The sequence below is a fragment of the Ornithorhynchus anatinus genome, chromosome 21 (genome assembly GCF_004115215.2).
Source record: "Ornithorhynchus anatinus isolate Pmale09 chromosome 21, mOrnAna1.pri.v4, whole genome shotgun sequence".
Taxonomy (NCBI): Eukaryota; Metazoa; Chordata; class Mammalia; order Monotremata; family Ornithorhynchidae; genus Ornithorhynchus; species Ornithorhynchus anatinus.
In genome coordinates this window covers 22,829,091-22,882,494 of record NC_041748.1, presented here as the reverse complement: position 1 = coordinate 22,882,494, position 53,404 = coordinate 22,829,091, and the positions used below count along the sequence as shown (strand labels likewise).

General features: G+C 57.6%; 2 protein-coding genes across 8 annotated transcripts; both read right to left on the bottom strand.

Moving 5' to 3' along the window:
- Positions 1-1,515: 1,515 nt before the first annotated feature.
- Positions 1,516-24,156, bottom strand: KLHL22 (kelch like family member 22). Of its 5 annotated transcripts, XM_039915072.1 has the most exons (9): positions 24,102-24,156; positions 22,805-22,868; positions 21,839-22,104; positions 19,263-19,428; positions 18,850-19,038; positions 16,239-16,948; positions 11,893-12,085; positions 7,541-7,671; positions 1,516-2,564 (listed from the first exon to the last, which is right to left on the bottom strand). In XM_039915072.1, exons 3-9 carry the CDS (start codon positions 22,063-22,065, stop codon positions 1,973-1,975), a joined length of 2,208 nt encoding a protein of 735 aa, XP_039771006.1. In that variant the 5' UTR covers positions 22,066-22,104; positions 22,805-22,868; positions 24,102-24,156; the 3' UTR covers positions 1,516-1,972. The 5 variants fall into 5 exon arrangements, with proteins under 5 accessions (XP_039771006.1, XP_039771005.1, XP_039771008.1 ...); XM_039915071.1 differs by lacking the exons at positions 22,805-22,868; positions 24,102-24,156 and adding an exon at positions 22,972-23,356; XM_039915073.1 differs by lacking the exons at positions 22,805-22,868; positions 24,102-24,156 and adding an exon at positions 22,972-23,356 and having other exon boundaries at positions 2,129-2,564; positions 7,541-7,774.
- A 3,216-nt stretch (positions 24,157-27,372) lies between these two features.
- Positions 27,373-51,173, bottom strand: LOC103167399 (mediator of RNA polymerase II transcription subunit 15-like). Of its 3 annotated transcripts, none has more exons than XM_029048838.2 (12): positions 51,066-51,173; positions 48,011-48,098; positions 46,903-46,954; positions 46,276-46,305; positions 44,451-44,542; positions 41,510-41,790; positions 38,954-39,041; positions 37,835-37,886; positions 37,179-37,208; positions 35,330-35,542; positions 32,546-32,715; positions 27,373-28,765 (listed from the first exon to the last, which is right to left on the bottom strand). In XM_029048838.2, exons 1-12 carry the CDS (start codon positions 51,125-51,127, stop codon positions 28,745-28,747), a joined length of 1,179 nt encoding a protein of 392 aa, XP_028904671.1. In that variant the 5' UTR covers positions 51,128-51,173; the 3' UTR covers positions 27,373-28,744. The 3 variants fall into 3 exon arrangements, with proteins under 3 accessions (XP_028904671.1, XP_039770991.1, XP_039770990.1); XM_039915057.1 differs by having other exon boundaries at positions 35,450-35,542; XM_039915056.1 differs by having other exon boundaries at positions 41,510-41,700.
- Positions 51,174-53,404: the final 2,231 nt, after the last annotated feature.

Genomic DNA, 53,404 nt, shown 5'->3' with positions numbered 1-53,404 from the left:
CTATGTGCAGAGCGCTGTTCGAAGCGCTGGGGGAGATACAGGGTCATCAAGTCGTCCCACGTGAGGTGCAAAGTCTTCATCCCCATTTTACAGATGAGGTCACTGAGGCCCAGTGAAGTGACTTAATAATGATGTTGGTATCTGTTAAGCACTTACTATGGGCAGAGCACTGTTCTAAGCGCTGGGGGAGATACAGGGGAATCAGGTTTAACAACAATAATAATAATAATGTTGGTATTTGTTAAGCGCTTGCTATGGGCAGAGCACTGTTCTAAGCGCTGGGGGAGATGCAGGGTCATCTGGTTGTCCCACGTCTTCAACCCCATTTTACAGATGAGGTCACTGAGGCACAGAGAAGTGAAGTGACTTGCCCACGGTCACCCAGCTGACAAGTGGCAGGGCCGGGATTCGAAGCCATGACTCTGGCTCCCAAGCCCGGGCTCTTTCCACTGAGCCACGCGGCTTCTCTGAGCACTTGGGAAAGGACAACATAATGCTAAACAGACACATTCCCTGCCCACAGTGAGCTGACAGTCTAGAGGCAGGACTAGACTGTGTGGCTGTGTGGGCAAGTCACTTCTCTGTGTCTCAGTTACCTCATCTGTAAAATGGGGAATAACTGTGAGCCTCACATGGGACAACCTGATCACCCTGTATCTCCCCCAGCGCTGAGAACAGTGATCGGCACATAGTAAGCGCTTAACAAATACCAACATCATTATTATTATTATTCCAAGCAAATCGGGTTGTGCACAGTCCCTGTCCCGTGTGGGGCTCAGTCGCAGGCTAAATTTGAGGGAGGGGGGTTGAATCCCCATTTTACAGATCGTAACGATAATGCTGCTATTTGTTAAGCGCTTATTGCGTGCCACGCGCTGGGGTGGACACAAGCAAATGGAGTTGGACGCACTTCCTGGCTCCCGTGGGGCTCCCCGTCTCAACCCCCGTTTTACAGATGAGGGGACTGAGGCGCAGAGAAGCCAGGTGACTTGCCCGAGGTCACCCAGTAGCTAAGTGATGGAGTGGAATTAGAACCCGGCTCCCCTGCCTTTTAGTCAGGGGCTCTTGCCCTCGGGGTGAAGCCCCGGGGGGGGGAGCGGAGGGGGTAAAAGCATTCCACAGTGACTCAACTAGAGCTTGCTTTGATAGAAGAGGGAAAAAAAACAAATCAAGTCAGTAATACGGGCTGTGAGCTTTCAACCGATTGCAGTTTCCCCATATCTCGCAAGAAAATAATAATAATGTTGGTATTTGTGAAGCGCTTACTAGGTGCACAGCACTGTTCTAAGCGCTGGGGGAGATCCAGGGTCATCAGGTTGGCCCACAGGGGGCCCGCGGTCTTCATCCCCATTTTCCAGATGAGGTGACTGAGGCACAGAGAAGTGACTTGCCCACAGTCGCACAGCTGACAAGCGGCAGAGCGGGGATTCGAACCCATGACCTCCGACTCCCAAGCCCGGGCTCTTTCCACCGAGCGGCGCTGCACGCAGGCAGCGGAGGAATGCGACGACAACCTGACGGAGAGATCTTTTATTTCGTTTAGAAACCACGCCCAGCCCTCGATGAACTTTCCAAAGCAGCGGGCAGCCCGACTGCTCTCCGTCACTCCGAGAACCAGGCGCCATGCGGCTCTGCCACGGCCCCGAGGTCACCCTACCCAAGAGGGGAAACCGAGGGGTGGGAAGAGGGGGCCTGGCCTTCCAAGGTCACCGGCTCGGTCGGATCCGGGGGGGGGTGGTCGAATCCAAATGTTCTCTCGGCCTGCTACGGGGGAAGCGTGTTCCCGGGGGGACCGACAACTGATGACGCAAGCCGGGATGGTTTCTGTGGAACCGAGTCCGGGCCCACCGAAGCCCCTTGCGAGAAGGTCCCGCCCCCATCGATGAAATGTAGTAATTATCAAAACACGGGGCACCCTCATCGGCACGCTCCTCCTCCGCGGCACGAGGAGGACGTATCGGTTTGCTTCTTCCTAACGAACGTCGCTTAACGTGCTCTTTGATGGATCCTCCGGGCCGGCCTGCGCCACGCGGGGAGGCGAGATGGTGCCGCTCGTGGATCGATCAAAGCCACCCGATCCCGCACCCGCCGGGAGGAGCGCGGCGCCTCGCCCGCCTCGGGTCTCCCCGCCCCCCGGTGCGGTCTCCGTGTCGGGGACGAGCGTCCGCCACCTCCCCGTGGCCACCTTCGGGTCCCCGCCGGCGTGGTCAGTCCGAGTCGGGGAAGCTCGCCATGTCGGCCACGGAGTCCTGGGGGTCGTCCTCCTCGCATTCCAGGTGCCACTCCGGGTTCCGGAGGTTGGTTCCGTTCGGGATGGTTCGGGGGAGGGTGAGGACGCAGGCGGCCAAGCCCGAGATGTCCATCTCCAGGGGAGGGCCCTCCTCCCACCGGTCCTTCTCCGCATCGTAGACGTGGACGTAGTCCATGCAGATCCCGCGGTTGTGAGACCGGCCCCCCAGCACGTAGATCCTGTTGTCCAGCACGGCGATCCCGGGCTCCCCGTGGCCGGCCGGGAGCGGGTGGACCGACGTCCACTGGCCGGTGCTCGGGTTGAAGCAGGCCACCTGCGGAGCCCGAAGGAAACCATCCAACGCCACGAGGCTTGAATTCCAAACTTGGCCGCCTGAGCCCGGGGCGGTCGGGTCCCGCCGGCGTTCCGGCCCGGTGGCTACCCGACTCGCCTCTCCCCGGGGACCGGGAATCCCTGGGCGCACATGGGGCTGGCTCTCCGGACAATCGGAATTATGCAATTTCTCGAGCGCCGGGGTGGACGCCGGCTCATCGGGTGGGACCCGCTCTCTGTCCGGTCTCCATCCCCAATTTACAGGTGAGGAGACGGAGGCCCAGGGCAGTTAAGTGACTTGCCCAAGGTCACCCAGAGGACGGGGCGGAATTAGAACCCATGACCTCTGACCCCCAGGCCTGTCCTCTACTCACTGACTCATTCCATCGGCTTTATTGAGCGCTTACAGGGGGCAGAGCACTGTACTAAGCCTTGGAAAGTACAATTGGGCAACAAACAGAGACCATCCCTACCCAACGGGCTCACAGTTAACAACAGACAACAAAACGAAACCAAGGACGCGGAGAATATCCACTACACCGTGCTGTGCTTCTCCGGGCCTTTCGTCTCTGTAAATTCAATTACTTTATGCAGCCCTTTATCTGAGAAATCTGCGTCCCTTCCCGGTTTGCTCCTTACTATAACTACGGTGGTTGAACGTGGTTATTTCTGAAGCGCCTGCTACGTGCCGGACACCGTGCTAAGTCATCAGGGGCTCAGTCTAAGTAGGAGGGGGTACTTCCCATTTTACAGATGAAGAAACTGAGGCCCCGAGAAGTCCCGCGACTTGCCCAAGGTCCCACCCGGCGGATAAACTAGGGAGCCTGAATCAATGACTGTTCTCCCCCGATTAGACCGTAAGCCCGTCAAAGGGCAGGGACCGTCTCTGTCACCGATTCGTACATTCCAAGCGCTCAGTACAGTGCTCTGCACATAGTGAGCGCTCAATAAATACTATTGAATGAATGAGCCAGGATTAGAACCCAGGTCCTCTGACTCCCAGGCCCGGGCTCTTTCCACTAAGGCCACGCGGCTTCCCCACGGCGTGGGCTGTGTCCAACCTGATTAGCTTGTATTTATCCCAGCGCTTAGTACAGTGCCTGGCATATAGTAAGCGCTTAAATACCATTTAAAAAAAATAAGCAAAATGCTCTTTTGGCCACTCCTCACTCCCCGCCCTACCCAGTGCCGAGCAGATGACTTGCAACATGATTTCTGGGTCTCTTTCCGGACGGGGATGAGGCCGCCTTCCCTTCCAGAGGCGATAATAACTGTGGTGTCCAGCAAGTGCGTACGAGGTGTCCAGCACAGTACTAAGCGCGGGAGCAGACGTGAGGAAATCAGGTTGGGAGGCAAATCTCTCTCCCTCATGGGGCTCTCAGTCGAAGGGGGAGGGAGAACGGCTATCGAATTCTCCTTTTACAGATGGGGGGGGAGGGAGGAAGGACGGAAGGACGGAAGGACGGAAGGACGTAAGGAAGGAAGGAAGGAAGGAAGGAAGGGACGGAAGGGACGGAAGGACAGAAGGACGGGCACAGAGATGAGGAAACTAAGGCACAGGTATTTGTTAAACGCTTACTACGTGCCAAGCACTGTTCTAAGCGCTGGGGGGGGGGCGGCTACGAGGTAATAGGTTGCCCCACGTGGGGCTCACGGTCTTCATCCCCATTTTAGAGATGAGGGAAATAAATAATAATAATATTGGTATTTATTAAGCGCTTACTATGTGCAGAGCACTGTTCTAAGCCCTGGGGGAGATAGAGGGTAATAATAATAATGTTGGCATTTGTTAAGCACTTACTAGGTGCAGAGCACTGTTCTAAGCGCTGGGGGAGATACCGGGTCATCGGGTCGTCCCACGAGAGGCTCACGGCTAATCCCCATTTTACCGATGAGGTACCTGAGGCCCAGAGAAGTGAAGTGACTCGCCCACAGTCACCCAGCTGACAAGTGGCAGAGCCGGCAGTCGAACCCATGACCTCTGACTCCGAAGCCCGGGCTCTTTCCGCTGAGCCACGCTGCTTCCCTAGGGAACCAAGGCCCCAAGTGAAGCCGCTTGCCCGAGGTCACGCGGGAGGCAAGTGGCGGAGCTGGGATTAGAACTCAGGGCCTCGGACCCCCCAGGCCCGGGCTGGTGGGCCAGAAAAGCGCTGGAGTATGGGGGGCGCTGAGCAGCAGCAGTTTAATTCCTACCACTGAGCTAGACCTTCGAGAGAGGGTTGCCCCAGTGGATCAACAGATTATTAAAATGGCAACCCCCCCATTCAACCCTCCCATCCCCAGATCTGTCGTTATTCCTTAGGCTCTTTAAAAGTATTGGCGTTGTATTGCTCCTGCAGCCTGGCCTAGTGGAGGGCAAGTCACTTCACTTCTCTGTGCCTCAGTTCCCTCATCTGGAAAATGGGGACGAAGACCGGGAGCCTCACGCGGGACAACCCGATGACCCCGGATCTGCCCCAGCGCTTAAGACGGTGCTCTGCACATAGTAAGCGCTTAACAAACACCGACATTATTATTACAGAGCCTGGGCCTGGGAGTCAGAAGTACCTGGGTTCCAATCCTGCCTCGTCCACTCATCTGCACTCGCCCACCTGGGCCTCAGTTACCTCATCTGGAAAATGGGGACTAAGGTGTGAGCCACATATGGGAAAGGGACTGTGTCCAACCTGCTTGGCTTCTATCTACCCCATTTAGAACCGTGCTTGACATCTAGTAAGCGTTCACCGGATATCGTTATTATTTATTAATATCGCATTATTATCGATAGTAATGACAAACACCAACATTATTATTATTATTATTACAATATCGCCTATTTTCAAAAATGGCATTTATTAGGCGCTTACTATGCTTCGGACAGTGGTCTAAGCGCTGGGGCAGGGACACAGTCCTGGTCCCTCATGGGGCTCACAGCCTAAGTAAGGAGGGAGACCAGGTGTTTAATCCCTATTTTACAGTTGAGGAAACCGAGGCCCAGAGAAGTGCAGTGACTTGCCCAAGGTCACACAGCAAGTAATCGGCAGAGCGGGGATTAGGACCCAGGTTCTCCGACCCCCAGGCCCGCGCTCTTTCCTCTAGGCCAAACTGCTAGAATTCTAATAGTCATTCATTCGACAGTATTTACTGAGCGCTTACCATGTGCAGAGCACTGTGCTAAGCGCTTGGAATGGACAAATCGGCAACAGATAGAGACGGTCCCTGCCCTTCGACGGGCTTACGGTCTGATCGGGGGAGACGGGCAGACACAGACGATAGCAGTGCCGTGGCCCGCCATGTAACTCGGCACATCGATCGACTTCTCTGTGCCTCGGTATCCTCCTCTGTAAAATGGGGGGACGATTCCTGTCCTCCCTCCCTCCCCCTTAGAGGAAGAAGCAAGGCCTAGGAGAAAGAGCACGGGCTTGGGAGTCAGAGGACCCGGCTTCTCCCCGCTCCGCCACTTATCGGCTGGGAGATCCTGGACAAGTCATCGCATGTGTCTGCTGGGTGACTTTGGGAAAGTCACTCAGCTTCTCTGTGCCTCGGCGACCTCATCTGGAAACGGTCAAGGAGACCGTGAGCCCCACGTGGCACAGGGGCTCTGTCCAACCCCATCTGCTCGCATCCGCCCCGGCGCTTAGTACAGTGGCCGGCACATCGTAAGCACTTAACCAATGCCAATTATCATTATTACACTTCTCTGTGCCTCAGTTACGGCATCTGTAAGAAGTAAAGTGACTTGTCCAAGGACACGCAGCAGGTGAGTGTCACAGCCAGGATCAGACCAAGTCCTCTGACCCCAAGCCCGCCTCTGTCCACTCGACCGTGCCGTTGGTCTCCTTCCTCTCTTGTCCCAAGCGCTTAATACAGGATTATTCATTCCATCGTATTTACTGAGCGCTTACTGTGTGCAGATCACTGTACTAAGCGCTTCGGAGAGTCCAGTATGCCAATAAACGGACACCTCCCCTGCCCACAGTGAGCTTACAGTCCGGAGGTCTTCGGCCCGGTGAACGCGCTCACTAAATTCCAGCGACTGACTGAGCGATTCATTATTCGTGCCATCGTATTTACCGAGTGCTTACTGTGTGCGGGTCACTGTACTGAGCGCTTGGGAGAGTCCAACGTGCCAATGAACGGGCACCTCCCCCGCCCACAACGAGCTTACAGCCCGGAGGTTTTCGGCCCGGTGAACGCTTAACAGATGCCAACATTATTATTATTACCCTGTATCTCCCCCAGCGCTTAGAACAGTGCTCCGCACATAGTAAGCGCTTAACAAATACCAACGTTATTATTATTACGGTCCGGAGGTTTTCGGCCCGGTGAGCGCGCTAAAACCCAGCGACTGACTGAGCGATTCATTATTCGTGCCATCGTATTTACCGAGTGCTTACTGTGTGCGGATCACTGTACTGAGCGCTTGGGAGAGTCCAACGTACCAATAAACCGACACCTCCCCCGCCTACGACGAGCCCGGTGAACGCGCTCACTAAATTCCAGTGACTGAGTGATTCATTATTCATGCCATCGTATTTATTGAGTGCTTACTGTGTGCAGATAATAATGATGTTGGCATCTGTTGAGCGCTAACTCTGTGCAGAGCACTGTTCCAAGCGCTGGGGCGATCGGGTCGCCCCACGTGAGGCTCCCAGTCTTCATCCCCATTTGACAGACGAGGTAACTGAGGCCCAGAGGAGCGAAGTGACTCGCCCACAGTCACACACAGCTGACAAGCGGCAGAGCCGGGATTCGAACCCCTGACCCCCGACTCCCAAGCCCATGCTCTTCCCACCGAGCCACGACTGTACCAAGCGCTTGGGAGAAGCCGACGTACCAATAAACGGACACCTCCCCCGCCTACGACGAGCCCACAGCCCGGACGTTTTCGGCCCCGGGGGACGCGCTGACCGAATTCCGGGGACCGACCGGGCGATTCCCACGCGGTGGCCTGTTCCCCCCGCGTCCGCTCCCCGCCCCCTTTCCCGCCTCGCTCACCTGGTGGACGTCTCTCCGGTAGCCGGCGTCGTCGTTGCTGCCGCCGATGACGTAGAGGCGGCCCAGGAGCGCCGCCATCCCGTGCCAGGCGCGGTTGACGGGGCCGTCCGCCAGCTGCTCCCAGAAGTTGCCTTCGGGATGGTAACAGTGGAGCTCCTTGAGGTAGGCCTCGCCCCTCCTCCCGCAGGTGATGAACACCTTCCCGTCCAGGGTGGCTCCGGCGTGGGCGTACACCTGCCCCGCCCCGGGGACAGGTCAGGGGGGGGCGGACCGGCCCCCGCCGGGGGCTGCCGCCCGGGGAGGTGGGCGGGAAGGCGTCCCTTCTCCCCCCGCAATTCCCGGCCTCGGCGAGGGCAGGGAACGTGGCCCTTTATTGTACTGTACTCTCCCAGGCGCTCAGCACACAGTAAGCGCTCAGGAAATACGCCCGAATGGATGACCCAGGGAGCCCGCGCTCGGACGGGAACGCCGGCAGAGATGGCCGCTTCACGGGGCCCACCCCGGTTTGGGGAGGGGGGCAGACCCGCCGGACCCGTACTAAAATCGATTCCGGCAATTGGCCAGAAGCCCCTTCTGCCCCTATCGACTTGGGTAGCCCCTCTCTTGGCCACTCACCCCTCGACGGCTTGGTTTTCCCTTCCTCCTCGGGGCTGAAAATTCTCTTTCGGCCCCTTCCGCTACCCTGGCAGCGCCTGGAGGGCAGGTATCAAGTGAATCAGCTCCGCTGCCCTCTTCCAAGAGCTCAGTATTCATTCATTCATTCAATAGTATTTACTGAACGCTGACTATGTGCAGAGCACTGTGCTAAGCGCTTGGAATGAACAAGTCGGCAACAGAGAGAGACGGTCCCTGCCCTCTGACGGGCTCACGGTCTGATCGGGGGACAGCGGACTGCATCCAGGAGGGGCCTTAGGCAAGGGTCCCGGGATCGGAGCCAAATAAGGAGGAAGACGGAGGTGACAGGCCAAGAGGACGGAAGGGCCCCTGGAAAACGGCGAAACGGGGCAGGAGGGGAAAGAAGGAATCCTGCCGGAGAGGGACGACTAGAAGAGACTCAGAAGGAAAGGCAGGAGACAGAACTGCTACTTTCAGCTCACGGGTTTCGGAGACGTAAAAGCCACCAACGGAACGGCCCCTGGAAAACGGCGAAACGGGGCAGGAGGGGAAAGAAGGAATCCTGCCGGAGAGGGACGACTAGAAGAGACTCAGACGGAAAGGCAGGAGACAGAACTGCTACTTTCAGCTCCCGGGTTTCGGAGACGTAAAAGCCACCAACGGAACGGCCAAACGACAGGAGCCTGGGCCCCTCTCCCAAATCGGCCTCGGTTTCCTTATCTGATAATATGCGTATCCGTTACGCGCTTACTCTGTGCAGAGCACTGTTCTAAGCGCTGGGGGAGATACGGGGTCATCAGGTCGTCCCACGTGAGGCTCACAGTTAATCCCCATTTTACAGACGAGGTCACGGAGGCAGAGAGAAGTGAAGCGACTCGCCCACAGTCACACAGCTGACAAGTGACAGAGACGGGAGTCGAACCCGTGACCTCCGACTCCGAAGCCCAGGCTCTTTCCACTCAGCCACGCTGCGTCAAACGGAGATAAAGCGATGGCGACTGTTTAGTTTTTTACTATGCGCCAGGCACTGTACTAAACTCTGGGGTGGATTCTCATCCCGGCTCTGCCTCCTGTGTGACCCTGGGCAAGTCACTTCACTCATTCATTCATTCAATCATATTTATTGAGCGCTTACCGTGTGCAGAGCACTGTGCTAAGCACTGGGAAAGTACAATTCATCTACGACGTCACTTCACTGGGCCTCCGTTACCTCATCTGTAAAATGGGGATTGAGACTGTGAGCCCCTCGGGGGACAGGGACTCTGCCCGACTTCCTCTGCTTGGATCCGCCCCAGCGCTTAGTACAACGTGTAGCACACAGTAAGTGCCTAACAGATGCCATCGTTATTATTATTATAAGCAAATTGAGTTGGACCCAGTCCCTCTTCCACATGAGGCTCCCGGTCTCAATCCCCACTTTACAGATGAGGTAACTGAGGCACGGAGAAGTGAAGCGACTTGCCCAAGGTCCCACAGCTGACAGGTGGCGGAGCGGGGATTAGAACCCACGACCTCGGACTCCCGAGCCCGGGCCCTCTCCGCCGAGCCGCGCTGCTTCTCGGCACTGTTCCAAGCGCTGGGGTAGATCCGAGCCGATCAGGTCGGACACGGTCCGTTTCCCCCACGGGCCTCGCAGTCTAAGTAGGAGGGAGACCAGGCGGCGAATCCTCATTTGGCAGATGAGGGAACTGAGGCACGGGGAAGTTCAGCGACTTCCTCTTCCACGCTGAACCGGGCCGCCCACCGTCTCAAGGGCAAACCCAAGATCGGGACCGCCTGGGCCGGCGAAGCGGAGCTCGGAAGTGCGGGCGGGACACCCGAAACCGCCGGACCCCCCGGCCGAGAACACCGAAGGCGTCCCTACCCCTCCGTGCCAAAGAGTCTACGGGGGAGAATAATAATGTTGGTATCTGTTAAGCGCTTACTATGTGCAGAGCACCGTTCTAAGCGCCGGGGGAGATCCGGGGTCATCGGGTCGTCCCACGGGAGGCTCACGGTTAATCCCCATTTGACAGAAGAGGGAACCGAGGCCCAGAGAAGTGAAGTGACTGGCCCACAGTCACACAGCTGTCAAGGGACAAGCAGCGTGGCCCAGTGAAAAAATTCCAGGCCTGGGAGTCAGAGGTCTTGGGTTCTAATAATGTGCTTGGCACACAGTAAGTGCTTAACAGATGCCATTATTATTATTATTAATAATAATAATGTTGGTATTTGTTACTTGTTATATAATCATAACCATAATATTATATAATATATTCGCATATACTATAATAATAATGTGGCTTGACAAATGCCATTATTATTGTTGTTATTAATAACAATAATAATAATAATGCTGGTATTTGTTAGGCGCTTACCGTGTGCCAAGAACTGTTCCAAGCGCTGGGGTAGATACAAGGTCACCGGGTTGTCCTAACTGTTCTAAGCGCTTAACAAATGCCAACGTTATTATTATTATTATTATTATTATTAATCATTTACAGTCTAGCCGGGGAGGCAGACGTTAATATATCATGTGGGACATAATGTCCCACGGGGGACAGGGACCGTGCCTTCCCGATTAATTCGTTGTCGACCCCGGGGCTTGGAATAGCGTTTGGCACATAGTAAGTGCTTAACCAATACCCTAATAATAAAGACAGAAAGCTCCCGAGGACCGATCCTCTGGATCGGGCGCTCGTTTTGGGCAGGGAATGGCACTGTTTATTGTTGCGTTGTACCTTCCCAAGCGCTCAGTACAGTGCTCTGCACCCGGCAAGCGCCCAATAAATACGACTGAATGACCGAACGGATGACAGTCGGGAGCGTGGGACGGTTCAGGCTCCCGGGAGAGTAGAAGCAGCGTGGCTCAGTGGAAAGAGCCCGGGCTTGGGCGGCAGAGGTCACGGGTTCGAATCGCGGCTCCGCCACTCGTCGGCTGGGTGACCGCGGGCGAGCCACTTCGCTTCTCTGGGCCTCGGTTACCTCATCTGTAAAAGGGGGATGAAGACTGTGAGCCTCACGCGGGACAACCGATGACCCCGTATCTCCCCCGGCGCTTAGAACGGTGCTCGGCACACAGTGAGCGCTTAACAGATACCGACGTTATTATCATTATCATTACCAGGGACGGAGAGGGAAGAATCGGGGACGCTGGGTGGTCCACGACGGATCGGCGGACGGTGAGTCCGGGAGGGAGAGGGGAGGTTAGCCGGGCAACTCGTTACGGGCGGGGATTGTGTCTTCTGACCCCGTTGTAATAATGATAATAATAATAATGTTGGTATTTGTTAAGCGCTTACTAAGTGCAGAGCACCGTTCTAAGCACTGGGGTAGACACGGGGGAATCAGGTTGCCCCACGTGGGGCTCACGGCCTTAATCTCCGTTTTCCAGACGAGGTAACCGAGGCGCAGAGAAGTCAAGTGACTCGCCCACAGTCACACAGCTGACAAGTGGCCGAGCCACAATTCGAACCCGGGACCCGGGACCGCAAAGCCCGGGCTCTTTCCGCCGAGCCACGCTGCTTCTCGCTTGTATCCGCCCAAGCAAGTCACTTCGCTTCTCGGTGCCTCAGTTACCTCACGTGGAAAATGGGGATGAGCACCGTGAGCCTCACGTGGGACGACCCGATCGCCCCGTATCCCCCCGCCGGCGCTTAGAACGGTGCTCGGCACCTAGGAGGCGCTTCACCGGTACCAACGTTATTATTATTTTCTGGGGGATGAATAAAGGGAGTCCTCGCCCCCCCCCCCCTTACCTCTCCCTTGAGGGGGGCCACGTACTGCCAGGTGTCGGTGGCGGGATCGTAGCGTTCTACCTCCTTCAGGTCCGTGTGATAGTCCCGCCCGGCGATGGCATAGATGAACCTGCCCACCACGCACACGCACAGGTCGGCGTGTGCCCGCTGAAGGGGCTGGATCTGGAACCACTGATTGTGCCGCGGGTCATACCTGAGGGAACGATAATGACAGTGATAGTATCTGTGCAGCGCCTACTCGGTGCCGAGCACCGTTCTGAGCGCTGGGGGAGATCCCGGGGTCATCGGGTCGTCCCACGTGGGGCTCCCAGTTCTTCATTCCCCGATTCTTGAGGCACAGAGGGGGAAGGAGGAGAACGTTGGTATTTGTTAAGCCGTGTGGCTCGGGCTTGGGAGTCAGAGGTCATGAGTTCGAATCCCGGCTCCGCCACCCGTGTGTCTGTGGGCGAGTCACTTCACTTCTCTGTGCCTCAGTGGCCTCGCCTGTAAAATGGGGATTAACTGGGAGCCTCCCGAGGGACGACCCGATGACCCTGGATCTCCCCCGGCGCTTCGAACGGTGCTCTGCACGTAGTAAGCGCTTAACAACTACCGACGTTATTATTACTACGCGCAGGGCACCGTTCTGAGCGCTGGGGGAGATCCAGGGTCATCGGGTCGTCCCCCGGGAGGCTCCCAGTCTTAAAGTCCCCATTTTCCAGATGAGGTAACTGAGGCCCAGAGAAGTGACTCGCCCACAGTCAGCTGACAAGTGGCAGGGCCGGGATTCGAACCCCCGACTTCTGACTCCCACCTGAACCGACTCGCCCGAGGTCACGCAGCGGACAGGTGGCGCAACGCGGATTAGAACCTACGACCTCTGACTCCCAGGCCCGGGCTCTTTCCACTGAGCCACGCTGCTCTGGGGAGGAGATGGAGCCTCGTTCCACTGGGGCGTTGCCCTCCCCCAAACGTCCAGTACAGCGCCCTCGCACACCAAGCGCTCAGTAAATACGAGCGATCGATCGACGGGGGGGGGGGGGACCCTGCGACGCCGCTCCCCAGCGCCCTGCTGGGGTCCGGCGGGGGGGGGGGGGGTGAGACGCCTGGATCGGAATAACGGTCGTGGTCGTTTGTTAATCTCTGTGCCTCAGTTACCTCACCTGTAAAATGGGGATGAAGGCTGTGAGCCCTAAGTGGGACAACCTGATGACCTTGTATCTACCCCAGCGCTTAGAACAGTCCTTGGCACATGGTAAGCGCTTAACAGATAGCCACATTATCATTAAGCGCTTACTATGTGCCGAGCACCGTTCTAAGGGCTGGGGGAGATACGGGGTGACCGGGTTGTCCCCCGTGGGGCTCACGGTCTTCATCCCCGTTTTACAGGTGAGGGAACTGAGGCCCAGAGAGGTCAAGTGACTCGCCCCAAGTCACCCAGCTGGTAAGCGGCAGAGCCGGGATTCGAACCCACCACCTCTGACGCCCGAGTCCGGGCTCTCTGCATTAAGAATAATGTTGGTATCTGTTAAGCGCCTACTATGTGCAGAGCACTGTTCTCAGCGCTGGGGGGAGATACAGGGTCATCAGACTGTCCCACGTGAGGCTCGCGGTCTTAATTCCCATTTTACAGATGAGGTCACTGAGGCCCAGAGAAGTGAAGCGACTCGCCCAGAGTCACGCAGCCGACGAGTGGCAGAGCCGGGATTCGAACCCGGGCTCCTTCCAGCCGCGTGGACTCGCCCCGTGGGAACCTGAGGAATGCCGACGTCTCCAGCGGGGCCTCGCGGAGAGAGCCCGGGCCCGGGAGTCAGGGGACGTGGGTTCCAATCCCGGCAGCGCCACTCGTCTGCTGCGTGACCTTGCACAAGTCACAACTTCTCTGTGCCTCATTCAATGGTATTTGGTATTTACTGAGCGCTTACTATGTGCCGAGCACTGAACTAAGCGCTTGGAACGGACCGATCGGCAACAGATGGAGGCAGGCCCTGCCCGCTGACGGGCTTGCGGTCCAAGCAGCGCGGCTCAGTGGAAAGAGCCCGGGCTTCGGAGTCAGAGGTCATGGGTTCGATTCCCGGCTCTGCCACTTGTCGGCCGTGTGACTGTGGGCGAGTCACTTCTCTGTGCCTCGGTTACCTCATCTGTAAAAGCGGGATTAACTGTGAGCCTCCCGGGGGACAATCCGATGACCCCGTATCTCCCCCAGCGCTGAGAACAGTGCTCTGCACATAGTAAGCACTTTAACAAATACCAACATTATTATTATTAATCAGGGGACTCGGACAAAAACAATAGCAATAAATAGAATCAAGGGGATGGACATCTCATTAAAACAATAGCAATAAATAGAATCAAGGGGATGGGCATCTCATTAACAAAATAAATAGGGTTCCCTGGTCTGTAAAACGGGAATAAGACCACGAGCCCCACGAGGGACAGAGACTGTGTCCAACCCAATTCACCCCAGCGCTCAGACCGATGCCTTAGAACGCAGTAAGCGCCTAACGGATATCAGAATTAAACAGATAAGACGTGCAATTCTCACTTTTGATCTCCCCCGCCCCGCTTCCGGGCACCCCGGGCACCGCTACAGGCCGGGTGCTGGGTAAGAAGTGTCTGCGTTTGGGGGGTTTTGTCTTTTTGCAGGAAGAGGGCGGTTTCCTGAGGGAGCCGGGCGGGCCCGGCCCGAGCGGGCCACGGGTGCGACAGAGGCGGCCCGGGGGTTCGCCGTGCGGTCCGCGTGGGGGGCGGGGGGCGGGGTGAGCCCGGGGAACGAACCTCACCGGAGCCGTTGGGACGGGACCGTCAGGTGGCAACTCGAGAGGCGGCACGGCGTCGGGGACCGAGCACAGAGCCCCAGCGCTTAGTACGGTGCCCGACACCCACATGGATGAGCCGGGCAGCGGGTTGGGTCGCCCGGAGAGCCGGCCGGTGGCGGACCCTGCGGCTCCCTATCCCACCTCGATGATTCTATCGGCCTCCCGTCTCCCCTCGCTCCGGTCCGTGCTTCACTCTGCCGCCCGGCTCATTTTCCGACGTTTCCTCAGGCCTCCAGATCCTCCAGCGGTCGACCGTCCGCCTCCGCCGGAAACAACTATCCGTCGGTTTTAAAGCCCGGGCTCACTTTGGCCCCTCCCGTCTCACCTCGCTGCTCTCCTACCGCGACCCAGCCCACACACTTCGCCCCCCCAGTGCCAACCTTCTCACCTATCTCGCCGCCGTCCTCTCGCCCACATCCCGCCTCGGACCCTCCCTCCTCCCATCCCACCGACGATTCCTCTCCCTCTCTTCAACGCTTGATTGAAGGCCCATCTCCTCCAGGAGGCCTTCCCTGACTCGAGCCCTCTTTTCCGCTCCCTTTTGCGTCGCCCTGACTCGCTCCCTCTATTCATCGCCCCCGTCCCATCGCGCTCGTGTCCAGATCTGTCGTTTATTTATTCCTATTAACGTCCGTCTCCCCCTCTAGACCGTCAGCTCGTCGTGGGCAGGGAACGTGTCCGTACAGCGACCGATGCCATCAGTCTCGTTTTAAGCGCTGACTACGTGCCAAGCGCCGTTTTAAGCGCCGGGGCGGGATACGGGGTGATCGGGTTGTCCCCCGTGGGGCTCCCGGTCTTCATCCCCATTTGCCAGATGAGGTCACCGAGGCCCACAGAATGATAACGTTGGTATCTGTTAAGCGCTCACTATGTGCGGAGCACCGTTCTCAGCGCTGGGGGACATACATGATTATCAGCTTGTCCCGGGCGGGGCTCCGAGTCTTCATCCCCATTTTACGGACGAGTTAACTGAGGCACAGAGAAGTGCAGCAGTGACTTGCTGCAAGCCACCCGGCTGCCAAGCGGCGGAGCCGGGATTAGAACCCACCACCTCTGACTCCCAAGCCCGGGCTCCTTCCACTGGGCCACGCTGCTTCTCGGCCTCGTACTCTCATACTCACACTTCTCAAACGTGTTCTAACGTCCTCTCCCGAGTGCTTACCCCAGGGCTCGGCACACGGTGAGCACTCGATAACGACAGCGACGGCATTTGATGATAACCGCCCACTACGTGCAGAGCACTGTTCTAAGCGCCGGGACAGGATAATCAGGCTGTCCCTCGGGGGCTCAGTCTTAATCCCCATTTTCCAGATGAGGTCGCTGAGGCCCAGAGAGGTGACTCGCCCCCATGCAACAGCTGCCGGGTGGCAGAGCCGGGATGCGAACGCACGACCTCCGACTCCCAAGCGCACGCCCTTTCCACCGAGCCGCTTCCCAAGCACGCTAAATACGACCGAAGGACTGAACGGGAGGCCGACGCTCCCGCCGGAGCGGGGGGACCGGCTCCAAGCCGGGCCGGCCGGGGGCGGGACCCCTCCTCCGATTCACCTCCAGCACCGGGCCTCGGCGTGGAAACCCCGCACGTCGTTGTCGCCGCCGACGAGGAAGGCGAAGTTGTTGAGGACGGCGACGCCCTGGTTGGACATGAGCGGGCCCAGGGAGGCGGCGAGGCGCCGCCACTCCTGGGCCCGGGGGTCCAGGTACCGCGCGTGGTTGCTGAGGACCGTGGAGTGCTTGCCCCCGAAGCCCACCACGCAGCGCCGCCGCGACCGCAGCTCCGTCTGGGCGCTCTGCCGCACGGGCTGCAGGCCCTCGTCCCGGTGGTAGGCCAGGGCCCCGGCCACCCGGTCGCGCAGCGGGCCCGGCTCCAGCTGGGCCCGCAGACCCCGCAGGGACGCCAGGTCCATGAGGGGGAAACGCACCGCGTCCAGCAGGTCCGGCGGCACCGCCGGGGGCACCCGCCCGGCGTCCGCCACCTCGGGGGGGAAATGGTAGAGGAGGACGCCCGTCAGGACCTCCCGCTCGCTGTCCACCCGGAGCCGGTCGCTGCCGAGGAGGGAGCGGACCTTGTCCGGGGGGAGCCGGCGGTAGGCGGGGCTCCGGCAGAAGGCCGGGAAGTGGCCGAGGACGTAGGCGTCCAGCTGGTCGGCCAGGTGGGCCAGGTGGAAGAGGCCGGCCAGGCGGTACACGTCCAGGATGTTCTCCTCGTCCACCCACGCCAGCAGGAAATCGCAGCAGAAACCGATGACTTCGGGGATCTGACGGAGAACGAGAGGAATTCCCGGGTCGGTCAGGCCCGCGATCTGCTCGGCTCGGGGGTGGGGAGACGGGCCACTCGGGTTGGACCCGGCCCCCCCGTCCGCCGCGGGGCTCACGGTCATTTCACCGATGCCGTGTCTGAGGCCCGGAGAAGGATAATAATAGTTCTAAAAAGTGATGATCAATTCGTTCATTCAGTAGTGTTTACTGAGCGCTTACTACGTGCAGAGCACTGGACTGAGCGCTTGGAATGGCCGGATCGGCGACCCTCTGACGGGCTCCCGGTCTGGTCGGGGGAGACGGGCGGACGAGGACGATGGCGCTAGATAGAGTCGAGGGGAGGGACGTCTCGTAAGAACAATGGCAAATAAATAGGATCGGGGTGACGGGCAGCTCATTAAACAAAACAAACAGGGGGATGAACGTGCCAGACGCTGTACTAAGCCCGGGGGGAGGCACGAGTTAATCAGGTTGGACCCGGTCCCTGCCCCACATGGAGCTCCCGCTCTTATCCTCCACTTTCCGGAGGAGATAACCGAGGCCCAGGCGAGTGAGGCGACGTGTCGGCGCGGCTCAGTGCAAAGAGCCCGGGCTTGGGAGTCAGAGGTCATGGGTTCGAATCCCGGCCCGGCCACTCGTCAGCTGTGTGACTGGGGGCGGGTCACTTCACTTCTCGGTGCCTCGGTGACCTCATCTGTAAAATGGGGAGCCTCACGTGGGACGACCCGATGACCCTGGGTCTCCCCCAGCGCTTAGAACGGTGCCCGTAGTCAGCGCTTAACAAATACCAACGTTATTATTATTACTTCACTTCTCTGGGCCTCCGTGACCGCATCTGGAAAATGGGGATTACGACCGTGAGCCCTCTACGGGACAGGGACTGGGTCCAACCTGGTAATAATGACGACGATGGTATTTGGTAAGCACTTACTACGTGCCGGGCGCCGTGCTCGGCGCCGGGGCGGACACAGATCGGGTTGGACCCGAACGGGGCTCACGGTCTCCATCCCCATTTTAGAGATGAGGGAACGGAGGCCCAGGGGAGGTAAGCGTCTTGCCCAAGGACACACAGCGGACGAGGGGCGGGGCCGGGATATGACGATGGCATTTGTGAAGCGCTTACTGTGTGCAAAGCACTGTTCTAAGCGCTGGGGAGGATACAAGGTGATCGGGTTGTCCCACGGGGGATGAGAACCTATGACCTTCTGAGTCTCAGGCCAGGGCTCTATCCACTGAGCCATGCTGCTTGCATCTACCCCAGCGCTCGGTAATAATAACGTTGGTATTTGTTAAGCGCTTACTATGTGCACAGCACCGTTCTAAGCGCTGGGGGAGATACAGGGTCATCGGGTCGTCCCACGTGGGGCTCACCGTCTTCATCCCCATTTTACAGATGAGGTCTCCGAGGCCCCGAGAAGTGAAGCGACTTGCCCCCGGTCCCACAGCTGACGAGTGGCAGAGCCGGGATTCGAACTCATGACCTCTGACCTGGCACTCAGTAAGCGCTTGGCAAAGACTCTGGAAAAATACGCCAATCATTCTTATCATCCCCAGGACCTCTCTAACCCTCCGCTTCCTAGTTATTTCTAATAACGTCCGCCTCCCCCTCTAGACCGCAAGCTCGTCGTGGGCGGGGAATGCGTCCGTCGTCCTCTCCCAAGTGCTCGGCACGGCGCTCTGCACAGAGTGAGCGCCGAAACAGGAGACTGACCGACTGAGAGACCGACGGGCGGGCCCGCAATCCTCCCGGCCCCGTAAAAAGGAGGGTGACCGGGGGTGAAGGCGGCCGGGGCGGGAGTCGGGATTCCCGATTTAGGTTCTCCCACTTTTCCGCCCGCCTCCCGTCTACGGAGCGGAGCGTGCGGGGCAGGGATCCGACCGACCGCAGCTGTCTTCGCACCGTGAAGCGGGAGGGCGGGGTGGCGTAGGACGGGGCCGGCTGGGAGTCGGGAGACAAGCAGGGAGGCCCGGGGGCAAGAGGCCGGGCCCGGGAGTCAGAGGATGTGGGTTCCGATCCCGGCTTCTGCCACGTGTCTGCTGCGTCCCCTTGGGCACGCCGCTTCACGCCTCCGGCCCTCAGTTCCCTCATCTGTAGAACGGGGATTAAGCCAGTGAGAAAGGGACCGCGTCCAGCCTGGTTACCTTGTATCTACCCCAGGCTTAGGACGGTGGTCAGCCCAGAGTAAGCGCTTAATAATAATGTTGGTATCTGTTAAGCGCTTACTACGTGCAGAGCACTGTTCTAGGCGCTGGAGCACTGGTCTTGCACCCCCCCCCCCCCAGCTCACCTCCCAGCTCGTCGCCTGCCCTCACCTGAAGCTGGCAGGCAGCCGCCAGGGTCTCCTGCACATCGGCCAAACTGAGCTCCAGCTCGGAGGTGTAGATGAAATTCAGGATTTTACACATGGCACTGTGGGAGACGCCATGGATGGGGACCTCTTCTTGCTTCACTTCCCTCAGTCCCCCAGCAAACATTCCTCTGCACAACAAGAGGCCCGAAAGACACAGTAAGAGGGATACGCGACCGACCGCGGGACCCATCTGGGCGGTGGGGGTGGGCAAGGGGGCGTAAAAGCAGAAGCCCTCCCAGCCCGAGCTTCCCCTTTTCCCTTCAGCTAAGCCCCCTTTCCCCCTGCTCCTCCCCTTCCCCTGCGCTCCTTTCTCTGTATTTTTATTACCCTATTTATTTTGGTCCCGAGGTGTCCCTCCCCTTGATTCTGTTTATCGTGATTAAGTTGCCTCGTTCTTGTCCGTCCGTCTCCCCGCACTGGACCGTGCGTCCGTCGGCGGGCCGGGACGGTCTCTCCCCGTTGCCGAACCGTCCGTTCCCAGCGCTTAGTCCAGTGCTCCGCACATAGTAAGCGCTCAATAAATACTACTGAATGAATGCAAGGAATCGACGGCTTTGACTGGCAGCCTGGCGGGAGCTTGAGACGCTGGACCAGACGCTTGAGACCGTGCGAGAGAGGCGAAGGATACAGTCCTGACCCTTGGGGAGTTTATAATCTAATGGGGAGGACGGGAAGGTCCAAAGCACCAAAGCACAAACGATAAAGAGGTAAGGACGTGCTAGTCGCTTATTAAAAGCCAGGCACCGTACTAAACACTGACACTTCATAATGATGTTGGTTTTCGTTGAGCGCTTACTACGTGCCGAGCACTGTTCTAAGCGCTGGGGGAGATACAGGGTCATCAGGCGGTCCCACGTGCGGCTCACAGTCTTCATCCCCATTTGACAGATGAGGGAACCGAGGCCCAGAGAAGTGAAGCGACTTGCCCACAGTCACACAGCTGACAAGTGGCAGAGTGGAGATTCGAACCCACGACCTCTGACTCCCCAGCCCGGGCTCTTTCCACCGAGCCACGCTGCTGCTCTACACTCAGCCAACTGCCCCACGTGAGGGCCCGGGAGGGGGTAGAACACCGGGCTAAGGGTGGTTAGGATTGTCCGGGGAGCCGATTTGGGAATCGCAACCTTTGGGAATCTGTCGTGTGTCGGTTCCCGGCGCTGTGCCCATCAACTTGCCCAGCGGCGGAGGACGTCGGTGACCGCGCGGGCTGCAGGCGCGGTGGGTTCTCGTGTCTTTATCGTCTGCAGCGCAGCCCTCGACGCTCCGCGCCTCTAGCGCCAGCTCGCTCAGTCGTATCTGTCGAGGGCTTGCTGGGTGCAAAGCGCTGTTCCGACGCGCTTACGGATCTGTCGCCTACGCACTTCCATCTGGGGCGCTTGGTATTTACCCCATCCTCAGTTCCACAGCACTTATATACGCATCTCTAAGTTACGTATTTCTATTAATGGCTATTATTTATTTCTATTATTTACTTCTATTACTATCTCCCCTTTGAAACTGTAAGGTCGTTCCGGTCTGGGTCCCTTATGTAATCATAATGTCGGTATTTGTTAAGCGCTTACTAATAGTAATAATAATGTTGGTATTTGTTAAGCGCTTACTATGTGCCGAGCACCGTTCTAAGCGCTGGGGTAGGCACAGGGGAATCAGGTTGGCCCACGGGGGGCTCACAGTCTTAATCCCCATTTTACAGATGAGGGAACTGAGGCACCGAGAAGTCAAGTCACTTGCCCAAAGTCACACAGCTGACAAGTGGCCAAGCCGGGATTCGAACCCATGACCTCTCCCAGGTTACTCCCCTGACACCGGTACGCTGCTCAATAAAATACGATGGATCGATTGGCACCACAACCTGGCATGAAGGAACTGGACGGGAAAGGGCGTCATCCCTTGGGATTGGGGCGGGGGGGCCCGAGAACGCACGTGGCCAACGGACAGATCCCGGGCCTGGGAGTCGGGAGGACCTGGGTTCCAATCCCGGCCCGGCCACTTGTCTGCTCTGGGGACCCCGGGCGGTACATTCGATTTTCTGGGCCTCATTTATCTCGATGTCTCTATTTCGGTTTGCTAATTGTATTCCAGGCCACTTAGTACGGCGCTGCTGCACACCAGTAAAGCGCCAGTACGTGGCTCAGTGGAAAGGGCCGGGCTTAGGGAGTCAGATGGTCGTGGGTTCTAATCCCGGCTCCGCCACCCGTCAGCTGTGTGACTCTGGGCAAGTCACTTGACTTCTCGGTGCCTCAGTTCCCTCATCTGTAAAACGGGGATGAAGACTGTGAGCCTCAAGTGGGACAACCCGACGACCCCGTACTCAGCGCTTAGAATGGTGCTCGGCACAGAGGAAGCGCTTAACAAATACCGACATTATATAAATACGATCGAATGGCTGAATGAATCTGTGAAATGGGGATGAAGACTGGGACGACTGAATGAATGGGAGACCTGTACGGGGCACAGAAGGTGTCCGGCCTGATTAGCTTGTCTCCCCCCCGGGGCTTGGACGCGTAGTGAGATGCGGCGAGAAACAGAGAAACGTACCTGAAATAGTCACAGGAGGCGGCGAGGAGGAGGCGGTGGGCTTCGATCGGCTTCCCTTCCACCACGAGGACCACGTCGAAGAGGGTCCCGCTGTCGCGGAGGGCCACCAGTCCGCCGAGCAAGGCCTGAGAGTGCCGGGCGCTGCGATAGGTGCTGCTGGTGTCCGGCGGGGGCGGGGACTCGGCCGGACGCTTGAACTGCGGGGTCGGTCCCCGGTCCTCCGCCATGTCGGGCCAGGCCCCTCGTTTTATCAACACGACACGAGGCTGGGGGGGGGGGGGGGACAAGAGGCCGCGGTCGTGGGGTCTGGACCCACGCCCGGTCTCACCCGGAGCCCCAGCGCGTCTCAGCGGCCTCGACTTGGGGAGGGAGGGGGTGAACGAGGACCCGGGCGAGCCTCCCTCCCTCAAATCTTGACGGGACGCTGAGGAGGCCCGGTGGCGGGGAAGGGGGGCTTCCCGGAGCGTGGGGAACAACGATTAACGACGATGATAATGTCGGTATTTGTTAGGCGCTTACTACGTGCAGGGCGCCGTTCGAAGCGCTGGAGGAGACCCGGGGTCATCGGGTCGTCCCGCGTGAGGCTCACAGTTAATCCCCATTTTACAGACGAGGGAACTGAGGCACAGAGAAGTGAAGTGACTTGCCCACAGTCACACAGCTGACAAGGGGCAGAGTTGGGATTAAAGCGTGAGCCCTCGTGGGACGGGGACTGTGGTCCGACCTGCTTAGAACAGTGTTTGGCACCTAGGAAGTGCTTAAGTACCATAATTATTGCAATTATATCAAGTTCGGTGGGCAAACTTTCCCGCTGAGACTAACCGTAATTAAGTTCTCTACCCTAAGTGAGCGTAAAGACTCGTTCTTAATAATAATAACGATGATATTGACTATCTCCCCCACCGCAGTAAAAGCCCCTTCTGGGCGGAGAACGCGTCATCTGGTTATTCCGTACTTTCCGAGTACCTCGTGAAGGGCTCGGTAAATGATCGATGGGGTCCGTTGAGTGCCTCTTGTGCCGAGCACTGTACTAAGCGCCGAGGAAAATACGAGATAATCAGGTCAGACCCAATCTCCGTCCCACGCCGATGTCCCGCCGCAACCCAGCCGTCACACGTGGCTCCAACACTGACCTACACGTACCGCTGTACCTCAATCTCCACAATCTCACTAGGACGGGCACCGATGAAGCTGGTGGGACACGGTCCTTGTCCCACAAGGGGCTCGCACTCCAAGTAGGAGGGAGACCGGGGAGTGAATCCCCATTTGACGGAGGAGGAAACTGAGGTCCACGGGTGGGAAGGGATTTGGCCCAGGTCACAGAGCAGGCAGTGAGTTGGGCGGGCGGGGGGTGCCCGGGGAAGCCCCGATTTAGGGGAAGGCTACCTCGCTGCTCTGCACAGTGGGTGGGGACCTGCCCAAAGGCCCACCTCTGAGGTTCCCTGCTTGAAGGTGGGGGTGACCAAGGACCCTTCCCTCTCCCTACTCCTCACTTATCAACCTTCTTCTTCCTCATTCTCCTCCCCTCCTCCCCATCTTCCCCCCTCTTCCCCCTCCCGCTCCTTCCCATCTTCCCCCTTCCTCCACTTTCCATCTCCCCCCTCACTCCCGATCCTTCCCATCTTCCCCCTTCCTCCACTTCCCATCCCCATCTTCCCCCTTGTTCCTGTTCCTTCCCATCTCCCCCCTAACCCCTGCTCCTTCCCATCTCCCCCCCTCACTCTTGCTCCTTCCCATCTCCCCCCTCACTCTTGCTCCTTCCCATCTCCCCCCTCACTCTTGCTCCTTCCCATCTCCCCCCCTCACTCTTGCTCCTTCCCATCTCCCCCCTTCACTCCTGCTCCTTCCCATCTCCCCCCCTCACTCTTGCTCCTTCCCATCTCCCCCCTCACTCTTGCTCCTTCCCATCTCCCCCCCTCACTCTTGCTCCTTCCCATCTCCCCCCTCACTCTTGCTCCTTCCCATCTCCCCCCTCACTCTTGCTCCTTCCCATCTCCCCCCCTCACTCTTGCTCCTTCCCATCTCCCCCCTTCACTCCTGCTCCTTCCCATCTCCCCCCCTCACTCTTGCTCCTTCCCATCTCCCCCCTCACTCTTGCTCCTTCCCATCTCCCCCCCTCACTCCTGCTCCTTCCCATCTCCCCCCCCCACCCCTGCTCCTTCCCATGTCCCCCCGTCCCCCCTGCTCCCCTTCCTCCTCCCCACCTCCCCACCTCCCCCTGGCCTCCCCCGCTGTGCCCGTGGTCCCGGCCCGGCCGTCGCACCTGGCGGAGGCCGCGACGGCGGGGAGACTCCGGTCCGGTCCCCGTCCGGCCCACTCCAGGAGGGGAGGGTGCCGGGGGCGGGGCCGGCGCGCGGGGCACGTGTCCCGGCGCGCGGGGCACGTGTCCCGGCGCGCGGGGCACGTGTCCCGGCGCGCGGGGCACGTGACCCGGCGCGCGCGACACGTGGTGCGGCGCGCGCGTCACGCGCCCCGGCCCTCCCCCGCCAACCCCTCGGAGGCCATTTTGGTTTGGGGCAGGCCTCGCCTTACCCACTTTCTCGCTGCCCCCTGGCCCGCCCCAGGGGCTGACCCTCCCTCCCTCCCAATAATAATAATAACGATGGTGTTTCTTAAGCGCTTACTGTGTGCAAAGCATTCGTTCATTCAATCGTATTTATTGAGCGCTTACTATGTGCGGGGCACCGGACTAGGCGCTCGGAAGGGACAAGTTTGGGAACAGATAGAGACGATCCCTGCCCAGTGACGGGTTCACAGTCTAACTGGGGGAGACAGACGGCAAAGCGAAGGAGAACAAAACAAAGCATCATCATCAAGATAAATAAAATCAAGGGGATGTACACCTCATTAACAAAATAATGTTGGTATTTGTTAAGCGCTTACTGTGTGCAGAGCACTGTTCTAAGCGCTGGGTGATCAGGTTGTCCCACGTGAGGCTCACAGTCTTAATCCCCTTTTTACAGATGAGGTAACTGAGGCACAGAGAAGTTAAGTGACTTGCCCACAGTCCCACAGCTGAAAAAGTGGCAGAGCGGGGATTCGAACCCATGACCTCTGACTCCCAAACCCGGGTTCTTTCCACTGAGCCACGGTGCTTCTCTAAAATAAATAATATATACAAATGAGCACAGTGCCGAAGGGAGGGGAAGGGGGGAGGGGGAGTGGAGGGAAAGGGGAGCTCAGCCTGGGAAGGCCTCCTGGAGGAGGTGAGCTCTCAGTAGGGCTTTGAAGAGGGGAAGAGTTAGTTTGGCGGGTGTGAGGAGGGAGGGCATTTCAGGACGGCGGGAGGACGTGGGCCGGGGGTCGACGGCGGGATAGGCGAGAACGGGGGACGGTGAAGCGGTGAGCGGCAGAGGAGCGGAGCGTGCGGGGTGGGCGGTGGAAAGAGAGAAGGGAGGTGAGGTAGGAGGGGGCGAGGTGATGGAGAGCTTTGAACCCCAGAGTGGGAAGTTTTCGTTTCGTGCGAAGGTTGATAGGCAACCACTGGAGGTTTTTAAGGAGGGGAGTATCATGCCCAGGGCGTTTCTGCAGGAAGATGAGCCGGGCAGCGGAATGAAGGATAGACTGGAGCGGGGAGAGACAGGAGGAAGGGAGATCCGAGAGGAGGCTGACACGTTAATCCAGTCGGGATATTATGAGAGCTTGCCCCAGCAAGGTAGCAGTTTGGATGGAGAGAAAAGGGCGGATCTTGGCCATGTCGTGTAGGTGACACCGGCAGGTGTTGGTGACGGATTGGACGTGTGGGGTGAATGAGAGAGGAGAGTCAAGGACGACACCAAGGTTGCGGGCCTGTGAGACGGGGGAAGGATGGTGGTGCCGTCCACGGTGACGGGGAAGTCAGGGAGAGGACAGGGTTTGGGAGGGAAGACAAGGAGCTCAGCTTTAGACATGGAGTCGCTATGGGTCGGAAAAGACTCCTCAGCTTAAGGCAAAGACTATGTGTCAAGCACTGTTTTAGAGCGCTTACTGTATACTGTGTACTGTATTAAGCGTGTGGGAGAGCACAATATAAGAGTTGGTTGACACGCTTCTGGCCTGCAATGAGCTTACAGACGAGAGGTAAAGACAGGCAGTGATAGAAATAAATAATTTATAGGTATGTAAATGCTGTGGGGCTAAGAGTGGAGCAAATACCAAATGCCCAAAGGGTACAGCTCAAAATGCATAGATGACGCCGAGCGGGGAGAGAATTGGGGAAAAAAGGGCTTAATAGGGGCAAGGCCAGTTGGAGGGGATCTGACCATAATAAGATTTTGAAGGTGGGGAGGGTGGTGGTCTGGCGTACATGGAATGGGAGGGAGTTTCAAGCTAGACGGAGGATGTGGGAAAGAGGATGGTGGTGAGATAGACTATGTCAGGGCATAGTGAGCAAGCTGGCGCTAGAGGAGGGGAGTGTGAGGGCTGTGGAGTCCTCGTCGCAGATGATAAAGACACGGAAACCCACCATGACTGCAGCCCGCATGGTCAACGACGTCCTCTGACGCTTGTCAAGTTGATCGGTACAGCACTGGGAACCGACAGACAACAGATTCCCAAAGGTTCAGATTCCCAAATCAGCTCCCTGGACAATCCTAACCACCCTTTGCCCAGAGTTCCAACGCCCCTGGGTCCTCAAGTGGGACAGTTGGCTGTTTGTTTAAGTGTCAGCGCTTCGTACGGTGCCTGGCACATAATAAGGGCTTAACAAATACCATAAAAAAAAAAATTTGCTTACCTCTTTGTCACATGAACTTTGGAGATTTGGGCCTTCCCTGCTGAAGGCCCCCAGTCCAGCTCCCGGAAGGCTGCCGGTCAAAGCCATTGATTCCTTCTGCTTGTACTCCCCCTTGCCCACCCTCACCCCCCAAATTGGTCCTGCCACAGGTGACAAAGTACTTTAACTGTGTCTTTTGGGCCTCTTGTTGTGCAGAGGAATGTTTACTGGGAGACTGAGGGAAGTGAAGCAAGAAGAGGTCGCCATCCGTGGAGTCTCCCGTAACGCCATGTGTACCATCCTGAATTTCATCTACACCTCGGAGTTGAAGCTCAGTTTGGAAAATGTGCACAGGACCCTGGTGGCTGCCTGCCAATTTCAGGTGAGGTAGATTGTGACCTGGGAGGTAAGATGGGGTGTGGGGAGGTGAAGTGGAGGAGCCTGGAGAGGAAGACTTAATGAGTGGGAAAAGGGCACGAGGACAGGGTCATGCCCCAGGCTCCCCAAAGACTGAAACTATCCCCCAAATTGGACCCACCCCACAGAGCCAGAAGATGGTCACGGAAGGACCGTGGCCTTAACAACGGAGTTGCCCTGGCAATCCTCGGTGCTGCTAGGTTCCATGTTTATCGAGCATGCCAGTGCCTTTTTTTTCCTAAATGGTCTTTGTTAAAAGCTAAGAACCAAGGTAATCAGGTTGGACACAGTCCATGTCCCACCTGGAGCTCACACTCAGTTCTTCACCCCATTTTCCAGGTGGGGTAACTGAGGCACTGTCACCACTCCCACGGGGGTGGGTCCGAGGATTGGCGCAGCAAGAGTGAGAGATCGGGGTCAGAAAGACTGAGCCATGTAAGATTTATTCTGCGAGGCGAACTGAACTTTCTTTTCGGGGGGAATACGCTAATCCCGTCCTGTGGTCGCTTCCAACTGGGGAGGAATTCACTTATGGGGCCACTACTGTCTTTTCCTTCTTTCCGGAGGTGCTTTCCGCCAGGTGGTCAACTTCACCACCAAGCCAGCTGAGTCGTTCCAGTGTCGGTTAACCCAGTTGGCATCCCACCTAAAGGAGTCCCACCCCTGGACTTTTAGGAAAGGAGTTAGGCAATCCACTCCAGTTGCCTCCAAACCTACTTCTGACCCCAGATTTATGTCACCAGGTGGAACCAGCCACCGGGTAACTTGTGAGCTCGTGGACTGGAGGGTTGGAAACGGACGCACGCACGGGAGGGTTACGGGTAATAAAAGCTGCTGCGCTAGCTGAGCTCTGACCTTGAGGCTGGAAGGAAGAAGGAACGGGAGCTCGAGAAGCAGTGTGGCCTAGGAGTTAGAGCCCAGGCCCGGGAGTCAGAAGACCTGGGTTCTAATCCCGGATCTGCCAACTGCTTGCTGTCTGACCTTGGGCAAGGCACTTCAGTTCTGTGTCTCAGTTTCCTTGATTGTAAAATGGGTATTAAATACCTGTTACCCTCCAATTTAGACTGTGCCCCATATGGGGCAGGGACTGTTTCTGGCCTAATTAATCTGTACCTACCACAGCGTATAAAAGAGTGTCTGATACATAGTAAGTGTTTAACAGATAACTCAGAAAAATCCCCATCTAATTTGCCGGGGAAAGGCCCCAAGCCCGAGTTGTCACCTCATGCCGCTGAGCAGGCGGAACTCTCGAGTTCTGGTTCTCTTGCGCTACAGGCCGGGGGGAGGCTGAGTTGGCCAAAACTATGCCCCCTTCCCACCGGCCCTGGCCCATCCTCATCTGTCCTGGCCCACTGGGGGTGTTCAGCACGACCTGTCAGCTAGGATGGCTCCTGCTCGCTGGAGGGAAGGAGGCAGGGGAGTGGCTACCGGCACAGCAATTCCCCTCCTCCTCCCACAAAAAAACCAACCGACCAGACGACGGATCCTGATGGCTCTAAAGCCATCACCCTCACCTCGTCCTACAATTACTCTCTCACATCTCCCTCTTGGAAAGGCGGCGACCTCTAAAGCCCCTAGATTTTGGGGGCCACTCACTTGCATGGCTTGAATCGGGTTTGGTGAACAGTATCTGCTTGGGGATGGCTTGAGTCGGAGTGAAAAATGGCTGGGGCTGGGATTGGGGTGGGGGTCGGGGGGGAAGTTGAGGCTGCTGGCCTTGAGCGGACTGCTATATAGACTGTTGCTGCAGAGCTTGGGAGGGCGGGGGCGGCTGCTGCTGCTGAAACTGAGCAAATTCACTGCTCCTGCTGCTGCATCTGCAGAAGACACCCAGGAGATGGTCAGTGGCGAAGCCGGAGTTGTGTCGGCGCGTGCTTGGTCAGTCGTATTTATTGAGCACTTACTGTGAGCACTGTATTAAGGACTTGGGGCCCAGGTCGCCGGTCCCCCGCGGGGGCCGTGGTTAAGGAGACCTGTCAGGGAACGCTCCCCAGCGATGTCCCGGCTCCAGCCCCTCCTTCTCTTCCGAAACCCCTGCATCCTCTCCCCGCCCCCAATCCCGGAGCACCCCGGCCAACTCTTCCGTCTCACTCGGGGCTCCGAGAACAAGAACTTTAAACACCCCCTTCCTACCTGCCCTTCTTTTTCCCACGCTAGCAAGCAGCGGGGCGTAGCAGAAAGAGCCCGGGCCCGGGAGGCAGAGGAGTTGGGCTCCAGTCCCGGCTCTGTGTGACCTTCGACTTCTCTGTGTCTCAATTCCCTCATCTTCAAAATGGGGATTCCATACCTGTTCTCTCCCCTTCTCACCCTGTGAGCCCCATGGTGGGATCTGATTATCTTGGGTCTCCCCCAGTGCTTAGTACAGTTCTTGGCACTGAGTAAATGCTTAACCAGTACCACAACTGTAATGATTATTAGAACATCAGCATGTAGCGGCAGACAGGTTGAAAATACAATTCACCAGGAAAGCCTAGATCCTATCGTTTTTGGTAAAGGGCATGGGAGAAGCTCCGGGCAGCACGGCGTAATGGATAGAGCCCGGGCCTGGGAGTCAGAAGTTCATGGATTCTAATCCTGGCTCTGCTACTTGTCTGCTCTGTGGCCTTGGATAAGTCACTTCACTTCTTTGGCCCTCAGTTACCTCATCTACAAATTGGGGAATGAGACTGTGGGCTCCGCTGGGACAGGGACTGTGTCCAACCTGATATGCTTTGCTTGTATCCACCCCAGCACTTAGTACAGTGCCTAGCCCATGGTAAGCACTTAAGACATACCACATTATAGGGGGAAAAAGCAGAGGCCTGGAATCAGGGGATCAGGATTCTACATCCCGGCTGTGCCATTTGCCTGCTGTGGGACATGGTGAGGTTTTCCGTGCCTGTTTTCTCACCTGTCATATGGGGATTCACTCTCTGTTCTCTCTCCCCTCTTGCAGTGTGAACACCAGGTCTATCTCCGTTACCAAGACCTGCCGGTTTCACCTCTACAATATCGCCAAGATCCGCCCTTTCCTCTCCACCCAAACGGCTACCTTACTGTTACGGGCTCTCGTTATATCCCGGCTAGACTACTGTGTCAGCCTTCTCTCTGACCTCCCTTCCTCCTCTCTCGCCCCGCTCCGGTCTATTCTTCACTCCGCTGCCCGGCTCATCTTCCCGCAGAAACGATCTGGGCATGTCACTCCCCTTCTTAAACAACTCCAGTGGTCGCCTATCGACCTCCGCTCCAAACAGAAACTCCTCACTCTAGGCTTCGAGGCTCTCCATCACCTTGCCCCTTCCTACCTCTCCTCCCTTCTCTCTTTCTACCGCCCACCCCGCACGCTCCGCTCCTCTGCCACCCACCTCCTCGCCGTCCCTCGGTCTCGCCCGTCCCGCCGTCGACCCCCGGGTCGCGTCCTCCCGCGGTCCCGGAACGCCCTCCCTCCTCACCTCCGCCAAACCGATTCTCTTTCCCTCTTCAAAACCTTACTTAAAAATCACCTCCTCCAAGAGGCGTTCCCAGACTGAGCTCCTCTTCCCCCTCTACTCCCTCTGCCGTCCCCCCTTTACCTCTCCGCAGCTAAAGCCTCATTTTCCCCTTTTCCCTCTGCTCCTCCACCTCTCCCTTCCCATCCCCACAGCACTGTACTCGTCCGCTCGACTGTATATATTTTCGTTACCCTATTTATTTTGTTAATGAATTGTACATCGCCTCGATTCTATTTAGTTGCCATCGTTTTTACGAGATGTTCTTCCCCTTGACGCTGTTTAGTGCCATCGTTCTCGTCTGTCCGTCTCCCCCGATTAGACCGTAAGCCCGTCAAACGGCAGGGACCGTCTCTATCTGTTGCCGACTTGTTCATCCCAAGCGCTTAGTACAGTGCTCTGCACATAGTAAGCGCTCAATAAATACTATTGAATTGAATTGAGGACTGTGTTGGATCGGCCGGATGTCACACTCTTGGAGAACTCATTCACTCCCCGGCTTCAACTAATACCTCTATGCCGACGATAGTCAAATCTACATCTCCAGCCCTGATCTCTCCCCCTCTCTACAGTCTCCTATTTCCTCCCGCCTTCAAGACATCTCTACTTGAATGTCCTCTTGTCATCTCAAGCTTACCAGGTCTAAAACATAACTTCTCTTCTCACCCAAACCCAGCCCTCCCCCAACTTTCCCATTACTGTAGACGATACCACCATCCTTCCTGTCTCACAAGCCCGTAATCGTGGTGTTATCCTTGACTTTAAAGTTCCACCTTTACACAACACTAAAATCCACTCTTTGCTCTTCATCTTTACTACTACATTCATCCAAGCACTTATCCTCTCCTGCCTTAATGACTTTATCAGCATCCTTGCTGACTCCCCTGCCTCCTGTCTCTTCCCACTCCCGTCCACACTTCACTCTGCTGTCCAAGTCATTTTTCTATAGAAACGTTCAGCCAATATTTCCCCACTCCTCAAGAAACTCCGGTGGTTGTCCATCCAACCTCGCATCCAACAGAAACTCTTCACCGTCGTCTTTAAACCACTCGACCACAATGCCCTCTCCTACTTCATCTCGCTACTCTCCTACTACAACCCAGCCCACACACTTCACTCCCCTAATGCTAACCTTCTCACTCTACCTCCATCTCATCTATCTCGGCGTCGACCTCTTACCCACATCCTGCACCTGGCCTGGAACGCCCTCCCTCTTCATATCCAAAAATAGACCTCCCCTCCTTCAGAGCCTTATTGAAAGCACGTCTCCTCCAAGAGGCCTTCCCTAAGCCCTCCTTTCCTCTTCTCCCACTCCCTTCTGTGTCACCCTGATTTGCTCCCTTTATTCATCCCGTCTCAGCCCCAGAGCACTCTGTAATGTATCCATTATTTATATTAATGTCTGTCTCCCTCTCTAGACCGTAAGCTCATTGTAGGCATGGAATGTATCTGTTTATTACAGAGTAAGTGCTCAATATATACAACTGACTTTCATTTATATAATTTTAAATAATAATAATAATAATTTAGATGTCTGTATCCTCCTCCAGAATGTAAGCTCGTTGTGGGCAGAGAATGCATCTACGAACTCGGCTATACTGCAGTGTCCCAAGCGCTTAATGAAGTGCTCTACCCAGAGTAAACACTCTGACTGACTGATTGAGGGACAGTGGGATGTAGATATTCTCCCGGGGTCCCCTGCACCCCGATAACCATGGCACTTCACGCTCAAGGTCCTAAGGCAGAGCAGGACCCTGGAGCCTGGTGCCCGGCCCCTGCCCTCGGTTTCAAATCGGTACCGTTACGGTCGGTACCGTTACGGTATTCATCGAATCCCTGCTCCGTGCCCAGCCTCGCAACTACCAAGCCCCTCTACCAACAGGACCGCCCCCCGACCCAGCATTATTCTATTTCACTGGCCCCAAAACCACCAAGGCTGAATAATTCCCCGTGAAGTTAGGGAGGTGGGGGGGATGAGAGGGTGGGGAGATGGAAGCCGGCCTCCCCGACCTGAAACTAAGTGGGGTCCCCGCCATCTGGGCCTACTGTAGTTCTAGGTTCCGCCATGTTGGATTCGGCCCCACCTGCCAGCATCCACGCCCAAGGCGGATGGCCCGCCCGACCCGGTACCTGTTGTTGGTTCTGAGGGAGCAGCTTCCCAAGGTCCTGCTGTGGCTGCTGGGCGGCCACGGCTCCTGCCGCCTCCACCGGAAACTGCTGCTGAATGGCATTCTGGGCCTGGAATTGCTGCTGCTGCAGAGATACCTGCTGCAGTTGCGAAGTCACCTGCTGCAACTGGGCTGCAAATGAAGACGCGGGAGAGTCTCAGGGGACAGTGACCTCCTGCGCCCCCCAAATCCACAGCCACCGTCTCCCTCCCCTCTAATCTCTCCGGCGTTCCCAGGCTTTCCGAGACGCCGTACGGCCACGGGCTCCCTTCATCCTCACGATATCCTAGGAGGCTCTGGGAGGGGAGCTAGGATTACCCCCTCCGCAAATAACAATGATGGAATCTGTTAAGCGCTTACTATGTGCCAAGCACCATTCTAAGCGCTGAGGAGTATCTCTCGAGGGCCTACTCTGTACCCCGGCACTATTTTAGGCCCCGGGGAGAGTTCAGGGAAAGCTACCGAGAGGGCCATCTCTCCGGATGGCTGAAAGACTGGATGAGAACAGAAGAGACAGCGGCCACAGCCATGGACGCTGGTTACAGACCAGCACGAAGGGCGATCTGAACGAGAAGGGAGTTCAGATTGTGTGTTGTATCTAGCGGGGGGGGGTGACGTGTACGCCTGCAGGTGGGTAGAGGTGTAAATCCAGGTGCTCATGGGGTCCCCGCTTATTTACTCCTGGAAAACACAGAGCAGATGGACTCTGAGAAGCGAGAGGTCCTCCCGGCTTAATTCCAGCTGGGCACATTCAGAGGCAGGGGTGCGTCTGGTCCAACACCCGCACGATTCAGAGAGCATCCCAGGAGAGGATCCGGAGTGTCTCTCCATGGTGCCGGTCTGCCCAGCCAAGACACGATCCATCCCTTGGCTCCGGGGGAATCGGCGCAGGTAGAAACGGTCGTGCGCGGGCGCGTGGTGTCGGTCGAGGCGTGATGTCCCCCACGCTTCCCGGCCTCGGCCTTACCGCGCTGTGTCGGGCAGGACTTTTGTTACGCGTTTGTAAAACAAGGCAGGGGCAGAGTTTGAACCATTCCGCCAGCTGGGGGTTCCACTCTAACGCGAGAATTTCTACCAACAGCCACCGGATCTCAGTGGCATCTTCAGACCGCCAATCCCCTCCCCGTCTATACTGTAAGCTCATCGTGAGCAGGGAATGTGATTATATCGTTGTATTGTGCTCTCCCAAGTGCTCAGTACAGTGCTCCGCACACAGTAAGCACTTAATAAATACAACTGACTGCCTAACTGAAATCGAGTCGCCAGTCACTAGAGATGATTTCTCCAGAACCAGAGTTTCAGTGACTCCCTCCAAGTCCTTGGGGATTGGTGGGGCCAGTCAGTCGGGGCGGGAGGGTCAGTTACGGTCTCCTTCCTTGGGGAGGGGTTGCAGTTCCGCGGGGTCTCCGGAAGCCCACCCGGAAGCCCCACCACGGAGGCGTGAAACTTTTCTTAGGTGTTCCCGGGTCTCACGGTCAAAGAAAGGCTGACCGGTCCCAATCTCCGAGATCTGCTGCCCTTTGGCCCGGACTCGTTCGGGGCGGGCCGGACTTGGGCTCCAACCTCCCCGCCCAGGACGGAAGAGGGGCCGCCAACTTTTAAATGGGTGGCACATTCGCTTTCTTTTGGGCATTCGAAGGGTGCCCGCTGGTGATGGTAACAGCTGATCACAAGGGGAAGCGCGTTCTCGGCAGCAGAAAAGGGAGGGTGGGGGGTTTTTTGGTGATTTGGCCTGTTCGGTCTCCAAGGCAAGAGGAACTCACAAGGTACTCTCAAAAGAGGAATCCACAAGGTAGTTCAAAAGAGGCTTTCATGAAGTATTCCAAAAGAGGCATCCACAAGGCACTTCCAAAGAGGCATCCACAAGGTAGTCCAAACGAGGTGTCCAGGAGCTAATGTGGACACACTGACCTAGTCCAGCCGGGGCTGAGCTCCCTGACACCAACTCCCCCGGGATTCTGGAGTCCGGCAGTCTCGGCCATCTGAGTGGGGGCTCGGTAGGAGCCCAGCTTCGGGGCACAGCCGGAAGGGACCAACCAAATCGGTCACCCTAGCGTCCCACCGGGGCCCAGACCAAGTCACCGGGAGCGGCCGACCCGCGGTGGTGGGGAGGACCGGACCTGGCTTGGCTTGACCCTCTCCGCACCAGGAAGATGGTCTGAGAAAGCCCTAAGGGGGGTAGCTGAAATAGCTATCGCGAGAGCCAGAGGAGCGGGGGACGAGGCCGACGCCAGAGGTGGAATGGGGGACCAAGGACCGTGCCCCAACACGACCGCAGTTAGGAAGACGGGCAAATGGATGGGACGGTCTCTGTCCGGTGGTTGGGCACAGTCCTCACATCTGCTTGAGGCCTGGACTGGTATCTAGACCAGTGGGGCAGGGTGAGGGGATGAACAACGAAACTGTAGCCGGGGGAAGGAACGGACAGGGTTATAGGGCCTGGGATGATCTCTCAGCCACCGTGGTCGGGCGAGGTCGGGGGAGAGGGCACCAAGGGCTACGGCACTGAGGTCTCTGGGCTCCCGTTGACGAGCTCTCCTTGGGTAGGGGAGGGGGTTCTGCGCAGAGAAACTGCAATTGGCTCCGGGGTTCCCTCCCATCTCCCCACACTCCCACCGGAGGGGCTGTCTTCAAGTCCAGAGGGGCTATTTTCATTTCTCTATTCCCCCCCGAGGGCTAGAAGGAGACCGCCCACTCTCCTGGGAAACTGAGCACCCCCCAATCCCCAGGGGATACTGGGACTTACTTTGCTGGGTGGTGGCTGAGACAACAGCCAGGCCCCGAGGGGCCATTCCAGAGGTACCTGGGGACGGCTGCCCCGACGGGGTCGTCGCTTGGTGCACGCCAACAAGCTCTCCGGGCTCACCTAGAGGTTGTCCCGGACTACGTGTCACCACGCCAAACCCAGCGGCTCCTGCGGGAGGGGGGTCCGTTAGGTTCTGCTGCGCGTTCACGGGATCTGTGGGAACACAACACAACTTGGGTGAAGGCGGTGCCTCAGAGGCATTCCCCGGAATGAGGCGGCTTTCCCGAGAGTGGGGCCGACCCCAGTCCAGGGGGCTCGCCCGGGATGGGGTCACACTGGGCCTCCGTGGGTCAGAGGGACCTCTCCGCAGTCTAGGACATGCAGGGAGATAGGCAGGTGTCCGTGTCTGTCTCTCATTCGTGGCCATAAAAGAGGTGGCTGGACGCCACAGCCCTGTAGACCGTCAGGTTGGCTTGAAGAATCAGGCCACGTGGTTGCCACATTCTTCCTTGCTCCAAAATAATAATAATGTTGGTATTTGTTAAGCGCTTACTATGTGGCAAGTACTGTTCTAAGTGCTGGGGTAGATACGGGGTAACCAGGTCGTCCCACGTAGGGCTCACGGTTTTCATCCCCATTTTACAGATAAGGTAACGGAGGCACAGAGAAGTTAAGTGACTTGCCCAAAGTCACACAGCTGACAGGCGGCCTAGCCGGGATTCGAAGCCATGACCTCTGACTCCCAAACCCGGGCTCTTGCCACTAAGACACGCTGCTTCTCTAAGATAGGCTAGCCGCCTCGATTCTGTTTTCTCCATCCTTATCCTTAGCGCATCGTTGGTCTCGATCGAATCTCAAAAGTGAGGATCCCCATTACGACGCCAACATTTGGATGACTTCTGGATCTGCCTTTCATGCTTCAAAATGAAGTTCTTTCGGGCAGAGGGAATCTGCACCAAGGGGAAGGCCCGGCCCAACTCCAGAGGAAGCTGGTCCGCCACGGGGAGCCATGAGAAACCTTCCGTAACTCCAGGCCCAGAGGGGCCGCACTGCTTGAAGCCCTTCGCTCCCGAGCTTCTCCTCCTCAGACCTGGGCCAGCGAAGAGATGCCGCAACAGAAACCGCCCTAGCCGCCTCCAAAAAGAAAACAGAGTCGACAGCGGTAACTAACGGGGGAGCTCACAGCTCTCTGCTTCTCCAGATCCCTGCTCCTGGGAGGATTGTGGGAGCAAAGCATTTTTCTTGAGGAGGGGAAAGGGGCCCTAAATCTTCTCTTGGCTCTGGTCAAGAGCGGCACAACAGCCATGACCTTCCCAGCCCACTGGACCCAGGAAAAGAACATGGCGGAACATCACCATTGCTGTGAAGTTTTCTTAGACTGAACAAACAGGGTCGCCCCTCATGGCACCAGGAGCCCACAAAGTCAATCTGGCTTCTGTGGAAGTTCATCGGGATCCTGAGATTCCCCCACCACGCCCGGGCCGTTGGGGCTCAGGTCCGAGGGTACTTGCTCTGTCCACGGGTGTACGAGAGTCATGCTCCCTTTATTCTCTGTGCCCACAACAGTTGGCCTGAGAGCTGGCATCAGAAGAGTCTTCAGGAGGGTCAGGAGGGGATTCCAACGGGTTGGGCGGAGGGCGTCGAGAGAAGCCCTCGACACCGCCACCCTTCCGGAACTACTAAGCACCCTGCCCGACGCCGGGGCAGCTGAGAACAGAAGGCAGACGGCCAGCGGCCGCCCTCTGGGCCTTGAGGATATAGACCTTCCACCCACCTCCTCTTGCCTCTCCGCCCCGACCTCCCGGAAATTCGCTGTCAAATTGATCTCAGAAAGCAAGCAAGCTCTTACCTGCACCTGAAGCTTGACACTTCTTGATATCTGGTGGGGAGAACAGACACAAAGAGACCCTGACACCTCCCACTTCCACGGCATCGTCCCCCCTCAGCGCCTCGCTGCCTTGACTTCTGCCCACATGTCTGGGCCCAGAGGTCGGAGGGGGATAAGGAAACAGGAAAAGGACAAATGTCGATCTAATCCGGTCATCCGGGTGGCTCTAAAGCCCCACCCCCTTCTTGTGGTTGGTTCCCAGGTGGCGAGACCCTGATGGCCCAGCCCGGGAGACGCGATCGGGGCTCGTCGGTGTGTCGCTCCAAAAGACGCCGGGACCGCGGATGAAACTGGCCAGGGGAGGGGAACTGCCCTCATCTCTGATGGGGAGAGACCAGAAGACTGCCGAGAGGAAGAAGCCGGGGTGCCCTGGGACTTGGGCTGGTCAAGTCTTCGCCGGACGGGTGACTGGACATAATCGTGGGTTTCGCGAGAGCGGAACGGGGTTAGGGAAGCCCGGGAGAAAATCCCAGAGAAGCCATTCGGGGCGGGACGCAAAAAAGCCCCACCCATGGGAATCGGTCTCCACGTCCCAAGGAATCCCGGGCCGGGCGACACCCAACAGGCCACACCCAACTCAGATGGAGAGTCTCCCAGCGAATCTGGCGGGTACTTACAGATGTTTCGGAAATGGATGATGAGCCGGGCCACCAGAGAAAGGTATTCCTCCTAAAGCCAAAGACGGGTAGAAGGTGAGTCCGGAGTGAGGAAGCCAACTTCTCACGACTCAAGATTGCCCTTTCTCCCAGGGCTGCTCCCTCGGCCCGCCGGACTCATCCTTCCCGCCGACAGGGTGGGCTTAGAATCCGTCACAGGTTGGTGGAAACATACACCCAGACTGGGAGCCAGTGGGCCGGGGCTCTTTCTCCATCGAAGAGGCGGCCGCCATCTGACTCTGATAGCCCGCGGGGGCGGCTGCGTCGCGAGATCCGTAACATCGGCAAGGAGGAAGGAGTTTGGTGGGGATGGCGGACGCTGGCAGCCCAGTGGGGAAACATTTTCCAACTTTGTTCCCAGGTGATTTCTTCAACCCTCCGTTGGATGGGGAAAGGCCTGACACCTAACACCGTTTAGCTATGGTGGAAGGGAGGCCCAGTCTAGCAGCCCACTAGACGAGAACTCTGAGGAGAGAGGTGTCCGCCCACCGGGAACGGAAACTTCGGGGGTCTGTCCCTTTGCCTGCTCCGTTTCCCCTCTGGACACCCTGCTTCTCCTCCGTCCCTTCCTGGGACTTCTCCCGGCCTTTATCCTTGAGTCCTCCCAGCTGTCCACACACTTCCATACCTACCTGCCTTAGATTGCTCCCATCTTCCCCTCTCTGGAATTCATTTCAATGCCTGTCTCCCCGGCCAGACTGTACGCTTCTCCAAGAGCAGGGGTCGGGTCGACTCACCCTACTGCGTTCTCCCACGCCCTCGGCACAGCGCTCTGCACACAGTTGGGGCTCAGTCACTACTACCGACCGGCCATTTGCCACGTCATCTGGAGCCATCCCCGGAGAGTCGAACCCCTGGAACTCCATCCTGCCATCCCCTTGACCGACCCTCCCTTCATCCCTCCCTCTCCGCGACCAGTGAACAGAGACCATGAGCCAAAGCGACATCCTGGGCGTGGGACACCGGCCCGTAGCCCGAATGCCAACCGGAAATCCAGGTAGAGGCTACCGCCCCACAGCCCGGCCCACCCAACCCTGCCGGGACGGTGGTCACACGGCCCCACGTGCCTGGGGCTCTCACCCGGGTTTTGGCCTTCAGGAACACGTAACTCTCCATGTCCTCGCTCGACTTATTGAGGGGCACGCCGGCTTTCCTCACCGCGTCATCGCTGCAGCACGAGAGGCAGGCAATCAATCAGTTGGGGCTATTTATCGACAGAGCGGTTACCTCACCCAGGGCACTGTACTGAGCGCTTAGGGTAGGGTTCCCTCACTCCTCTGGGCCCTGGGGGGGCTGGAGTTGTCAGCCTCCGTGTGGGCTGGGCTCCCGCCTATCGGACCGATACGCGACATGCTGTCTCCAGGGACCATCACCCCCCCGGACCTCCGCTCAGACCGCCGGCTCCTGGGTCCCTCCGCGTCAAGAAAAAAAGTCCCACCGGGCACTTCAGGGTCCTCTGCCTCACGCCGCAGCCCTTTCCACCAGCTCGCCTTCTACCTACCCCCACGCCCCTGACTCCTCACTCATGCCCTTGTCCCAGCAAGGAGAACGTTTCTTCCCAGCCAGCCTGCAGCTCTACCCATGTTCAAATCCCACCTCCTTCCACGAGCCATCCACGACTCTCTCCTAACCCTCAGTCGTACGGCCCCGACGGCTGCCTCCAGCACATAGGGATCTGTTTATTCCCTTCCTCAGCGCTCGTGCGCATCTAGCCAATCGTCTATCCTCATTTTCCTAATTGAAAACATTTTATGTCCGTCTCCCCCATTAGAGAGGAAGCTCCTTGTGGGGAGGGAATGTGCATTGGACTTCCCCCAGTGCTTAGTACAGTGCACGGCATCCAGTGGACTCCCAACTAGTCCCTGGCGACTGCCCCGTGCCAGGATGTCGTATCTTTTTCCCCTCTCAGAGCGGCCAGAAACGGGGTGGCTTCGGTGCCCATTCTCCCGGTCGGGAGGTGACTGGTTTGGGGAGGGAAAGCCATGTCAAGGAGAGAAGTTGAGATCACCATGGCATCACGACTAGCAGCTTTACTTCCAAGGGGGTGGGTGCCCCTGGACATGGAGAGGCAAGAGCCGGGGGGGGTGGGGGCGAGTAGGGCTAAGAGGACTGGGGGTCCTCAGCTCCTCCGGACTCGACTCCGCTCTCTCACCCCCGGCTGGCTATTGGTCTCAGGCCGGGACAATCGGGCAGGACGCTTCGGCGGGGGCGGTCTCCCCGTCTCCTCCCCTCCGGAGCACATCCGGTGCGGCCGACCGGCCGGCCAGAGAGATCCCGGCGGGAGCCGGAGGAATCCGTTACCGACTCGAAGGAGATGTTCTGGATTTCTCCCGAGGAATGCTGCAGTTCCGAGGGACCTTGTCGGGGTTCTCATCAAACTTGATTCTGTAGCTCTTACTTCCCTATCTTTAAACTCTGTTGCTTCCATTCATTCAGTCGTATTTACTGAGTGCTTACTATGTTCAGAGTACTGTATTATGCGCTTGGGAGAGACCATACATTCCCTTCCCACAATGAGCTTACAGACTGGACCCGTAATGTATTTCATTGTCTGTCTCTTCTCCACCTTCTGGGCTCCTGGGGGAAGATGGAGAGGGGACCAGGGGTGTGGGATGGCCCGTCCTTGTTCACTGGGGGAGAGTCAGGGACGGAGAAGGGAGAGTCAGGGGTGTGGGGTGGCTCATGCTGGGTCATTGGAGGAGGGTCAAAGATGGAAAAGGGAGAGTCAGAGGTGTGGGATGGTCCTGGGCGAGGTTAACGGATGGAGAGGGGAGTCAGGGGCATGGGATGGTCTGCACTGAGTCAGATGGGGGAGATGGGAGAGTTGGTGTGTTGGATGGTCCAAGCTGAGTCCCTGGGGGAGGGTCCGGGATGGAGAGGGGAGGATCATGAGGTGCTGAGTGGCCCGTGCTGGATCTCTGGGACACAGACAGGGATAGAGAAATGAAAACCAGGGATGTTCCTAAGGATTTGTGTCCAGGTGGGCAACCAGCAACCAGTTTCTCCTGCAGGGCGCTCTTGCTCCCTTCCACCTTGAATTTCCTCCTCCTTCATATCTGGCTGACCACCACCTTCCCGAATCCTGCGCAGATCACATCCCTTCCGGGAAGCCTTCCCTGTCTAGACTCTCGCCTCCCCACTCACCATGTCACCCCTCCACTGGGGCCTACACCCCCTCAGTTCTCTCGGGCCTCACCCCACCCATCAACCCCGGTCCCCCAGCGGTGTAAAGGGAACCACGCGGGGCTCCTCTGGGGGTGCGGGGAGCCGCCCCCGCCCGTCTCCCCGTGCTCAGTCCAGTGCCCCCCAAAAGCGCCCAATAAATAACATCAATTGATTGACGGATTGTCAAAGACTTGGAGCGATAGAGGAGAGGGGCGGCCCCGATCAGGGCTTCTGCAGGAGGGAGAAAGGGGGTGACACCAGGGTGGATGGGGAGCCGGGGATGTGGATGCTCCCCCCATCCCACCCGGGGGCCGGAAGGGGTAAAGCTTGGCCTCGGTCTGGCGCACGGGGGAGGGGGTGGGGCCGAGAGGGGAATGCCCCGAGCCACCTGCGTGTCGCCGACCCGCCTCCCCGGCTCACGGCCTTGCCGGACGCCCCCAAACCCGTCTGGCCGTCACGGCCCCCACTTACATCTGGCTGAGCAGCTTCTGCCGGAAGACAGCGCCGCGCCAGTCGTCGTCCTGCCCCGCCGCCTCCGTGTCGCTCGCTCCCGCTCCGCGCCTACTTACTCCTCGGCCAACTAGCCCTCTGATCCCAGAAGCTGTGCAGGCCACCGTGGGACTCCCGCGGAGGTGAAGACGAAAAGACCGGTGCAGGGCCTTCTGGAGAACGGAATCCTTCCCAGTTGGCCACGGGCTGGACGGAGCTGGACCGACCCCTGAGCCCGTCACCACGTCGGAGGGCGTGCGGTTCTTCCGGGGGGAGGCACAAAGACAGAGCAGTCGGGCCATCGGTGGCAGTTAACGGGCGCTTATTGAGCACAGAGCACTGTGGCAAGCACTTGGGACAGTAATCAATCAATGGTACTTATTGAGCGCTTATCGTATGTATAGCATTACACTAAGCGCTTGGGAGAGTACAGTAAGACAGAGTTGGCAGACACATTCCCTCCCACAACGAGTTTACAGCGATCAATCAATCGACTGTATCAACCGAGCTCCCGCTGTGTGCAGAGCAGTGTACGAAGCTCTCTGGAGAGATGCAGTATAGCCTTAATGCAAAGAGCTCGGGCCCAGGAGTCAGAAGCCCTGAGTTCTAATCCCGGCTCCACCACTTGCCGGCTGTGTGAGTTTGGGCAAATCACGTCGCTTGCCTGGGCCTCAGTTTTCTCATCTATAAAACGGGGATTCAATACCAGTTCTCTCTCCTACTTAGACTGTCAGTTCCTTGAGGGGCAGGGATTGTGTCTGACTTGATTAACATGTGTCTACCACAGCGCTTAGAACAGGGCTTGACCCACAGTAAGCGCTTCACAAATATCAGAAGTATATTATTGCTCCAACAGATCTGGCATATGGGCCCTTCGATCTGTGACCTTTGGACATCTGATATTCGCTCCACCCTCAGCCCAAGAGCGCTTAGGTACGGATCTATAAGTTATGTATCGGAAATTATCCATTTTTATTATCTTCTGCCCGCCCCTCTAGACTCCAAGCTCACTGTGGGCAGGGAATGGGTCTACCAACTCTGTTACATTTGACTCTCCCAGTTCTCGCCTCAACTCCCTCCTACCATTCCTCCCCGGACTCCTTCAGTGAGCTGTCTACACCAGCTCCTCCGATTCGCTCCCTGACCCCCTCCAATCTGGCTTCCGTCACCTTCACTCCACAGAAACCGCCCTCTCAAAGGTCAAAAATGATTTCCTTCTTGCCAAACCCAGTGGCCTCTACTCCATCTTTATCCTCCTCGGGCTCTCAGCTGCCTTTAACACAGTCGATCATCCCCTTCTCCTGGAAACATTATCTCCATCTCCAGCCCTGATCTCCCTCCCTCTCTGCAGTCTCACATTTCCTCCTGCCTTCAAGACAGCTCTACTTGGACGTCCCGCCGTCACCTCAAACTTAACAGGTCTAAAACGGAACTTATCTTCCCACCCAAACCCTGACCTTGAGACTTTCCCATCACTGTAGACAGCACCACCATCTTTCCTGTCTCACGGGTCCGTAACCTTGGCATTATCCTTGACTCCTCTCTCATTCCTTCACTAAATCCTGTCGGTTACTCCTTCACAGCATCGTTAACATCTGCCCTTTCCCCTCCAGCCAACCTGTTACCACATTAATACAAACACTTATCCTAGCCTAGATTACTTACTCTCTCAGCCTCTTTGCTGACCTCCCTGCCTCCCGTCTCTTCCCCGCTCCAGTCCTCACATCACTCCGGTGCCCCCATCATTTTTCTACAAAAAATGTTCAGCCCATCTCTCCCCACTCCTGAAGAAACTCCCGTCACATCCAAGAGAAACTCTTTCCCATCGGCTTTAAACCACTCAACTCTCCTGGCCGCTCCTACAGCGCACGGCTGCTCTCTTATTACACCCCAGCTCACACACTTCGCTCCTCCAATGCCAAATTTCTCACTGTGCCTCGATCTTGTCTATCTCGCCGCCAACTCCTCGCCCACATCCTGCCTCCCTCCCTCCCTCCTCATATCCAACAAAGGTTCTCCCCATCTTCAAAGCGTTACTGAAGGCCCATCTCCTCCAAGAGGCCTTCCCTGACTAAGCCCCCCTTTCCTCTTCTCCTCCTCCCTCTGCGTCACCCTGACTTGCTCCCTTTATTCATCCCCCCTCCCAGACCCTCAGCATTTATGTACATAATCTGTAATTTATTCATATTACTGTCTGTCTCTCCCTCTAGACTGTAAGCTCACTCTGGGCAGGAAACGTGTCTATTTTTGTATTGTAGTCTTCTAAGTGTTTAGTACAGTTTTCTGCACCCAGTAAGCACTCAGTAAATACAACTGACCGACTGACTATTCGCTTAACGCCTGTATCCTCCAGACTGCAACCTCGTTGTGGGCATAGAATGTGTCTACCAACTCTGTTACGCTGTACTGTCCCAAGCGCTTAATCGAGTGCTCTGCGCAGGGTATGCACTCGATAAGTACGACTGATCGACTGAACGAGGGAGAGTGTGATGTACACAACCTCCCGGGGTCCCCTGCACCCCAATAACCATAGCACTTGGGGCTCAAAGTCCTAAGGCAGTGCAGGGCCCTACAGTCCGACGTCCGGACCTGAGCTCCATTTCAAATTGGTACTATTAGGGTATTCATCGAATCATTGCTCTGTGCCCAGCCTCGCATCTATCTCCACCCGACTCTGTCCTGGTTTGTTCTTATTTCACTGGCCCCCAAACCGCCAATGCTGAATAATTTCCTGTGGAGTTGGGGGAAGGGGATGGAAGCGGGGGTCCCCCTCCCAAAACCAGGCGGGGCCCCTGCCATCTGGGCCAAATGGGATTCTAGGTGCCGCCACGTTGGATTCGGCCCCAGCCACCAGTATACAAACCCAAGACGGCGGCACCCGGGGGTGGGGGTGGCGGAAGCGGCCGCCCGGCCGGCCCATTACCTGGTGTTGGTTCAGACGGTGCGGATTTATGAAGTGTTGCTGTTGGGCGGCCTGCAGCTGCTGCGATGTCACCTCCTGCGGCTGAAGTTGGGCTGTGAGCAATGATGCAGGAGAGGCTCAGGGAACGGGGATCCCCACCCCCAATCTCCCGCCCCCAAATCTCTCCGGCCTTCCCAGGCTTTCCGAGGCACCGGGCAGCCACGGGTTCCCTTGATCCTGATGACATCCTGGGAGATTCAGGGAAGGGAGCTATTACCCCCTTAGCAAATACATCTCCCAGAGGCCTTCTCCGTGCCCAACGCTGTCCTAGGCCCTTGGGAGAGTTCAAGGAAAGCTACCGGGAGGGCCGTCGTTCCAGACCGCTAGGTTCTATGGCACGTTCACGGAATCTGTGGCCACACAACATAACCCAGAGGGAGCCTCAGAGGGGCGGGCTGGTCCCGCCAGGATTCCCCAGAGTGAGGCCAACCCCAGTTCAGAGGGCTCGCCCGGGACGGGGGTCACACTGGGCCGCCACGGGTCAGGGGGACCCCTATTCAGTCCAGGACTTGCCCAGAGACAGGCAGGTGTCGGTGTGTCTCCCGTTAGCGGCCACAAAGGAAATGGTTGGATGACACCGCGGCGCTGAAGACCGGCAGGTTGGCTTGAAGCATCGGGCCGTGTGGGTGCCACGCTCTGCCTTTCTGCCCAAAGAAACGTTAGCCTTCTCAATCCCCTTTTCTCCATCCATTAGTGCATCACTGGCCTCGATCACGTCACTGGTGAGGACTCCTGCCGAGACGCCAACACTCTGATATCCTTTGGAGCTCGCCTTCCACCTTCCAAGATGAGATTCTTCCAGGCCTAGGGAGACTGCCGAGAGAGGAAGGCCCGGCCCAACTCCGGAGGAAGTCGACCCGGCACAGGGAACTGAGAGACACCTCTGGATACCAGGCCCGGGCAGCCGCCTGTCCGCATCTCCAGGCCCGGAGGGGCCGGGCTGCTCGGTTCCTTTGTTCCTGAGCTTTTCCTCAGACCGTCGGCCGCGGCAGAGATGCTCCCTGCCAAAGGACCCGATTGGAAACCTCCCTCGGCCGTCTCCAAAAATAGCGGAGCCGACCGCAGTAACTAACGAGAGAGCTCACGGTTCTCCGGTTCACCAGATCCCCGCTCCTGGGAGAACTATGGGAGCAAAGCGTTCTTCATGGGGGGGGGGGGGGGGGAGCCCCTCAATCCTCCCTTGGCTCTGGTCCAGAGCAGCACAACAGCTAAGACCTTCCCAGCCCACCGGACCCACGACAAGTACATGGCGCAACACCACCACCGCTCTGGAGTTTTCTCGGACCGAACAAACGTGGCATTCCCCCTCGTGGCGCCGGGTCTCCACAGAGTGAATCTGGCTTCCCTGGAAGTACAACGGGAGCCTGAGATTCTCCCCCCACAGTGGGTGGGCTGGTGGGGCTCAGAGCCTGAGGGTACCCGGTCTGCCCATAGGATGCAAGAGTTGTGCTCCCCTTATTCTCTGTGCCCGTGATGGAGGATGTCACAGGTGACCCGCGAGCTGGCATCAGAAGAGTCTTCAGGAGGGTCAGGAGAGGATTCCAACAGGTCGGGCGGTGAGCGTCACGAGAGGCAGTCGACATTACCACCTTTCCAGAACCGTTAAGCGCCGCTACCTGGTGCGGCGGAGGCTGGGACCAGAAGGCGGGCCAGGGCTGTCTCCAGAAAGCGGCCAGCCTCTGGGCCTTGGAGGAAAAGACCCTCCGCCCACCTCCCCTTGCCTCTCCACCCCACCCTCCGGGACAATCACTACAACTCGAACTTCAGAAAGCAAGCAAGCTCTTACCGGCAACTGAAGCTTGAGACTTCTCGTAATCTGTTTGGGAGAACGGACACAAAGAGACCCTGACTCCTCCCACTTTCACGGCATCGTCCCCGCTCGGCGCCCCACTGCCTTGCCCTCTGCCCCCGTGCCCGGGACCCAAAGGCTGGAAAGGGATTAGGAAAGCGGAAGAGGACCGACGCCGATCCAAACCGGTCTCCTGACCGTCACCCAAAACCCCACGCCCTTCCCACGGTTGGTTCCCAGGTGGCCGTCCCCTGACCCCTCCAGACCGGGAGAGGCGGTCAGGGCACCGACGGGGTACGTCACTTCGAGGGATGCCGGGAATGCGGAGGAGGTTGGCCTTGGGAGGGGAACCGCCCTCTTCTCTGGCAGGGAGAGACCCAAAAGGAGAAATCTGGGCGCCTTGGACCGCGGGTGGTCAAGGCTTCGATGGATGGGTGACTGGAAGTAACCGGTGGTGCCGCCAGGGTTAGGGAAGCTCAGGAGAATATCCCAGATAAGTCGTTGGCGGGCGGGAAGCGAAAAGCCCCCTCTCAAGGGAATCGAAGCCTCTGGCCAGGTGACACCTGAAAGGCCACGCCCAGTCCCAGTTGGGAGATTCTCCCATTGAATCCGGCGGGTACTTACGGATGTCTCGGAAATGGATGATGATCCGGGCCACCAGAGAAAGGTATTCCTCCTAAATCCAAAAACAAGAAGCAGATGAGTCCAGAGTGAGGAAGCCAACTTCTCACGACTCAACCTTTCCCTTCTCCCAACGCCGCTCCCTCGGCCCGTGGGAGTCATCCCTCCCGCAGGCCGGGTGGGCTCAGAGTCCCTCGCAGGCCGGTGGCCCGACCGACAGCCGGTGGGCCAGGGGCTCGTTTTCCATCGAAGAGGGGGCCTCCGTCTGACTCAGAGAGCTCGTGGGGGTGGGAGCGGATGTGATCCGAGATCCGTAATGCCAGCGAGGCCGGGCGGTGGGAGGTTTTGGGGAGGGAGAGGGAGGCTGGCGGCCCAGTCAGGAATGTTTTCTAACTTTGCTTCCAGTTGATTTCTTCAGCCCGCTACTGGCCTTACTCCCAGCACTGTTTAACCATGATAGAAGGGCGGCCCGGCCTAGCAGCCCACTGGGTGAGAACGCTGAGAAAAGGGGTGTCCGCCCCGCAGGAACGAAAACTTTGGGGGTCTGTCCCTCTTCCCACCCCGTTGCCTCTCTCTGAGGTCTGCCCTTCAGCCCCCCATCCCTTTCTGGGACTTTTCCCGGCCTTTACCTGTGAGTCTTCCCAGCCGCCTGTACATTTCCATACCTCGCTGCCTTAAACTGCTCCCATCCTCTCCTGTGAGGAATTCATTTCAATGCCCGTCTCCCTGGTCAGACTGTACACTCCCCCAAGGGCAGAACTCACTCTACTGCACTCTCCCGAGCCCTCGGCACAGCGCGCTGCACAGAGTAGGTGCGCAGTCGCTACGTCCGACTGAATGACAGTTTGCCACATTACCCGGAGGCTTCCCCGGGATGACAAACCCCTAAAACTCTATACCGTCGCCCACTTGACCGACCCTTCATCTCTCCCTCCCTCTCCGCCCCCACCGAACGGAGACCGCCGGCCAAAGGAGCACCCCGCGGGTGGGACACCGGCCCGCAGCCCGGATGCCAACCGGAAATCCAGGTTGGGGTCGGCGTCGCGCGGCCCGGCCCACCCGCCCCCGTCGGGACGACGGCCACGCAACCCCGCACGCCCTGAGCTCTCACCCGGTTCTTGGCCTTCAGGAACACGTGACTCTCCATGTCCTTGCTCGACTTACTGTGGGCCACGCCGGCTTTCCTCATCACGTCATCGCTGCAACGCAAGAGGTAGGCAATCAATCAGTCGGGGCTACTGACCAGCGGTCATCCCGGGCAGAGCACTGTACTGAGCGCTTGGGGCAGGGTTCCCCCAAACCTCCCGGGCCCGGGGGGCTGGAGTTATCGGCCTCCGTGCGCGCCGGTGTCCCGCTGGTCAGACGAATGCGACACACCGTCCGCAGGGACGTCACTCCCCCGTACCGCCGCTCGGACCGCCGTTCCTCCGGCTCCCGGGTCCCGGCGTCTCAAGGTCCTCCGCCTCGCGTCGCAGCCCTTTCCACCTGCTCGCCTTTTATCTGCCCCCCTCCCCGCACTCTCCCGCCACCTCCGACCTCTCGCTCACGCCCTTGTCCCAGGAAGGAGCTCGTCTCTTCCCGGCCAACCTGCATCTCTCCCCGTGTTCAAATCCCACCTCCTCCAGTGAGCCTTAAGCAACTCACTCCTAACACTGAGTCACAAGGCCCCGACAGGTGCCTCCAGCACTTGGGGAATCTATTTATACCTTTCCTCGGTGCTTGTGCATACCTAGCCAACCACGTAACCTCATTAACCTATTCAAAAGCATTTTTATGTCCGTCCGTCCCATTAGAGAGGAAGCTCCCTGTGGGCAGGAAATGTGTCCGGGGCTCACGCTAGACTTCCTCCAGTTCATCACACCCACTGGGCGCCCAACAGGTCCCCGGCGACTGCCCCGTTCCGCGACGTCGAATCTTCTTCCCCTCCCCGAGCAGCCAAAGATGAGGAGGCTTTGGCCCCTAGGCCTGCGCTGGCCATTATGCCGGTCCGGGGTGACGAGCTTGGGGAGGGAAAGCAATGCCGAGGGGGTAAGGCGACATGGACACGCCGTGACAGCCGGCAGCTTTAATACCAAGGTGTCGGGCACCCCTGGGGCAAGGAGAGGCAGCAGAGGAGGGACGGGTGGGACGGTGAGGACCAGAGGGGACGAGGAGCCACATTCAGGGACCGGGATTCCTCAGCTCCTCCGGATTTGGCTCTTGGCTCCGTTCTCTCACTCCCGGCTGGCCGGAGGTCTTGGGCAGGGCGGTCCCCCCATCTCCTCATTTCCGGATCTGTTGCGGTCAACCGGATGGAGAGACTCCATAGGGAGTCAGAGGAATCCGTTACTGACACACAGGGGATGTTTTCGATTTGTCCCGAGGATTGCTGCGGTTCCCAAGGCACTTCCCCAGGTTCTCATCCAACCCGATCGGGCAGCGCTTATTTCCCTATCTTTAAACCCTGTTGCTACCCTCAGCCTATAATGTATTTCAGTATTTTTCTCCCCTTCACCTGCTGGGTTATTGGGGAAAGATGGAGCGAGGGGAACAGGGCGATGGGATGGTGTCTGTTGGGGTACAGGGGGAGAGCCGGGGTGGAGTTTCGAGGGGGGGGTGGGATGGTCTGTGCTGGGCCACTCGGGGACAGTCTGGAATGGAGATGGGAGAATCGGGGGGTGGGATGGACCGTGCAGGGTCGGGGGGAAGGGTCAGGGATGGAGAGGGGAGAGTTAGGGGTGTGGGCTGGGCTGTGTCACTGGGGGAGGGTCAGAGAGTGAGAGAAGGGAGAAGTGGGGGTGTGAGACGGTCCTTGCTGGGTCTTTGGGAAGAGCCAAAGATGGAGAGGCGAGAGGCGGGGGTTGGGTGGTCCGTGCTGGGTCTCAGAGAGAGTCAGGGTTGGAAAGGGAAGTCAGGGGTCCTGGATGGTCCGCGCTGAGTCAGTAGGGGGGAAAGGAGAGTTGATGGGTTGGATGGCCCGAGCTGATTCAGTGGGGGAGTTATACTGATAATAATAATGGTATTTGTTAAGCGTTTACTATAATGCCAAGTACTGTTCTAAGTGCTGGGCCGGGGGGATACAAGACGATCAGGTTGTCCCACGTGGGGCTCCCAGTCTCCATCCCCATTTTCCAGATGAGGGAACTGCGGCCCAGAGAAGTGAAGCGCCTTGCCCCAAGTCACCCAGCTGACAAGCGGCGGGGTCGGGATTCGAACCCACGCCCTCTGACTTCCAAGCCGGGGCTCCTTCCACTGAGCCACGCCGCTGCTCCGATGGAGAGGGACGGGGGACTGCCAGAAGTTTTGGATCTCGGGGGCAGAGTCGAGGATGGAGAAATGGGAGCCAGCGGATGTCCCTAGGGATGGGGGGGGTCCAAGTGGGCAACCAGCATGCGGTTCATTCATTCTACTGTATTTATGGAGCGCTTACTACATGCAGAGCACTGTACTAAGTGCTCGCAATGGAGACAGAGACGCTCCCCTTCCAACAAGGGGGGTGCTCCTGCAAGCTGCCCTTGCTCCCTCCTACCTAGAAAAGCGGCGTGGCTCAGTGGAAAGGGCACGGTCGTGGAAGTCAGAGGTCATGGGTTCTAATCCCAGCTCCTCCGCTTGACAGTTATGTGACTTTGGGCAAGTCACTTCACTATGCCTCAGTTCTCTCATCTGTAAAATGGGGATTAAAACTGTGAGCCCCACCCGGGACAACCTGATTACCTTGTTTCCCCCCAGCGCTTAGAACAGTGCTTTGCACATAGTAAGCGCTTAACAAATACCATCATTATTATTATTGCCTGGGCCATCCCCCTCCTCCCTATGGGGGGGGGGACCCCCTAGCTCCCCACCTGCGCCGCTGCTGCTCCAATCGCACCCCTTCCGGGAAGCCTTCCCTGACTGCGCCCCGCTCTCCCCCGCCCGGGGCACGGGAACGAGGCGGGGCTCGTCGGCCCAAAGGGCGTCATCGATCCCATCGGTGGATCGATGGGCGGGGGGCGGGCCCGAGCTGCGCTTCCGCGGGAGTCCGGGAGGGGGCGACACGGGGGGGGGGGAGGAAAGGGGCGGGGCTCGGCCTCGTTCCGCCGCTAGGGGGCGGGGCCGAGTGGGGAATCCCCCACGCTCCCCCCCCCGGCTCGCGCGCGGCCTTACTGGACGCCCCCAGACCCGGCGCGCGCCGCCCGGCGCCCACTCACATCTGGCTGACCAGCTTCTGCCGGAAGGCGGCGCTGCGCCAGTCCTGCCCCTCCGCCTCCATCGCGGCCGCTGCCTCCCCAGCGCCCCAGCCCCACCACCCCGGAAGTCGCCAGGCCGGAAGTACCCCCCACCCCGGGGCAGAGCCTTCTGGGAAATGTAGTCCTTCCCGGGTGGCCGCGGGCTGGGCCCGCCCCACCTCCGCGCGCATGCGCGACCACTCAGCCCGCCCCCATTCATTCATTCATTCATTCATTCATTCATTCATTCATTCATTCATTCGTGTTTACTGAGCTCTGGACTGGAAAGATTTCGTAGATGTGCACTTGCGTCTGTGACTTACAAGCCTCTGATGTTCTCTCCACCCTCAGTCACCCCGCACTTAACGGATGGATCTATAAATTGCATATTATAAATTCGTGTTTTTATGTATTTAGTATTTTCTCTCTCCCCCTCAAGACTCTCAGCTTGCTGTGCGCAGGGAACAGTGCCCGGCCCATAATAAGCACTTAACTTCATTTGGTTAATGAGGTGTCCATCCCCTTGACTCTATTTATTGCGATTAAGTTGTCTTGTTTTTGTCCGTCTGTCTCCCCCGATTAGGCTGTGAGCCCGTCAATGGGCAGGGTTTGTCTCTATCTGTTGCCAAATTGTCCATTCTAAGTGCTTAGTACAGTGCTCTGCACATAGTAAGCGCTCCATAAATACTATTGAATGAATGAATGAACCCATGTCATTATTATTATTACTGGAGAAGGGTGGCTCAGTGGACAGGGCCCTGAGTTGGGCGTGAGGGGTCGTGGGTTCTAATCCCGGCTCCGCCGCTTGTCAGCTGGGTGACCTTGGGCAAGTCATTTCACTTCTCTGGGCCTCAGTTGTTACCTCTCATCTTTAAAAGGGGGATGATGACTTTGAGTCCTACGTGGGACAACCTGATTACTTCGTATCTACCCCGGCACTTAGAACAGTCACATAGAAATAATAATAATGTTGGTATTTGTTAAGCGCTTACTATGTGCAGAGCACCGTTCTCAGTGCTGGGGGAGATACAAGGTCATCAGGTTGTCCCACGTGAGGCTCACAGTTAATCCCCATTTTACAGATGAGGTAACTGAGGCACAGAGAAGTGAAGTGCCTTGCCTACAGTCACGCAGCTGACAAGTGGCAGAGCTGGGTTCGAACCCATGACCTCTGACTCCCAAGCCCGGGGTCTTTCCACTAAGTGTTTAGCAAATACCAACATTATTATTACTATTATTACTACTCAAGAAATTCCAGGGGTTGCCCATCAAGCTCTGCATCAAACAGAAACACCTCACCATTGGATTTAAAACATTCAGTCGCCTCGCCCCCTCCTAACTCACCTCGCTACTCTCCTACTCCAACCCAGCCCGCAGACTTCGCTCCTCTAATTCCAACCTTCTCTCTCTGCCTCCATCTCGTCTATTTTGCCGCCGACCTCTCACCCTCGACCTGCCTCTGGCCTAGAACACCCTCCGGAAGCAGCGTGGCTCAGTGGAAAGAGCCTGGGCTTGGGAGTCCGAGGTCATGGGTTCGAATCCCAGCTCGGCCGCTTGTCAGCTGTGTGACTGTGGGCAAGTCACTTCACTTCTCTGGGCCTCAGTGACCTCGTCTGTAAAATGGGGATTAAAACTGTGAGCCCCATGTGGGACAACCTGATGATCCTGTATCTACCCCAGCGCTTAGAACAGTGGTCTGCACATAGTAAGCGCTTAACAAATACCAACATTATTATCTCCTCTTCCAAGAGGCCTTCCCTGACTAAGCCCTCCTTTCCTCTTCTCCCACTCCCTTCTGCGTCATCCTGACTTGCTCCCTTTATTCATCCCCCCCCCCCCCGCCCCAGCCCCACGGCACTTCATTCATTCAGTTGTATTTACTGAACGCTTACTGTGCGCAGAGCACTGTTCTAAGCGCTTGGAAAGTACAATTCGGCAACAGATAGAGACAATCCCTACCCATCAATGGGCTCACAGTCTAAAAGAGAGGGAAGACAGACAACAAAACAGAACAAGTAGACAGGCTTCGATAGCATCAAAATAAATAGAATTATAGATATACCCACATCATTAATAAAATAGAATAATAAATACGTACAAGTATACACAAGTGGTATGGGGCGAGTAGAGGGGTAGAGGAAAGGGAGTCAGGGCGTTGGGGAGGGGAAGAGAAGCAGAGAAAAATGGGGTTCAGTCTGGGAAGGCCTGCTGGAGGAGGTGTGCTTTCAGCAGCACTTATAGCCATATCTGTCATTTATTGATTTTTTTAAGAGAAGCAGCGTGGCTCAGTGGAAAGAGCCCGGGCTTGGGAGTCAGAGATC

Excerpts from the sequence above, each read along its gene's own strand:
- KLHL22 (XM_039915072.1), bottom strand. The coding sequence starts at position 22,065 with ATGGCGGAGGACCGGGGACCGACCCCGCAGTTCAAGCGTCCGGCCGAG. Across the intron at positions 19,039-19,262 it reads CGGCTGCCTGCCAGCTTCAG|ATGAGGGAACTGAGGGCCGG; the intron begins GTGAGGGCAGGC and ends CCCGTTCTACAG. Across the intron at positions 2,565-7,540 it reads ACCGGAGAGACGTCCACCAG|GTGGCCTGCTTCAACCCGAG; the intron begins GTGAGCGAGGCG and ends CGGGCTCCGCAG.
- LOC103167399 (XM_029048838.2), bottom strand. The coding sequence starts at position 51,127 with ATGGAGGCGGAGGGGCAGGACTGGCGCAGCGCCGCCTTCCGGCAGAAG. Across the intron at positions 48,099-51,065 it reads CAGAAGCTGGTCAGCCAGAT|CGATGACGTGATGAGGAAAG; the intron begins GTGAGTGGGCGC and ends CTTGCGTTGCAG. Across the intron at positions 37,887-38,953 it reads TCCTGAAGGCCAAAACCCGG|GAGGAATACCTTTCTCTGGT; the intron begins GTGAGAGCCCCA and ends CTTTGGCTTTAG.